The sequence below is a fragment of the Puccinia triticina genome, chromosome 9A (genome assembly GCF_026914185.1).
Source record: "Puccinia triticina chromosome 9A, complete sequence".
Lineage (NCBI taxonomy): Eukaryota > Fungi > Basidiomycota > Pucciniomycetes > Pucciniales > Pucciniaceae > Puccinia > Puccinia triticina.
In genome coordinates, this window is record NC_070566.1 from 2,378,397 (window position 1) to 2,442,247 (window position 63,851).

At 45.2% G+C, this 63,851-nt stretch overlaps 6 protein-coding genes across 6 annotated transcripts; 4 read left to right on the forward strand and 2 right to left on the reverse strand.

The window, feature by feature from the left end:
• Positions 1 to 41: 41 nt before the first annotated feature.
• PtA15_9A252 (uncharacterized protein) lies at positions 42 to 683 on the forward strand (the record flags this gene model as incomplete). The annotated part of the gene is made up of 2 exons (XM_053172442.1): positions 42 to 360; positions 451 to 683. 2 exons carry the CDS (start codon positions 42 to 44, stop codon positions 681 to 683), a joined length of 552 nt encoding a protein of 183 aa, XP_053023682.1.
• An 11,172-nt stretch (positions 684 to 11,855) lies between these two features.
• Positions 11,856 to 20,137, forward strand: PtA15_9A253 (uncharacterized protein; the record flags this gene model as incomplete). The annotated part of the gene is made up of 5 exons (XM_053172443.1): positions 11,856 to 11,990; positions 12,046 to 12,176; positions 12,248 to 12,328; positions 12,391 to 12,786; positions 20,104 to 20,137. The coding sequence occupies 5 exons, from the start codon at positions 11,856 to 11,858 to the stop codon at positions 20,135 to 20,137; spliced, it is 777 nt and encodes a 258-aa protein (XP_053023683.1).
• Positions 20,138 to 20,445: 308 nt separating this feature from the next.
• Positions 20,446 to 21,300, reverse strand: PtA15_9A254 (uncharacterized protein; the record flags this gene model as incomplete). Its single annotated transcript, XM_053172444.1, has 4 exons — positions 20,446 to 20,601; positions 20,678 to 20,753; positions 20,827 to 21,119; positions 21,235 to 21,300. The coding sequence occupies 4 exons, from the start codon at positions 21,298 to 21,300 to the stop codon at positions 20,446 to 20,448; spliced, it is 591 nt and encodes a 196-aa protein (XP_053023684.1).
• A 417-nt stretch (positions 21,301 to 21,717) lies between these two features.
• PtA15_9A255 (uncharacterized protein) lies at positions 21,718 to 22,558 on the forward strand (the record flags this gene model as incomplete). The annotated part of the gene is made up of 5 exons (XM_053172445.1): positions 21,718 to 21,720; positions 21,862 to 21,936; positions 22,014 to 22,108; positions 22,187 to 22,464; positions 22,542 to 22,558. The coding sequence occupies 5 exons, from the start codon at positions 21,718 to 21,720 to the stop codon at positions 22,556 to 22,558; spliced, it is 468 nt and encodes a 155-aa protein (XP_053023685.1).
• Positions 22,559 to 36,927: 14,369 nt separating this feature from the next.
• PtA15_9A256 (uncharacterized protein) lies at positions 36,928 to 38,612 on the reverse strand (the record flags this gene model as incomplete). Its single annotated transcript, XM_053172446.1, has 3 exons — positions 36,928 to 38,310; positions 38,383 to 38,463; positions 38,538 to 38,612. 3 exons carry the CDS (start codon positions 38,610 to 38,612, stop codon positions 36,928 to 36,930), a joined length of 1,539 nt encoding a protein of 512 aa, XP_053023686.1.
• A 9,208-nt stretch (positions 38,613 to 47,820) lies between these two features.
• On the forward strand, positions 47,821 to 54,715 carry PtA15_9A257 (uncharacterized protein; the record flags this gene model as incomplete). The annotated part of the gene is made up of 9 exons (XM_053172447.1): positions 47,821 to 47,830; positions 48,433 to 48,541; positions 48,622 to 48,889; positions 50,534 to 52,347; positions 52,459 to 52,695; positions 52,773 to 52,871; positions 53,036 to 53,520; positions 53,593 to 54,474; positions 54,585 to 54,715. 9 exons carry the CDS (start codon positions 47,821 to 47,823, stop codon positions 54,713 to 54,715), a joined length of 4,035 nt encoding a protein of 1,344 aa, XP_053023687.1.
• Between the last annotated feature and the right edge of the window lie 9,136 nt (positions 54,716 to 63,851).

Below are 63,851 nucleotides of genomic sequence, written 5' to 3' on the forward strand. Positions count from 1 at the left end.
CGACATTTCTATCTGCTTCTGCCCCGCCTCCGGCGGTCAAGATGGCCCCAGCCAAGCGTGTCCGTCCCAGTATCGCCGGAACCTCATCAGCCAGCCCTGCTGCAACGTTTGAGGAACCCCCAGCCAAGCGTTTCCGTCCCATTAAGGTCGTGGCCGCATCTGCGCCTGCCCAGGTGACAGAGGTTGGTATTCTCCCAGTAAAGGCCAAGGCTGGCCGTCCCAAGAAGGCCACACGATTCCAGACCTCGATCACTTTCAAGTCGGAGCCTTTGGAAGATGCTAATTCTGAGCGCATTCAGGCACGATCCGAGGCTTATTGGAGAGATCATCAGTGGACGCCGGGTCACGATCCCAAGACAGGTAACGTGATTTCTTTATCCCCTTTGATTAGCAAGAAGCGAACTAAATGAGGATGGGATTGCTGATTTTTTTTTTTTTGCCTTGACTTAGACACTCCTGGCTTGACCTCAGATGCTCAGCCGGCAGCTTCTATCCCCGCATTGGCGCCTGCTACTGGAAACAAGCGTGTCCGGGCAACTAATAAGGCGACCGATAAATTGCCCAAGAAGGAGCTCTTGTCAACCGCAAGCAAGATTGTTTCGTATTGGTACGAGCAGGCGGCTAAGGTGGACTTGAACAAGCCAAAGAAGGGAGTTAATGCTAGGAAGGCCCGTGGTGCTTAAGGGTTTTACCACCCGGTTGTCTTTCCATTCCTACGTGCCAATGTTGATTGGGATTCAAGTTGAGGACTTAACTTGGAGGCTTTTTTGGGACTTTTTCCTCTCCCCTCCCCGCTTTTGCTTTTGGTTGTTTTCTTTTCCTGCTACTTGTGGTCTATTTCCTGCGTGCTTGATGTTACAAGTTGAGTTACTTGTTGTCTCTTTTGTGTCTGTTTTCCCAATTTTTGGCCATTGCCCTCCTTGGAATGCTGTCGGGTAGGATGTAAAATTGCATCCTGGAAGCGCTTATGTCATTCTTACATGGTGCCATTTCACGTTGGTGCTGCGCTGTAAAGTGGACGGCTGTAATTTTAATTTATTTGTTGCTCCCATTGAGATTTATCTGCTACAATTTTACATTGGGTTGACGTTGTAAATCATAGCGTGCAATTGTTTTGTTTGCATTGCCCAGCGTGCAATTTTACATGGTATTCTTTACATTGCCTATTTGACATGGTACCTCAATTAGGTGAATAGATGTAAAATTAATTGACAGGCTGGAAATGTGCATTTTTACGGGTTTGGTGTTTTACGTTGCATGTGCAATGTAAACAACAGGATGTAAAATTCAACATCCCCGTATAGTATAAAATTGCAGGATAAGGAAAGATCTTGGATCTCCAGCCTTTCAAACTGTGATTTTGCATTCCATGACATGTAAGTGATCATAGATATGTCAATGAGAGCCTGCACTATGGTTCATAAAATTATTCCCCCTTTTGTGCCAGAGGCACAGTCAACAGTGCCAGATGGATTATGATTCTGGTGATTCAGTATCCTCAAAAATTTCATCAAAACTTAAAAAGGGTTTCAACTCTTGATGCAAGTGGGTTGGTTCAACTTGTCAGGGCTTGGGTTGGGTTCAGGCAGTCTAAAATTTGAAAACCCAATTTTAAACCCAACCCAGCAAGACCTAGCCCCATTTCATGGGTGGGGTTCAGGCAGAAAACTTGCAAACAATTACCTTTGGTTGGATTTGTGCACTGTTTTTCAACCCAACCCATTTAAATCCTGAATCAACCCTGATATTTATATGCAAGTGGCCATGCTCCTGTAAGGGTTCTGTGAACCCTCACTGGAAGGAATGGAGGGACGGAGGGCCAAAGGCCAGAAGTCTATAAAAAGAATGTGAATTCCTAAGATTGGCCAATGAGAGGAAGGAAAAGGATCAAGACCAGCTTGGGGAAGAAGAGAGCATGTTCTGTACTATGTACAAGCTTATATAGAAGAGTGTGCTATCTAATTGCATATGCACGTGTGTTCTAGCTTCAGTAAGGGCAAAGCCCTTACAGCTCCTGTATCACTTAACAACACTTGGCTTTCTGCCTAAAAGAGTTACACATATGCTTACCCTGGTCATTACCAAGGTCTGTGAATTCCACTTCCAAATTCATAGGCAGAGCATAGACCACCCATTTGGAAACTATCTGTGAACTTCATCCTCATTTTCTAGCCACAACAGGACTGTACAGATGTGCCCCAATAGCATTAGAGCTGGCTCCTAGTACTCATTTGCGGGTACTAGGCACCCATGAGCGGGTACCTGTTGGAGTGCGCAGGTACCCGCCAGCAGGTGCAGGTGCGGGTGTCCAGTTTGACTTGAGGGGAAATTTCAGTCAGATACCCGCACCCGCCATGGGTACCCGGGTACAAAGTGCCAGCTCTAAATAGCATTTGTACATAGGCTAGAGTTGCTGAAGATTTGACCACCATTGAACCACACAAAGATAAACACTTTCCAGCTATAATTCACGTATCAGGAGGTTTGCATTTGGTGGATTCTCTTAAGCAAAAAGAGGGATGAAAATATGAAATGAATTTGTTGAAGTACCAATCAATTGAGGTTTCCAAAATGAGACACAACTGGTTGATTATTTCATATTTGTAACAAAAAGCTCATGAAAGGGGAGAAGGATCAGAGCAAAAGTACAAAACAAACAAGAAAATAGATTTCAAACCTGAGATGTATATGTATAAACCAAGGGAAGGATAGTGGGAAATTGGGGATGTTGAGAACTCCAGGTGTAAAAAGGATCAAGTTGTCAAAAAATGATCACCTTTCTCATATTTATGGATGATTCAAGTGAAGTTTTTATATCTTTTTGGATTTTATTGGAATTACAAGGAACATTCATTTTTGTTCAGAATAATTTGGACCATATTTCAAGTTCTTGTTGAAATTTGTAGCAAAGAATTGAATGATGGCATTGAAGAACTGCTTGAATCCATTTATTTTTTCCCCCTTGTGCATGGCGTATAGTAATTTGAGGTCATCTCTTCCTGGTTCCTGGAGCCAAAAATCCAAAAAACGCCATGTTAATGTAGGAATCTGTTTTTTGAGTGATCTAAGTGGCATACATTCTATATTCAAGCATTCATCTTCTGGTATGACTTGTTGGAATTCCTGAAATCTCTTGAAAGAATGTTTGAAAAGCAATTCTTTGTTTTTAATTAACTTTTCTTCTTCACCTGATGGAGTAATAATAGCATCTATTGCTTCAACATACAAGAAGAATATCTGAAGTACTCTTTGGTAGTTTTTATTTTTAATTGCACTTTCAAAGTTGGTACCAGTCTGTATTTGCCAAAACCTGAACCATAGGTTTTGATTTGACCATACTTTTTCAAATTGGCTTATCAGGTTTAAGGTGTTGAAATTCTTCCTTTTCTTCTCATTTCCCAAAGGCAAATGTGAACCTGAAATGTGTTTCTTGGAATATATTTTCTTCAGCTGAGCAAAAATCTCAGGAGCCTTTTTGGAATCAAACATGATTGTTCCTGTTTCAATTAATTCTTCTGAATGGAAGAAACTTTGAAGCTTTTGCTTCACAATTGAAGATGGATGGTTTACTATTATTAAAGCTAGATCAAAATTCAAAATCTTCATCTGTGGCTCAACAACCATAGCATTGAGCCTTTTGGATTCAAAAAATTGAGAGCTGCATTCAATCTGATGGTGCTTTTTGTGAGATTTTGGATGATTTGGGCCATACTTTAACTCATGGTTTAGATTTGTAGTGCAGAATTGAACAATGGAATTAAAAAATTGTTTAAAGCCACTTTCCTTCTTTTGCTTTTCTTTGAAGTATAGATCTTTGAGATCCTCTCTGCCTGGTTCCTGAAGCCAAAAGTCCAAAAACCACCATGTTAATTTATGAATTGATCTCTTGACTGATTTGTGACTCAAAAATTCTCTCTTCAACTCATCATTATTTAAGATAATGTCATTGAGTTGCCAAAATCTTCCAATTGAGTGCTTGAAACATAATGACTTGCTTTGAATTAACCTTACATCTTCCTCTGATGGAGAAATGATACTCTCTATTGAATTAACATACAAGCAAAAAACCAGAAGTAATCTTTGGTAATCTTCATCCTTTATTTTGTCTCCAAAGTTGGTACCAGTTTTGAGTTCCCAAAAACTGAACCATAGTTGTTGATTAGCCCATAAATCTCCAAATTTTCTTTGGAGGTTTGAGGAGCTAAAATTTTTCCTTTTACTTTTGAAGTTGTTGGAAAATTCAGATTGTGGTAAATTTCTGATGTGATAGATTCTCTTCAGCCAATCAAAAAACTTAGGAGCATCTTCAGTGTTGAACATAATTGATCCTTTTGCAGTGAATTGCTTGGTCTGAAAGAAATTTTGGAGTTCTTGCTCAACTTTTGGAGATGGATGTTCAATCAATATTAAATCCAGGCCAAAATGTAGATCTTTGACCTTTGGCTTAAAGATAATGTCAATGTTGTCTTGATTAGAGCCACCATGAGAGCTGGTGGCAATTTGATGGTCATTTTTTTCCTTCTCTTCAAAAATATCTCCCTGTATTCTATTCTGAGAGGGCACTATTTCTTGAGGAAATTTCCGGTTTTGAACCATTTTTGGTTTAAGATTCTTGCTGCTTTCAATGAATTTAACTTTGGAATTCTTGTTCTCAAAATCTTCACATTCATGCTGGGAATGAATTTCCTTTTTCAGGTTATCTTCTGGCAAGGCGGATTCGACTTTAGGCTTCTTAAGTACTGGAAACCTTTTGTGATGTTTCACAGGTTTGGCATCAACATGGGAAGCAGCATGATCGAAATGTCGCCCAATAGAAGTTGCCTCCATCCCTTTATCTTGCTCTTTAAACGAAGAAAATTTACTGATGTAGTGAGTGTTTTCCCCAAGTCTATTTTCAATGTTTGAAGAAAGCCCGAAAATATCTAGAAGCTTTCTCGATTCATCCGGATCAGCGGTTTGGGGATTTGTGAATAAATTTTCAGAAAGGGGTTCAATTTTTACTGTTTGCTGTGGAGGGTGTTGACTCCCATATGGGTAGATCGTTGAATCCTGACTTCCCCTTTGTAGATTATCCATGAGGTTTCTAGTCTGCCCACCACCTAGAAACGATGAAGAATCCGAAGCAAAAACAGCAGATTTTTGATGGTAATTGGCGGCCTGCGCTCCCCGAGGGGTGCCAGTGGCAGCGTATTTTTGTTCGAGGAACTGGCCAGTTGAAGCAAGCTGCAACTCATGGCCTGAATTTCGGAGCTCCTCCGGTGTGTCGATGCGATCGGCGCTGCTAATAAGAGCCGGTGCGACGTAATCTTCATTCTGGTGTGTCGTCGGTCTTTCCTTTGATAATGGGAATGTACCTTCAAGGGTCCAGTGCGAAGGGCCGGAGGACCGCTCCGGAATGGTTCGGCTAGCTGAATCATGAAGGAAGTTGTACATTGCTTCACAGGGCAGAAGCATCCCGCAAATGGTCCAAAGGAGACGATGACTGGTCATTGTCTGCATCATCCTAGGCTAGAGAAGCACTAGAGAGTGAGTTCGAAGCTGTTCGAAGACCAGGGTTTTGGATATTCTGAGGAAGTGAATTTTTGGAATTTGTGAAACCTTCTGTAATTAGACGTGGCAACTTGGTCCGGTTGATTTACTGCACCTCTTCAGTCAGTAGCAGCTCAATGTTTGTCGAATTGTAGCTTGACACCAAACCACCTTCGGCGCGGGGATGTTGTACCTCGTGGAGACCCGGTACAGTGACCCCGCCATGTAAGCATAAGGATGGTGGACAAAAATCCTATGCTTACATCGCAGTATGCTTCTTATCGAGGTAAAATCCCAGCAAAACCAAGAGAATGGTCGCGGGAAATCTAGATTTATGCTATGCTTACATTGTGATTATGCTTACATTGTGAATGCTTACATGGCGGGGTCACTGTATACATCTTCCACCATCCTTGTTGGAGTATCAGTCCAGTTAGGGTATTCAAAATTGATTTTTGAATATCATTTTACATAAAATCATAAGATTTATGAAAGGTTTGAGAGGTGCTTGAAATGAAGAGAACCCTCAACTTTCACCCCATCAAAAGTTTGGACATGTAGATCTTATGATTTTATGTAGAAAGTGGTTTGAAAATCAATTTTGAACATGTAAGAATCTAGTGTACGTAAATGGAAATTAGTCATATTACATAGGTATTACCTCGGAGGTAATCAGACAGATACGTGGATAGCTGACAGATGATTAGACTAATAAGGTCAAGATTGATACCAAACAGGAAGATGACGTTGGTACAATAGGGGGGTTCACAATAGGATAAAAATAAAACTTTAGAGCCAATTTTAAGCCCTTTATGGACAACATTTTTAAAAATGGGGAAGTGTGTCTGATTGTCAAGGGACACTCAATCCTGTACATCTTACCAAATTTTTAAAAAGTTGTTGATAAAGGCCTTAAAATTGGCTCTAAAGTTTTATTTTTATCCTATTGTGAACCCCCCTAATAATGAATTCAGGAGGAAAATCTTATTACCTAGGATCAAAAAGGATCAGGCTTGGATTTCCTTTGCTATCTGATCTTTGTATTCGCTACCGTTATCCTTCTCTGTTCTGTCTATAAAAGGTACCATGCGCGCATCAGATTGTATTTTTCTTTTCTCTATCACAATATTTTGTTTTCTTTATCGCCTTTAAACTTTCAAATAAATCAAACATTTAACCTTATATATGCAATCAGTGTCTCGTGAGAATTTGGCTTAGTTATTGTTAGCTTGTCTGTGATATTCTGAAACGTTCTGTTTCAGGCACGTGTAGTACTCTAGTCATTACAATAATATTACAATCTTCAAGCCCTTCTTTTGTCAGTCTTATATTTTATCGCAACTCAAATGGATATCAACCAGGACGAACGAGTCCAGAATTTGGCCAACACCCTTTCTGACCTTCAAATTCATCAGCAAACCAAAGCCCAATCCACTTCCGCTCAAGTCAATTCGCTTTGAACGGATATCAACAACATCAACCACTCTCTTCAAGATATTTCACAACAACTACTCCTTTTTCAGCAACAACTCCTCAACATGCAAGTCGCCCCGCCGCCACCTCAACAACATCATGCGCAGGATGTTGGAGTCATGACTCACGCCTTGTTTTCCGGCAATCCGAAAGATATCAACAAATTTCTCTACTTCATCAAAGATCGTTTGGTCAAAGTTGAAAATCGGTTTCCTACGGAAAAGAGCAAGATCAATTGGGTCGTCTGACACTTTCAACACGCTAATGGCAACATCTCCAATTCCACCCCTTCATACAACTGGTGGATTTCAATTCTTAAGGAAAACACTAGGACTCAAAATCTCGACGCTCACGCGGCTTCAGCTGAGGATCCTTACGTTCTTCCTGGTCTCGCTTCTATTTGCACTTTTATGGCAAAATTAGAAGAAGTATTTGAGAAATAGTACTGAAGATGCAAAAAGAGCTTTGTATAGCTGTCGACAAGGCAACATGTCGTTGGACGTCTTCAACTCCCTTTTCAGCTCTCTGGTTTACACTGTCGACCTCACAGAAGAAAGCCAATGTGACTTGTATAAACGTGCTCTCAATCCCCAAATTCTAGAAATCGCAATTGTCAAGGACTCTTGGAAGACTGCCGACACTCTTTGAAAGAAGCAAGACTTGGCCATACTCGCTTCCAATATCCTTGATGAGCTCAACCAACTCCGCAGCAAATTCACTGTTCGACGACCTGAAATTCAACCCCAACCCCTCCCCCTTCCTTCAACCTCTTCCGCCCCAATTCCGATGGATATTGATGCCATCACCACTAGCACCGGATTCACATTCCCACTCTATCAAGCTTTATGCGTCAAGAACAAGTTATGTCAGAGATGTCACAAGGCGTACGACTCCTGTCACATCACCAATTGATCCTGTCCCAATACCAAAGTTTTGATGAAGGAGAAGCTTGATTTATTTGTTTGACTCAATTCTCAAGGGTCAACAACACAACAAGTCGCAGCCATTGACCAATTCAACAGTGGACAGATCGGTGCATCCTCGGACTCTCAACCTCAGGTACATGTTTCAGCCATCAGATCGACCTTCAATGATCATTCTTGGGACACTGTTGGTACCTATACACTTGGGAATATGTTGATGTATGGCGTGGGTGAGGAAGGCATTCCTATTGATGATGGCAAGTATTTTTTTCATACTTCCCCCACCAAACCTTCTATCCCTATCTTTTCTTCCCATACAGCATCATCTAGATTAGTTCTCCCCATCCACCTCCTTCGACATGGTTTCCCCCCTCTCATAGCTATGGCATTGATTGATTCCGGCGCAGGAGAATCATTCATTGACAAAAATTTTGTAAGAGAAAAGGGTCTTCAGCTGACAGCGTTGCCAATCCCTTTTTCTTGCAGAAGTTTTGATGGATCCCCAGCTTCATCAGGAGATGTCACCCAATGCTGGCGCGGCCGTTTAGTTGGATTGGATTTTCAGAAGCAACCACATTTCTCTAATGTTTCTTTGAATGTTATTTCTCTCTCTTCAGTTGATGTCATATTAGGCCTTCCTTGGCTCAAGGCGAATTTAGCTTGGGTTGGCGGACCACATGGACAACTCTTCTTTTCCTCTACTAGTAACTGTATCCCACCTTCTTTGAACCTATCCACACCTCCTGTCAACGTTTCATCTATCACTAATAACTTACTCCTTAATCAAGATGAAATCATGTCTCTCCCTATTTCTCTCTGCTCTTTTTCTGATGTGTTTACAGTTGCTAGTCTGCAATCGTTACCACCTGTTCAGCCGCAATTTGATCTCAAAATCCAGATCAAGGAGGGATGTGTCCCACCTTTCGGTGGTTTGTAAAATTTAAGTGAGAAAGAAAGAACACAATTGAGAGAGTATATTGATGACAACCTTAGCAAAGGTTTTATTTGCTTATCATCTTCACCAGCAGCAGCCCCCATCTTTTTTGTTAAAACAGAAGGAAAGGATGACAGACCATGTGTAGATTATTGAGGTTTGAATGCCATAACCGTAAGAGACAGTTATCCTATCCCTGTTCTATCCCTTCTTTTGAATAATTTGGCGGGATGCAAATATCTATCAAAAGTGGATTTGAAATCAGCATTTAACCTACTCCGGGTAACTCCGGGACAAGAATATCTTACAGCATTTCGAACCCCTTGGGGATTGTTCGAGTACCTTGTCATGCCCTTTGGGCTAGCCAACGCTCCAGCAACCTTCCAGAGATTTATACAGCACGTACTTCGTGAATATATTGATGTGTGCTGTTTTGTCTACATTGATGACATTCTTATCCAAGTTTATTAAAGACACAGTTTTTCCACAACTGTGAAAAAAAAAATCAAGGGTTCCCCCTGTAAATACATAAAAACAGAAAAAAAAACATCAAGGGTTTCCCCTTATCATAAAACACAAGAAAAAAAATACAATGTTTAATCTAGATACAACAGAACTGGAAAAAAATGAAAACTCAAATGCCCCCAAACAACACCAAAGGTGTTGTGAACAGCAATGGCTGTTGCATCTGGGCCAACCTCCAGCCCGTGTCAAGTGCACGGGTCAAAAAGGAAGGGCGTTGAAGGCCCCTATCCCGCAGCGAAGGCTGCAGAACCCAGGGGGGCCCACTCTTCAGCCCCTCAAACTGTGCAAGTGCAACAGCGGAGGGGGTTGAGGACGAACCGCACGCTGGAAGTACAGCAGCAGAGGACCTAGCTTAACTAAGCCTCTTGAACGGAGGGTCCGGGGGACCCCGCCCGGAGGGCTCTCCGCAGGAGAGGCTTATGAGTTATGTCTTGATTTAAGCAGGAGCAGAAAGGATCTGCTACACTAAAAATCCCAACCAATATAGAAAAACTGAATACACAGAGCTGTAGGTTCTGTTCTTGCAATCAATTTGAGCCACTTATCTATCTTGTAGCCAGAAAAACAACTCCTGGAGTCCCAAACAAGTGGAGCCTCATTTGGAAGACTTGTGCATTTTTGATCTTTTGAAAAGGTCAACAGATTGAGATAGAAAAAATCTGAGTAGACCAAAATGTAGAGAAAGAAAAGTAGCATAGGGTACAGATAGGGCATATTGGTGGAGAGGCTGGGGGAGGAGCTATAAAAATTTTAAAAACCTCTCAGCCAAATGAACTTTCTGCTCCGGCGTAAAATTTGGGATAATGCACAAGTCCCTCCCTGCGGGAGGGGCGGCTTCGCCGCCAGCCACAGCGCTCCCACCAGGGGGGACTTGTGTTAAGTTAGGCAGAGGACGCCCTGGGGATTATCCGGACACAAGGGCACCCCTTTTTATACAAAATCCACCAGCAGTCTTGCTTCAAGCCTCCCCCTCAACTCTGCCCTGCTACATATCCTTGACAACCGGACAACGCCACCGCCACGGCGCTGATGTACGTTTGACCTGCGCGGCACTGACTACGTCCTGTCAGAGGGTCGCGTCGACTATCCGGGTGCAACCCCAATTGTTTGTCGTGGGCCCGCTGTGTAAAAGCTTTGACCGTGACCGGATGATCTGTACATACCCTACTGTCTCGGCCACGCCGTCGACCCGGCCTTCGAAGCCACATTCGTCTCTCTTGCCCAAGTCTCCAAGAAAAACCCCGCACAGGTCGTCAACTTCGTCATGTGCTGGAAGTCTTGTCAGGCCGAATCGAGCAACGACTATGCCATCCAACGTGCCTTGTGCTTTCTTTGTGAGTACATAGATTTGTCACTGCTTTGACAATTTGAAGCCTCCATCCACTGACTTGAACAAACTAATTATCAAGTTCAGGAGTCGGACAACGCCCTGGATCCAGACACCTCTTAGTCAGCCTCAGTTCCCTCCCTACCATCATATGTTGTTCGCAACTGATCATTTGTCTTTTGCTTGGTTAGCTTAACCATTGCTACCACCCTCCAACACCCTCTATCACGTGGGTCATCGCATATCAATGGCCAGGATCCCTTGCTAACACCTCTGATTGATCCAGGGGAGTAAATCTCAGCTCTTCAGATTATGGCGCATGGTTGATCATCAAACTGATTCCAATTTGGTACCGTAAGCTTTCCTGTCCCACCTATTTGATGCATGGTTAATGGTGCAAGCAGCCAAACAAGCCAGGAAGATTATGGAGCAGCCGCAGTACAAAAACATTATCCTGAACAAGCAATTTCCTGGCCCGTCCGTGCAATCTGACGCCGAATGGCTTGTGAGCGTTAAAAACTGCGTTAGAACTGAATGTGAGTCTCTGCGGGCCCATAACATGTCCAACCTGTTGCTGGTACTAAGTTCTTTTTTTCTCACAAGCCTACAGATCACCCTCTGGATACTTGCGCCTTGATGCCTGAGGACCGTGCAGGTGTTGTTGACCCTCAACTCAAAGTTTACGGTACAGAAAATTTGAGAGTTGTAGATGCCAGTCAATGTGAAATCACTGCTCACGTTCTGCGTTTGAAATGTCATTCTAACTTTATTTTGTATCTCGAAATGACAGTGTTATTCCAATTCAGATTGGAGCTCACCCAGCGCTTACAATTTACGCAATTGCAGAAAAAGCAGCCGAGTTGATCTTAAACCCCACCACGTGAGCTTCGCCGATCTATTGCGCTTTTTAAATAAGGACTCATCCATTATGTACTTTTAAATAAGGACTCATCCATTATGTACTTTTAAATAATGACTTATTCATTATATTCTTCCTATTTTTCTTATTCCTACCTACAGCAAACCTCTCCTCCCAAACCTTCTGCAATAACAATGTGCGCTTGAATGTTTTGATTCACGCGCTGTAAACTCGAATTTCTGTCATATTTATTTTACTTACTTTGTTGTAGCAGATGTATTAGCAATGCTGTTTATGGATTCTTCCACTCCTGCTGCTGCTGCTCAGTCTCACATCTGCCTGGAAAAGCAACCCAGGGTCACCAGCGGCAACTCCCTCAATCTTCGCCGGGTCACGGCTGTCCTCTCCGAGCGCAAACACGTAAGCTGGCTGATCATATCTGTCGCCCTCAGATCTAATCCTTCTCTCCTGGCAGCTGGCGCTGGTCTACATCCTATGTCGCGCCTTGATCTCCGTCGTCCAAGTGGTCACCCGGGAAGCACTAGGAGAAGACCTTGGCACCCGTCTGGAAGAGATCATCTTCAACTCAATCAAGAATGCCGATCCGTAGGTTGAGTCGTTGCTTGTCCATCTGCCCTGTCTCACATTCCTCACCGGCAACGGTTTTTTGTATACAGGCACGTTACCGCCAGGACGCCCAACAAACAGGCCAACATGAACATGTTCGCCTATCTCCTTGGAGCCTTGTCCAACATCAGGTAAGCAGCCATCTCACTCATTCACAAAAAGTCTTATTCACCATGCCTGCCATACCCCACAGATTCACGAGCGTCAGCAACTGTTTTGCTGCCGAAATGGACGCAATGAACTGGGTCGCCCATCTTTGCGACCAGAAGGACGGCGAAGCCAGATTGGGATACCTGGTCCGAGGCGTCCAGTTTCTCAAGCTGAAGGTCTACCCACTCGAGGCATTCAAGGACACCGCCGACTTCATTGCAACCTTTTCCACCCTCTTTGAGTCTTCCAGAGGCTCATCAGTCAAGACCGCCATGGCCAAAACCCTTGGCCCCTTGCTTGCTCAAGTCGTCCAATCGGCCACCGCCGAAGTCAACCACCCGGTTTGGGGCAAGGCAATCAAACTCATCCTCAGCAAGTCGCACTCCATGTCCGATAAACCCTTGAAATCCAGATACTGGAACTCCACCGTCCCACTGATGTGTGCAGCCGTCGGCGCCGCCCCGCAAGAGCTCCTACAACCCAAAGTTTGCCCCCCGTCTCCACCAAAATTTTGGAACCCACGGGGTTGCGCGTATAAATACACACGTTTATCACGTATAACGCAGCAGCCAAACAGGGCCCAAAAAATTTAGTGAATTGTGATAAATATTAATTTGAATATTTTGGAACTTCTTAAGTTGCTTCCTTCACCCGCGGTGTGTGAAGTGTTTGAAAACTGCGTGCACTGCAGAGTGCACAAACAACTATTTGCAGTGCGCAAAGTAAGCCCTTAAGAGCATCTCCAACGGTCCAGGTGGATTGGCTTGCCTTTAGCAGCCTGCAAGCGGATGTCCCAAGCTGTCACTAATGTGTCACAGCAGTCTGTATTACGGACTGTTGATTCAGGCTGGGGTGGATCCCACACTGCCAGTACAGGCCCAAGCTGCCAAAGGAAGCAGCTGAGGGCAGCTTTGATGAGCAGCTCCGCTGGAACCTTCAGTCCGCCAAAGTCGGACTCAGACCGCGCAACAGCGGCTCCATTGGAGATGCTCTAAAAAATAACACTTCAAGAAAAACACAGACTAGGGGTACAATTGAGAGTGGATTCAAACCCTACAGCGGTGCAGCCACCTTAGCCTCTAGTTTTCTCCAAAACAGAGGAAGAACATTTGATTCATCTGAAGCTCATATTGTCCAAACTTCGTGAATATTCTCTTAAAGCTTCGCTCAAGAAATGCCAGTTTTTCCAATCAGAGGTACAATTCTTAGGATTCATCGTTACTTCTGAAGGTCTTCGTATGGAACCAAAGAAGTTAGATACAATTTTAAAGTGGCCCGTACCGGAAACCCTTTGAGGTTTACGATGTTTTCTGGGTTTCTGCAACTTTTATCAAAGATTTATTCCACGTTTTTCAGATATAGCAGGTTCGCTTACCCAGTTGACTAAGGAGTCTGTCTTCCGAGCGGATTCAATGAGGCAGCCAGCACCAGCAGCAGCTTTCAAGGCCTTATTGTCAGCATTTTCTACAGCACCATTACTTTCTCACTTTTCCTTTTCAGCAGATAGGATTGTGCACGTGGACAGTTCAGGGTTTGCAATTGCGGGAGTTCTTAGTCAACCAGACCATTTAGGAAAGCTACATCCAGTCAGTTTCTTTTTGCGAAAGCTAACAGAACAAGAACAAAAGTGGTCTATATATGATCTGGGATTGTTAGCAGTTGTTTCAGCGTTTGAGGAATGGAGAGCATGGCTCGCCGGCACGTCGAAACCAGTTTTGGTGTTTTCCAATCATGCTAACCCAGTGTATAGCACGGTGGTATTTGACGTGTTTTTTGGGTCCGTCGAATACCGATTCGTCGAATATTCGGATATTCGGAGATATTCGAAGCAAAAATTCCAAAAATGACCGAAAACATCAAAAAAAGACATTTGAGGTGTCTTGATTTATTTCTGTAGATCAATAATATAATTTTCACTTCAGATAGTCATTTATTTTATTGAAGACATATTTTATTTCAATTTGGCGTGTATTATATTCAATTTAGCGTGTATTGTATGTATAGCGTGTATTTTATGTATTCTTCTGAGATAAAAAGGTGAAAAAAACATAACAAAATGGGAATTACTTGTCAATTTTAATGGCATTATATGACTTATCAACTAGATTGCCTCGGAGCCAAGATCTCATACACATATTAGACTCAACTGAGTCACCTGAGAGACAAACTCTTTTTAGACTAACAAGATTACCTGATTGAGAGAAAACACGTTTGCTTGGTGCTGAACTGGCTGGAATCGCAAGGTAGTCCTTCGCAATCATCGAGAGCGTTGGAAGTACACATTGATTTTCCTTCCACCAGTCAATGATGTCTTTCTCAAGCGGTGGTTCAGGCATCTGCAGGTAGGTTGATATTTTGTTGTTCTGAGACGTCTTTGATAGCTTCTTGTATTTCTGTAATGGGTGGAATTGGAGTTTTTCCTTTGTCTTCTCGGAAACCGATACGGAAGCTGCATCCGTTTTTGTTTATGCTTGACCAAAACCTTCGCCGAGTAATCTTCAAAAGCTGCTTGTAAAACCTTCATCGCATCATCTTTGAACTGGATCTGAGTCTCGCCATCTGTATCATCGTTGTTGTTTTCGGCTTTGGAGGTTGGGTGTTCGAAGAGAGCAAGCTTGAAGCGCGGATCCAAAACGACCGCAAGTATAGAGTGTTGGGAGTGGACCATGTAGTAGCCTTCAAGCTTGTCAATAGCAGATTGAGCTGCTTCAATCTTGACTGATCTCAAAGGCCGGCGGGATTTGGTGAACTTCTTGATGGTTTCATTGCAGTGGTCCATCAGCGCCTTGTACCACGGTATGACAATCGTTAGCGTTGCATAGAATTCGCCTTGGGTGTCAATTATAGATGCCTGCTGGAACTTCTCCAAGAAGGCATGAATCCACTCATAAAGGTTCCAATCATCGTCTTGGATCGCTTCCTGTTACATAGGAGACATATTATATTAGCATCTGACCCAAAAAATACCCAAGAAGTCCAAGAAGAACACTGACAATCTCACGAGTTTTCTTATCATTAACCGCACGCACAGCATCAATAACTTGGGATTTTCCAGCTTGGGTTTTTGCCTTCTTCTTTGATTTAGATTTTGACTTTTTTCCCTTTTGATTACCTCAATTAGTTTTCTGGTATGAGGAAATGAGGTCGTCGATTGCAGGTCTTTGAACAAGGTCTAGATCGAGCATGTTGAAGGTTGAATTCCAGCGGGTGGTGTTGTTGATGATTGGCTTTGAAGCTTTAACATCGTTATCCTTGCACAGGCCCTGGAATGTGCTATAGACTTGATCGGACTGTCGGATATGTAAAACAACTGCCCGAAGTTTTGTTAATGATGCCTCAACAACTCCGAGGACTTCATTTGCGGCTAGGTTTAGAATATGTGCAAAGCATCGGATGTGAGCTTCTGGAGACATCAGGAGTTTTGAGTCAAGCGCAGTCTGGATGAATTTGTCGTTGTTTGAAGCATTGTCCAAAGTGATCGATACAATTTGCTTTCCGAGGTACGAGAGATCTGCTGCAACGGTGGACACAGCTTCATCCTTGTCACTAGATCGTGTTTTGTGGTCATTGGTATTGGATTCAGATGAGGTAGCTTTTTCATCAGATGTCTCATCAAGTTCAATCACTTTCCTTTTTTTTGCAGTCGAGCCATCAAGTTCCTGATTGCAAAAAAATTCTTTGAAGATCTGGAGTAATTTGTCATGGATGTTGGTGCCAGTGTGCTTTTCTCGGAAGGGTTTGAAGCCGATTGTTGCTGAAGTAGGCTTCCAATCCTTTGAGATGAAATGACAAGTAAGGGATATATAAGAGGTTCTGGTAGCCAAGGACCAGATGTCGGTCGTGAAAGAGAAGCGCTCGGATTCATTTTTCAAAAAGCTAAATACTATCGGCTTGCTATTTGCGTAAAGCGCCTTGATTCTCCGAGAGACCGTATGTTTGCCAAGTATTGCAATACCTGGGTCAAGTCCGTGAATCATCTTGATGAATTGAGGACATTTGACTTTGGCGTAAGGTAGCTGGTCTTTGATGATCCAATTGATAAGATTAGAGTCAAAATTCGACTGTCGACACTTGAGCATAATCTTTTGGAGAGGTCCTTTAGCTTTTATCGTTGGCATGGACTGAGAAGCGGCCGGGCTGCCAGAGCTGAGGGGAGTTTCAATGCCGTTTTCGGCATTTTTGGAAGCTTTAAGGGCAAGTTTCCATTCACCGGGGTGCTTACAAGCCATGTGGTTCAAAAAATTTGTCTTCGTCGTCTTGTTTGAAATGAGCACATCACCACAATCCTCAATCAAGCAGGTACGTTTTCCACTTGAATCGCAAGGACCAAAAAATGTGATCGCTGTCTCTGATTGGTTTACGCCGATCAATTTGCGTCTCTTGAGTTGGACACCGGGGTGCTTACAAGCCACGTGGTTCACAAAATTTGTCTTTGTCGTCTTGTTTGAAATGAGCACATCACCACAATCCTCAATCAAGCAGGTACGTTTTCCACTTGAATCGCAAGGACCAAAAAATGTGATCGCTGTCTCTGATTGGTTTACGCCGATTGATTTGCGTCTCTTGAGTTGGACTTCTGGTGATGACGATGGAATGGATTGCGAAGCAGGAGTTGGATTATCATTTGGCTTAGCGGTAGGAATCGGATCTTTGTCATTCACCATGATTTCAGATTCTGCTGGTGTGATTTGTAAACAAAGCATGATGGTTTTTTTCAGTCACTCTCATTGATTGGAAGATATTAGAAATAATTCTATACTTACCTTCCCCTAGTGGGAAGGAACCAATGTTGGTCAACGATCGTTGATTGCGGTCCTGGTCCCGGTGTTCTGTCACTGTGAAGTGGCGGTGGTATGATGCCGAGGATATATGATATCTGCAGCCCCGGTTCCGGGTTGTGTATTAGACCCCGGGGCCTATAGAGGGCACATTGAAGCTCCTCCGGGGCCCAAATGGCCCCGGGTGGCAATTTGAGAAAATATTCGATTTTCTTCAAATATTCGAGCAAAAATATGACCTGCCATTATTCGAATCGAATCGAATACAAATACAAATACTCAAATCGATTCGATTCAAAGTGCTATGCACTGTGCTAACCTCAAATATTTCATTACCGCTGTTTCATTATCGCCAAAGCAGGCACTTTGGGCAGGATTTTTAGATTCTTTCAATTTTAAATTGATCCACTGCTCTGGAACATCAAACCCAGCTGATGCCCCAAGTCGACGGGCAGATTTTGATGAACAAGAACCATCTTCTTTTCCTAATTCTCTGGCAGCAAAATTTGAAATTAATACGGTGGAAATACAGGCTCATGCAATTTCGGATCATGATATTTATTTTCAACCTGTTTCTAATAAATTTCGGGAAGCTTTGGTAGATTCTTATTCTTCCATTAGCCCAGAAGAAAAGGAAGATTATTATTTTGACGGCACCTTATATTGGTTCCGGCACCGTATATTTGTTCCCCCCCCTCTTCAGCAAGCCGTGATCAAGGCATATCATGAAAGCCCACTCGTCAGACATCCGGGGATTGCAAGAACCCTTTCGCTATTACTTCAAACTTTTGATTGGCCAAGTATCCGAAAGGATGTTATTACCTTTGTATCTACCTGTGATTCCTGTCAAAGAGTCAGATTCTCTCAACAGGCGCCATTAGGGACATTACAGGCTTTCCCTATTCTGTCTTGCCCTTGGAGCGTGATAGGAATGGATTTTGTGGTCAAACTTCCTATATCAAATGGATTTGATTCAATATTGGTAGTCATTGATCATCTCAGTAAAGCCACTCATTTTATCCCTTGTCGAGAAGCAATGACTGCGAAGGAGTTAGCAAAATTATTTTGTAGAGAAGTTTTTTGACTTCATGGTTTACCGGACCAAATATTTTTGGATAGAGGTACAACGTTCACCAGCGAGTTTTGGCAAGCGTTCATGAAATCTCTTAAGATTGAATCAGCCACCTCCACTGCTTACCATCCTCAAACGGACGGTCAAACAGAAAGGATGAATCAAATCCTTGAGGATTATTTACAACACTTTGTTAATTATAATCAAACTGATTGGTCCAAAAGGTTAGACATGGCTGAATTTGCTATCAACAATCTTCACTCCACTTCTTCGGGTGTTTCCCCATTTTTCTTTGTTCATGGTTACCATCCCCGTTTTAATACGGTCACTACGGCTTCTAGTAGGTCTCCGGTTAATAAGGTAATTCAAGATCAAGCGTCAACTGCTTTGCAAGAAGCCAAAGAAAAGCAGGTGTTATATTATAACAGGCATAGAAGGGAGTCTCCAATATATGAGCCAGGAGATCTAGTCTTATTATCTAGGCGTTTCATCCAAACACGACAACCTAATTCAAAATTAGATTTTAGGCACTTGGGACCATTTACGGTAGTAAAGATGATCGGAGAACAAGCAGTTCAATTGGACATTGCAGCTTATTATCCAAAACTCCATCCAGTGTTCAACGTTTCCCTTTTGACTCCATACAAAGACCCGGCGACTCACCCTCTACGCGCTAATGACACTTTCCAACCAGGCAATCATTTAGCAACACCCTTGAAAATTGATTGGAATTTTTTTGGCAAAGTTTTGGATTACAGGTCTTGGAGAAAGGGTTTGGACGAATATCTTATCCGTTGGAGAAATGCCACTCCGGCTCACAATTGATGGTTACATCTCCGTGATATACCTCAGTCATTGCACAATACCCTTATTTCTTTTCATCAAGCTTTCAAAACACCTATCCCGTTACTACTTACAAGTAAGAGGTAGGGGATATTTGTAAGAATTGAGTGTACGTAAATGGAAATTAGTCATATTACATAGGTATTACCTTGGAGGTAATCAGACAGATACGTGGATAGCTGACAGATGATTAGACTAATAAGGTTAAGATTGATACCAAACAGGAATATGACGTTGGTACAATAATGAATTCAGGAGGAAAATCTTATTACCTAGGATCAAAAAGGATCAGGCCCGGATTTCCTTTGCTATCTGATCTTTGTATTCGCTACCGTTATCCTTCTCTGTTCTGTCTATAAAAGGTACCATGCGCGCATCAGATTGTATTTTTCTTTTCTTTTCTCTATCACAATATTTTGTTTTCTTTATTGCCTTTAAACTTTCAAATAAATCAAACATTTAACCTTATATATGCAATCAGTGTCTCGTGAGAATTTGCCTTAGTTATTGTTAGCTTGTCTGTGATATTCTGAAACGTTCTGTTTCAGGCACGTGTAGTACTCTAGTCATTACAGAACACCACAAGTGATTGAGCACGTAACTTAAACCCCAAGTTCAATAAATTCACCAATAATTTCAAATTATGTATTGTCTTTTCCGAGAAGGTTGGACCTTTTCCAATTTTTTTTTTTTGGTGTATGGGTTTATTTTTGATTCTGAGATTAACTTTTGGCTGGAGTATCCCACAGCCCTCTTGTCCTTTACAGGTTGTGTAACGGTCTGGTGCTTGGTTGGCCCCTCCGTTCGGGCAGAATGCGCCATGGTCGGAGGGGTCGCAACAAGCAGCTCTGGTTCCAAATATGAGCTCAGTTTTTCCTGAGGTCTACTCCAAGACCATCTTCTCAAGGATGATAGCTCTGGGTTTCAATTTAGCCTTGGGCTGTATCTGACACCTGTCAAATGAAAACTCCGAGTATATATGAAAGATATGTGATTTGCAAAGGATTTTCGAAAACATTTTTTTTAAAATCTGTCCAAGCTTCTTGGAAAAGACAATACACAGTCGTCGCTCAAAGACTGTCCTCCGAGAGGCTTAGATAAGCTAGGTTGGTAAGTAACATCCAGCTAGTCAATCTTACCACCAAGTGTTTGCGCCTGGTTCTCACAACATGTTACATGTACAGCGGGGGAGACGCCACTACGCTACGTGTAAGGTTGTTTCACCAGGCTCAGAGAGTAAAACAAATAGGATTGCATGGACATAAAGGGGCGAAAGGAAGGGACGGGTGAAAGGGGCAACACCATTGGAGTCCAGTGGTGATCCGTCTGGGGAGCACGGGGGAACAATTGGATTTTCGTGAGGTGACGACCATCATGATTAGCGGGATCTGTGTGAACCATCAATCTATTGCTTTTCTTCAGACTGGTGTTCTACGGCTACAATTGCTGCTCGCTTCTCCTCGACTCGGATCGCTCTACGTTCACGGGCAGCCTTGTTCTTCACTCGTCGGGCTTCCATCTGCTCAGCCAAATCCTTCTCTCTTGTCTTCTCGGCCTTGGCCTAGAGTATGATTCAAAGAGTATAAAGAAAAGTCAGTATCAGGAGCATCCTGACCAAGTGTGCGGTCGGACATTACCTTGTGGATGTAGTCCATCAAGACTCGCTTGTTTTTGAAGACGTTACCCTTGGCTTTCATGTACAAAGCATGGTACCTGTTGTGATCAAGGCGTGAGTGCGGCGAGCGAGGGGTACGCAAATAGCTCGTTGAGGGGACATCAGACTCACAGATGTCTGTCGATCTTACCAGCCTCACGGTATTTCCTCAGCAACCGACGTAGGACACGTTGTCGTCGCATCCAGAGCACCTTGGTGGGCATACGGGCTTCGGCGGTACCTTTTCTCTTACCAGGACCGGTGTGACGTCCCTTGGCCTTAGCAGCGTGCATGGCACGTGTGCGTGCACGGGAATGAATGGTGATGGAACGCTTGAGGATGAATCCATCCTTGTAGAGCTTGCGGATCGTCTGACGTGAGTTGGCGTTACCGATCTCAGCGAGTTGAGTGGGGTCGAATTGGATCTGAGAGGGAATCGGCCAGGAGTGCAGGATGAGAGATAAGTCGATGATCAGTTTCAAGTCCTCTTGCGATCAACAGGATGGAGGGACTGGAGGCCAATCGAGACAGAGCAGAGACCTTGTTCTTCCCGACGCCCAAGACCGAGGCGGCGAGCCGCTTTTGAGAACGCAAGTTGGATGACATCGGATGCGGTGGCCGGCTGGGGTGTGTGGCTTGTCAGTATCGGCAGGCCCCGTGGCAGGAGAGCTGGAGGGCGCGGGCTTACAGGTGGTTGGTGAGGGGGAAGATGGATGGATTCCTTTCCCAAGTCCCTTCGCAGTATTCAGCTGCCCAGGAACCGGCAGCCGGCCCCCGTGGGTGGTAGGCTCAAGGCGGCGGGGAGGTTAGGTTTCAATCGATGAGAGCCCTTGCTCAGCCGGCGGCGCCAGACTTGACCCCCCGCCGAGCTCGCAGCCCTAACTAGGGCTACGGCCGGTTCGCCCAGCTCGAGGCTGCCTGGCCAGTCCCGGCCCCGCGTGCGCTGCCCAACCCACATCACCCAAGCTCAAGGACGACTGCCGGCCATCCAGCTCGACACTCGATCAAGCCTTCCCATCCATCATGGTAAGCTCCACCAACGCACTGCATTCACCTCAAGGACACACCGATCACGAACCCCCGAGCAGACCTGCATCTTCGAGACACGGCTTGCAATTGGAGTTGACCCTTGGCGTTGCTTGTCTGTTTTTTTTTGCTTGATGATAGTCTCTCGTCGTACCCGAAGCCCACCAGCAATTCCAGCACATTCTTCGTCTCCTCAACACCAACGTTGATGGCCGAGTAAGCTCCCCAGTTCCTTCCCATACCGCATATCCGACGCCAGCTTTTTACATACCCCACTTCCTCACCAAACCTAGATCAAAATCATGTTTGCCCTTACCCAAATTCGTGGTGTCGGTCGACGATTGGCAAACGTTGCCTGCAAGAAGGCTGATGTCGATTTGAACAAGCGGTAGGTTTCCCCAAGCAGCTGAAGAAACTAGCCCAATAGAACTTTTCCCGACACTAACCACCTCGCTGACGTCCCCAGTGCCGGAGAGTTGAACCCCGATGAGCTTGAACGAATTGTTACGATCATCCAAAACCCGGCCCAATTCAAAATCCCTGCCTGGTTCCTCAACAGACAACGGGACATCGTTGACGGTAAATCTTACCAAGTCCTTTCCAACGGATTGGACAGCAAGCTCCGTGAAGACTTGGAGCGACTGAAAAAGATCCGAGCTCACCGTGGGTTGAGACATTACTGGGGTTTGAGGGTCAGAGGTCAACACACCAAAACCACTGGACGACGTGGAAAGACCGTCGGTGGTACGTCTCTTTATCTTTTCTACCTCACAGCTCGGATTCACATGCTCACCTCACCCCTCAACCTTTCCTTTGTCCAGTATCCAAGAAGAAGTGATCGGCCTCTCGCGCTTGACTATCGTTCCACCACCCTTTGCTTTGTACCGGGTCAGCCGCCAGGATGCAAAGTATTCATTGTCATCTCGCTCAGGTGCTCCTTTTGACATTCATTTGTCACATCGATGCGGGTTGGAGCCATCCAATCTAACCTTATGCCATGCAAAACTGTTATTTCTAGGTGACCACTCGTCCTCAGCGAGCTTTGCTCTCCCACCTCACCTTTGCGTCTTCCCCGCTGCTGAAAGCTTGGTGTGATTGCGTGAGTGTCCCCCGGGTGCCCAATGTTGGCCACCTCGCCCATTGCTGGCCACGCAGCGCCTAACAGTACATCGCCCAAGTCATTATGAGACTGGGATATCTGTGGTAACTGAGTGGGTAGGTGAGCTCACACCAGATAAGTCGTTGTTTAGGAAGAACTTGTGGTGGCAATCGGTAACCAACCGACTATGTCACTTGGCCCCACTTCTTCTGCCAGTTATGGCTGCAACTGATTTGGCGGGTTCACAATTAGGGTGTTCGAAATTGATTTTTGAATATCATTTAACATAAACTCATCAGATTTATCAAAGTTTTGAGAGGTGCTTGAAAGTTATACATTATATACAGCAATGTCAGAAAAGCTTGCCAAATTTTGTGGCTGAAATGACTTCTGCATTTCAGCCACAGGCCTGTACAGCTTCACTGTACAGGCAGACAAAACCCGTTCGGGCAGCTGGTTTCGCTTGAGATGGGTGCCGGGCCGGGCGAGGGGCAAGGGAGGCAGGGACGGCAAAGGGCCGGGTCGGAGTAAAGTCACTCCAGGAATCCAATGGTGGGGCCCTCAAGGCCCCAAAGTAGAAAACAAAGAAACTGAGTTTTTTCTTCTGATGGCATTCCTGACGTACAGGAGCCATACAGGCTTTGAGGCTGAAATCAGTGGTCCAAAAGCTTGCCAAACTTTGTGGCTGAAATGACTTTTGCATTTCAGCCACAGGCCTGTACAGCTTCACTGTACAGGCAGACAAAACCTGTTCCAGCAGCTGGTTTTGCTTGACATGGGTGCTGGGCCCGGCGAGGGGCGAGGGAGGCAGGGGTGGCAAAGGGCCGGATCCAAGTAAAATCACTCCAGGAATCCAATGGTGGGGCCCTCAAGGCCCCAAAGTGGAAAACAAAGAAACTGGTTTATTTCTTCTGATGGCATTCCTGACGTACAGGAGCCATACAGGCTTTGAGGCTGAAATCAGTGGGCCAAAAGCTGGCCGCAAGCTTTGCTGACATTGCTGTACTATCAAATTTACAGCACCCAACCCCCAGGGGTTCTGGAAATTTGGTAGAGACCAGTGTCAAAATAAAAGTGCATTGCCTACTAAGATGAGATGCTCCACCTCTTTTCTAGATAACCTCTGCACTATGAAAAAGACTTGAGAAATCAGTGTCAGTTGACATGCAATTACATTGATACTACTTTGATGGGAACCTGGGCTTTTCCCTGTTCATTCCAAGCATCTTCCAGACTAGCTCAGTGTGGCCTGGTGCTGAGCCACACCAGATCATTGTGGCTTATGAGTTATCAGCCCTGATCAGTGTGAATTCCTCAGCTGGGACAAGGGACTATGTAATAGTCCCTCCTAGTCCAATGAGGCAGGCCGCCCTTGTCCTCCCGGCCAACAACATCATACACATGTTGACCAGGAGGGATCCCTCCCAGTCAATGATAATAGGGGGTTTCAAAGTAGACCCGCGCGCGCATTTGCATAACCCAGTTTTGCGGGGAGACTGCAAGTCGACGTTCAACATTTGAGTTGAATGCCAGCTTGCCTTGCCTTGCAACTGGCATGCGCGGGTCTACTTTGAATCCCGCTAATATACAGCACACGGCCAGGGGCAGTCCCTCCCGGCCAACAACACCACACACACGTCAACCAGGAGGAATTGCTCCCGGTTGACAACTGGGTACAACCTTGTCATCAAGAGGGTACACCACCCTCTTGATGACCGGAACACACCTGTCATGGAGCGGTTCTCAGCCCGCTTGATGACCGGCACACACCGGTCATTGAGTGAATACACAACCCACTTGATGACCGGCACAGTCCGGTCATCGAGTGGATACACAACCCACTTGATGACCGGCACACACCGGTCATCAAGTGGATACATAACCCACTCAATGACCGGTACACACCAGTCATTGAGTGGATAATCAAGCCACTTGATGACCGGTGTGGTGAGCGCAATCAACGCGCGCAGCGTGCAAAATAGCCACAACTTAACTTTTTTTTTAACATAAACATGTGTAAATATATCTTATATCACTTTCACAAAGATGTTACATAGTTTTCTAATTAATTTAAGCACTTGAAAAAGGTATTTTCTGGCTATAAATATAAGAAACACTCAATATATGTAATCCTTCTGAAATAGCCACTTATATATACAAAAGTAGTATAAAAAGATATTTACAGTAATTTTCTTTACACTTCAATCTAGTACTCACTTCTAAGAATTATTTAACATCTTTGAGAAGTACTCCAGACTAAAGATCATTTACATATAGGAAAGCCAAGGCTCATATGTAACTACAATTTCATTACATAGTTGTAAATCTTCTAAGATTAAAAGCTAGTCTGATATTGGTTCTTTTGACTATAAAAGAAGCCCATTTTGTGGCCTTTTTCTTCCTTATGTCAGCATTAGAGAAATAGTACCACGTTACTATTTAGCTTTCATCACATCTTGTAAAATTGAAATTGATCATTATAAATTGTGCCCTTGAGATTTAAAAACCCCCAAATTTGACCTCAACTTCACCAAAAAATCCCTACTCTGCGCCTTACAAGTGATTGACACAAGTTTTTTGTAGTAGCAGCGCCTAGAAAGATAAGAAGAAGCCACAAATATTTATTTTCTTTGTGCTATTTCTCCCAGAGTAAACGGAGAGCAGCCCTTCAAGCACTCTAAACTCTCCAAGCTCTTTCTCCCCAACTGTGAGAAGTTCCACACCGGCACATGCCAGTCATCAAGTGGGTTTCAGCCTGCTCAATGACCGGCACACACCGGTCATTGAGTCAAGTGGGTTAAGTATCCACTCAATGACCGGTGTGTGCTGGTCATCAAGTGGGTTGTGTATCCACTTGATGACCAGTGTGTGCCGATCATTGAGTGGGTTATGTATCCACTTGATGAACGGTGTGTGCTGGTCATTGAGCGGGCTGAAACCCACTCGATGACTGGCGTGTGCCGGTCATTGACTGGCTTGAGTATCCAATCAATGACCGGTGTGTGCCAGTCATTGAGTGGGTTATGTATCCACTTAATGACCGGTGTTTGCCAGTAATTGAGTGGGTTTGTTTTTGAACAGGAGGGATTGCTCCTGGTCAACATGGTTTCCTGTTGTTGACCAGGATCTATTCCTAGTCAACACTGAGGGGGGGGGGGTCTTGTTGACCTGATGCTGGCTGACAAGCCCAGGTTGGCAAACCAGCTTGAATCCCAGCTGAGCATTTGCCTCAGTGACCATGCAGATCCCAGCTGAGCAATTGCCTCAGATCAGCTCAGTCTTGTCTAGTGCACAGCTGTGCACTAGAGAGATTTTGAGCAACTTGAAAATATTCCAGGCTGTTCCAGCCTGGGATTCATTTGTATGAACTGTGGCGATACAGTCCAGAGAGGGGCTAGACCATTGACTGCGGCAAGGCGGCTGAGTGAGCGGATCCGGTACAAACCTTAGTCATCATCATTAGATTAGGTTTCATGTATCTAGCTATAGATTAGTGTTGTATTGTCTCCTCCTCTCTTTCTTCACTCATCCTATTTGTTGTCAATCCTCACGCACCTCAATAGGTGCATAAGTCTCTCCTCTCTCTTTCTCTTGTCTCCATTGGCCTCCCATCATCGGCCTGTTAGCTCACAGCTGCTCACTGGTGTTTCTCAGGTACTTGTTTCTTCTCTTTTCTTTTCCCTCTCTGTTTCTTTCTCTTCCTGTGCTCACCATGCAATGTCACACTCATCCTATTTGTTGTCAATCCTCACACACCTCAATAGGTGCATAATTCTATCCTCTCTCTTTCTCTCATCTCCATCGGCCTCCCATCAATGATGGTAAGTTACGTTATCCAGCTTGCCTAGATGTCATTCAGTTATCCAGTCCTATGTGGTGTAAAATCCAACATAAATTGAATCTGTGGGTGTCAAGAGAAAGGTACAATGTCGTTTAACAATATGTACCCCAATTTATTCCAAGGAAATTCACTTTTTGATGTTAAAATAATGCTTTTGTGACCAAATATCAGTTATCTGGTCTAAGTTACCCAGATAACTGATTTTTGGTCACAAAAGTGATATTTCAACATCAAAAATAGGAGTATATTCAAAAAATAGTGGGACCATACTGTTAATCAAAATTCAGCCTTTCTTTTGACACCCACAAATTCAATTTATGTTGGATTTCACACCCCAGAGGACTGAATAACTAAATCACACCTAGGCAAACTGGATAACATAACTTCCCATTGTTGCTCCCATCATTGGCCTCTTAGCTCACAGCTGCTCACTGGTGTTTCTCAGGTGCATAAGTCTCTCCTCTCTCTTTCTCTCTTCTCCATTGGCCTCCCATCATTGGCCTCTTAGCTCACAGCTGCTCACTGGTGTTTATCATGAACCTGGTTCTAATTGAGTATTGAATCAAGCATGCCACATGTCAACTGGCAGCAGTTTCTCACATTTTTTTCATAGTGTCTGGGTTTGAATGGTTACTGATGCTGGGCTTCTGCAACATATGTATCTCTTCAGCATTCCAAAATGAACCTGATATGATCTGCCTAGTCTATGTAACCGCTCCGCTTCCACACAGTAAAACTCCGTAAGCAAATACAATTTTGGGTGGGAAAAACTCTCTGCAATGTAGCAATCACAAAAGTTAGAGTAAGAATAACAATGATCTCTAAAAATCTTTAGTAGGTAGAAGGACAGAATAATCCAATCATGAGTGAGAGAAAAGCCACCCCAAATGTTCTTTTCCTCCACTCCCTCAGCCCGCATAACCCCACTTCCAACCAATGTTGCACGCACTCACCATAGCCCCACATGGATTTCCTCCCAGCCTAGTACCTCTCTAAGGCCTATTCTACTGCACCCTCTGACTAGCCTCCAACCCCAGTCTCTACCTGGCGCTTCCACCCTAATGCCATCGGCTTCTGCTTTCCCAGTTCACCTGGTGCCGGTACACACTATTCAGTCCGCCCAAAAGTCATTCCACAGTCCTACTCCAACCAATCCGCTAAGTCTGCACATCCAGAATGTGGCTCAAACCCCGGTTCCCTCACACCCGTGCCAAGTCCCCGTTCCTGCAGCTTTTCCTGTTTGCCAACTTTCCACACAATTTTGTAAGTGGTACTTTCAAGGTTTCCTCAGTCTACACCATGAAAAAAACTGAGGGGAGTAGGTGGTAGGTGAGGTGAAGCTAACTCCAGCCTTAAGTCCAACCATACACTTACAGCTATATCAGAAAAGGTTTCTGCTTCCCCCATTTTTTTCATCTTTTTCGCCTTCCCCCCTCCCCAAAAATCTTTTCCACCAACCAAAGATCAGCGGGGAACGGCCGGTCCCCGCCTGCTATATGCAATTGGCCGCCGCCCACTCCAGCAGCGCTCAGCTTTATACGCCAACAATTCTTGATAACATTGCTGGATATTCTCTGCTCGGAACACTCTTCTACCAAGGGCTATTGGCGAAAACTTGGCAGAAAGTTAGTTTGACTCTTTCTTTTTCTCACTTCCTCTAACTGTTTGGCTTGCCACTTTAATGGATTTTGCTATTATGATGATTTTTGGTTGCTAATGCTAGACTATTTTGGCAGACAGGTTCATACCAATCCCTGAATCAAGGCTGCATTTGACAAAGACAGCCATATTCAAAACCACTTGGAATCCGCAGATGAAGACAGCCTTCAACATCACATTAAGCAGACATGTCAGTAACAGTTACATGTCAATCAGATGATTGGAATCATGGGCTCAAACAGTTGCTGTCTTGGCCAACCCCAACATGTGTTTACTCAAGCAGCAGCAAGAAGGAGGGAATGGGCCAGATGAGGGGGCCGCGGACGGAAACAACTACCTAGAACCTCTTCTGGGCATTGGGCTACCACATTGTAAACTGATCTAGGATCTTTTCACACGAATTATTATAGCTTATCCTGTCACTCACAATCAGTTCAATGAGTTCAAGTTTCATTTTCTGATTTCTTGGCTCTTGGCTCTCGGCATTGATTTTTGTTTTCTGATTTCTTGGGCTGATATGCCTCCATTGCACATCAAACAAATCCCCAAGGTTTAATTTTAACATGGACCATCCAAACTTCTGGATCAATTGGCTTGTGCAGTCATGTTGCACTAATCACGGAGGCATTCATCATCATGGCAGTTTTGTCAGTGAAATCTGACATGCACCCAAAATATAGCAGTTGCAATGAAAAGTGCTGTGAAACCAGCCATAAAACCCGAAAACGCGAGAGAGATAAACATCTTAAGATCATGAGAGAACAGACTACAGAGATGAAGAAGCGATATTAATAATAAAGCTGAGAGGATCACTTGGCACGACCACATTGTTTCTTCAGGTGGTGGTTGTACTCTTCAGATGAGAAATGAGCAATCTGGGCCTGGCATCTGCCTTTTTGAAGCCGGCATTTTTAACCTTGGCGGGATCGATGTTGTACAATCTGCTGTTGTAACTGATTCAGAGTACATCAAAATCTTAAATGACACAAAGCACCGAGTCGGGTCCGGAATTCTTTTTGTCTGTGATCTGTTCAATCAGAGCTTCGGCCGCTTCAATTCAGCATTCATCTACGGATTACGAGTGATGTTGAATCCAGCCTGGATTCAGTGATGGGTATGAACCTGTCTGCCAAAATAGTCTAGCATTAGCAAGCAACCAAAAATTGTAATATTAGCAATGTCAGGTGGCAAGCCAAACAGTTAGAGGAAGTGAGAAAAAGAAAGACTTGAACTAACTTTTGGTCAAGTTTTCGCCAATAGCCCTTGGTAGACGAGTGTTCCGACCAGAGAATATCCAGTGATGTGATCAAGAATTTTTGGCATGTAAAGCTGGGCGCTGCTTGGCGGCAGCCGATTGGTATAGCAGGCGGGGGGACCGGCCGTTCTCCGTTGATCTTCGGTGGGTGGAAAAGATTTTTGGGGAGGGGGGAAGGCGAAAAAGATGAAAAAAATGGGGGAAGCAGCAACCTTTTCTGATATAGCTGTGTGTCAAAGTGGCAGAACCCCCTGATGATGACAAAGGGGTCATTTTTATTCAAGGGGAGTCTGCTGGAATTTTGGCATATTTTACTGAATTAAAATTTCACCTGACACTTATTAATATTCACATCAATTTTTTCATGGTGCTACATGTGAAATGCCTAAGCACGCCTGCTTATCATTTGTTTGGATATGTATGTAGACTGAGCATTTGCTCAGTGGCCCCACTGAATTTCCACCTGCACTGCGGTGAGTGGACATTCTACACCAATCACCCATATAAACCACCACACTGGGGTGAAACTTGGGGTTGTGTGTTATAAACTTGAAGATTTATGACATATAATCTACACTACATACAGCTCATGTCAACATCCCAACAATTATGGGGTTCAAAGCTGAAATTTATGAATGCATAAATGGGTAAATCACAAATTCATAGTTTTTTTTTTCAGGTGATCTCATCAATCTGCTTTTGCAATCTTTGAATTTCCTAGCCAAAAAAAGATTTTGAATATATCACTTACACATTTATGCATGCATGAATTTCCACTTTGAGTACCATCAATGGGGTAATGTACTGTTTGGTGAACAATTTGCCCCTGTCCAGGGAGAAATTTTTTCTTGCAGTCAAAACAATTGATACCCAAAGTGATTTATAGTATTTGAGACTGGGTTTTGAAAAAATTTGGGGAATGGGCATCCATAAAGGTTCAGCAACATCCCCCAACCAGGCACTTTCTGCCTGCATAATCTCTGTTGCTAGAATGTTGGTTGAATGCTGCTAGGGCTTAAGAGGCAGATTCAGGACAGCACCAAAGCAAGTGGCTCAAAAAGCAAAGAGCAATGAAGATTGAAACCTCAGAATGATTGTTCTGCCACTAGCACTGTCCAAACTGACCACATTATGCCAACTTCCCTTGTGATTTCTGGACCAAAAAATTCATTCATCACTTATTTGGATTGATTAACACCAAATAGTTACACCATTTTTTTGGCCAAGTCAAACCTTTTGAAGAAAACAAAAAACTTTCTTTCAAAGAAGTTTTGGGGCATTGGAAGTGTAACAGCTCTATAACTGAGACAAACAGGGTCCAGAGTCATGTGCAGTAATAAGCCCAACTATGTTTTCTTGTTGCAATTATTAACAGGCTTTGATTGGGACAGCCACCATCATATTGCCAGCATACTGCTTTTTGGTAAAAAAATTTGACACTTCCTCATTTTTTGGCCAAAAGGAGCCTTGGATTGGTGCAAGGTGTTGGCACAACTTCAATTCACAGCCAATTTTAACTTGCCAATCTCTTTGCATTTTCTATTGAAAGTTTCAGAAACCATATCTGACCTGTTGTCACAAAAACAGGGCCCAATCTTACCTTAGTGTTTCCAGTTCAAGATTCTCTGAACAGTTTGGAAACTGTTTGGAGAATTTTCATGGGACAGTGTTCTCATTTACTATTTTTCAGTGAACCTTGCACTTGGACGTCGGAGAAAAAATGTGCGTTGAAAGGGGGTCCCATCAACCTCAGGACCCTCATGCCCCGGTCCGGGGGACGACGGACTTGAGCTGTCACTCTTGGAGCGCTGAGATTTCTCTCGGTCACTCTAGTGGTGTACTCCTGTTGGTCTCACAAGTAGCTGCTGGTGCTTACCCGATGAAGGAGGTTGCATTTGGCACAAACTTACAAGTATCTTGTCAAGATCAAAAGAAAATGAGTGACAGATGATAAAACAGATTTTAAACTTGGCATGCACTTTCAAGCGTCTTTTTAAGCTCGAAATTAAAAGTTAGGAGCAACTGAAATATATAATTCCTTGTCAGATGCGCTAAATACATGATTTGTAATCAACAAAACATTCTAATTAAGTGAGCTCGCAATACCTGAAAGCAGACAGAGATCTGCCTAAGTTGTTTTAGAGAGAAGAGGGATCGAGTGAGACTAAATATGTCGGTCTAGGGTTTGGATTGATAATGTCAGAATCTGCAGCGACATCTACATCAGTGTCTGTCTTGTTTCCTTTTCTCTTCTTCGTCTGTTGCGGCTCACCGAGATAAAGCACGGCTATCGTAGTAGCTTTGTTTTATCTTGCCTAAATGGGCCTGCGGTTTCCTGTGCTACAGTTCAACCGGGTCTCTTAGCTTATCTGTCGCATGGCCTTGTCTGGCCTAGTTGCGTGGCTTTGGTGCTTACAGGTTGCGTTGGCTTCCGTGATTCTGGCGAGCAGTTCGTCTCGGGACTTTAGTCCTAGTCTTTCTGCGAGAGTCCTGTGGTTAAACACATCTAGGTCAGTCTTGGTTACAAGCCTTCCATTGTCTGATCTCTCGTACTCACAAATTTTTTTGGAGCTGCTGCTTTAAGTTCTACCGATGGCGTTGCGGCTGATTGTCTGGCTTCTGCAATTGTGGCGATACATTTTAGCTCTGCGTCTGGGTTAGGTCTGGACTGCGAAAGGGGCTTACCTTTCTTTGCAGCTGGGTCTGGGTCTAACCTTGCGAGCTTCCTCGGGGGTTGCTGCGGGTCTGGGTCTGAGTTTGGCTCTGGGCCTGATCCTGAATTCCTACAGCCTCGCATGCTTCGAGTCGCAAGATTTGAAGTAACATTGGAGATTTGGAGCACACCTATTTGAGTGAGGGAGCGGCGAATGACCAAGCGACCAAGGGCTTTAGTGAGAAAATCAGCCGCGTTAGCGCTGGTCTTGATGTATTGGAGTTGAATCAGGCGAAGTAGAATGAGCTCCCGGACAAAATGGAGTTGAATATCCATGTGCTTGGTCCGGAAGCCATTTTGAGATGTTTCACTGTTAGCGAGGTCGATTGTTCCCTTGTTGTCCACTGCGACCTCAATGGGCTCAACCGTGTCTAGAATTCCGGTTTCCTTGATGAGGCTCGCAAGCCAAGCCAGGTCGCGCCCAAGGTCAGACAGCGCCTTGTATTCCGCCTCGGTGGTTGAGAGAGAAACGGTTGGCTGTTTACTGGATTTCCAGTTGATAAGATGGGTGCCTACGGTGATGACGAAACCGGTGGTTGACCGCCTGGTGTCCAGACAATTGCCCCAGTCGGCGTCTGAGTAAGCTTTTAGCTTGCAGTTGTTTGAGCGCTTGAAAGTGAGCCCAACATTCCGGGTCCCCAAAAGATACCGGAAAACTTGAATGGTAGCTTGGTACTGCCTGATTCCTGGGTTGTCCAAGTACTGCAAGAGTTTACTCACTGCGAAGGAGATATCCGGTCTCGTGAGAATGCTCAGGTAGTTGAGTGATCCTACTAAGCCGCGGTAGTTGACCCCAAGTTTGTTGAAGGCGTCAATTTCCTGGCCCGTCGCCTTAGACAGGCGTTCTTGAGGGTTAAGAGGACAGGAGGCTGGGTGTTCGTCCGCTAGACCAAATTCGGCGAGTTTTTGCTCCACGTATTGAGTCTGATTTATTTGAAGGCCGTCTTTGAAGCGGTCGATGTTCATTCCTAGGAGGAATTCCGCTTCTCCTGGGTACTTGATCTCAAACTCTTTCTCCATCTCTCGCCTGAAAATTTCGGGTTGCTTGCTGATGATGACGATATCATCGACATGTGCAAATAGCCAAGTTGCTGGTCGGCCGGTCTCTTCGCGTCTCCAGAAGACGCAGGGATCAGAAGTCGAGATCTGAAAGCCAAGAGTTTTGAGATAGGCCGTAAGTCGTTTATACCAGACCAAGGGTGCTTGGCAAAGGCCATAAATGGCCTTATTGAGGTGAAGAACCGAGTTGGGAGGGCAATCGTATCCTTGAGGTGGCAGAAGAGTTACCGTCTCCTCGAGGGGGCAAGTCAGGAATGCACTCCTGACGTCCAACTGGTGAATCTCAAGTCCATTATTTACTGCAAACGAGATGAGTAGGCGGAGTGACGCGGCCTTGCCCGTTGGGGCGTAGATGATGTTGAAGTGCCTGCCGTGGATTTGCTGGAAACCCTGCGCGCAGATGCGGGCCTTGAACTCGATGACTTCGTTTGATGGTCCTAGCTTTCTTCTGTATGCCCAAGTGGAGGGGATAGGCTCATCAGAGGAGAGTCTCTGGTGGATAGTCCAGACTTGATGCTTCAGCATGTTAGCAATTTCCTTCTTCTCCGCCTGGCTCCAGCTGAGTCGATCCTTCCCACTCATGGCTTGATTGTGGTTCTTTGGGTCAACCTGGATCTTGATCAGAAACGCTTGCTGAGTTCTCTTTCCGGAGACAATGTTGCGCTGGTCTATCCCGCTTGAGATTTCCTTAGGCGGAGGGGCGGTTGTCCATTCAAACCGTTGCCCTGCAGTAGCGTTTGACGTCTTGGCGGCCGGAGGGTGACCGGTGGCCTCAGGTGCAGGGGCTGGCGGACCGGAGGTTGCGGATAATTCGGGACATGTCGGTAGCTTCTTCCGCAAGCTGAGCGTTGGATTCATTTTCAGGTTGGTCTTCGAGGAGAGGAATTGTCTCCTCCTCGTCAAAAGGTAGTGGGCTGTCTGATTTGAAGTTCGGCATGCGCTCTTGGTTGATATGAGAGTGACTCCTGTGTAACGCTGGGCATTCCGGAAAGGTTGTCTCATCGAAGTGGACGTGTTTTACTGTGATGATTGCTTTGTCTTCCGTCCAATAGACTTTATACGACGAGTAGTCGTTCTCATATCCCAACAGGATCCCTTCCCAGGATATAGAACCAAATTTAGAATCGCGCTTTTGCTTCGGCTTGATGATCCACACGCGACAGCCAAAGGGACGGAGGAAGTTGATGTTAGGCTTTAGTTTGAACATCAATTCCAGCGGGCTGGTTTTTGTCTTCCCGAGAGATGGCAGACAGTTGGTAGTGGCCGTCGCTGTTTGCACCGCCTCGGCCCACCATTCCGGAGCGAAGTTTGCCTGCATTAACAGGCATTGTGCCATGTCAATGATGGTGTGGTTTGCTTGCTTGGCCATCCCGTTGTTTTGAGGGGTGTATGCTGGAGCCACGTTGTGTTGAATGCCATTGGCCTTCAAGTATTTGCTCAATGTGCCATTGACGAATTCCCCGCCGCCGTCGGAGATTAGTTTCTTTAAGGTGGAACCAGTTTGTTTTTCGAAGAACGTCCGGAAGTCAATGATGGCTTGAGTGGCTTGGCTCTTCTCTTTTAATATGGCCGTGTGTATGTAACCAGAGAACTGATTGACTAGGGTAATGAAGTACCTGGCTCCGCCGTTCGTTGGCGGAGAGATTGGACCAACGAGATCAGCGTGTACGACACTCAGAGGTGCATCAGCGGCCTTGAAGGAGCCTTTACATGGGAGGCGTGTCAATTTGCCTTGCATGCAGGCCTGGCAGGCGTGCGTGTTCTCCAGATTTATTTTGTCAGGAATTGCTTGCGCTATACGGCCGGAGCTAGCGTGGCCGAGCCGATTGTGCCACATTTGGAAAGCGGAGAGGTTGGCCGCGGGCGTGGTGGTAAGGCCTGTGGCTTGCTCTGAGGCGGAGGTAACCTCTGGAATTTCCAGAAGATCGTTTGCAACGTTAACTCTGAAGGGCTTTGCGTTGTCAATTTTCACCTCGAAGACTCCGTTCACTTCATGTATTGATGCTTTATGATGGAGGAGCTGCATCATGGATACTAGGTTCCTCGTTAGCTTTGGGACGTATAGAGCTTCGGTGAGGGTGAGGACTTGTCCTGAGGGGAGATGGAGCTTCGCGGTACCACGAGCGACTGCTGTTAGTTCGGACTTGCCGCTCCCCGTGACAATGGCGATATGTACCGGGGTGGTTGCGACGAAGTAGCTGAGGGAGTTGAGCATGTGGTTGCTCGCTCCGGAATCTAAGATTGTCGTTAATGGCGTACCGGGAGTCGTGGCGTTGTATGTAAACGAGGGCTTGGCTATGTGGGTGTGGTAGGTTTCCTCTTCATCTTCCGCGTCCTCATCAGCCGTTGTGTGATATGACTCGCGCGGCTTCTTCCGGGGTCTTTCCTGTTCTACGAGGGGCTTGCCTGGTGGCCGAGAGGTTGGATGAATTGTCCAGCAGTCAGCCTCGACATGGGTGGTCGCTTTTGGATTGTGCTTTCCGCCGGAGCAGCGAATCTTGGGCGGGTAGGTCTTTTTGGGTCGGTGGCTTGATCCTGTGGCTAGAGCAGTGGATGATGGCTCAGGATCCTCTACAAACTTGCGCTTCGTTGCGGTTTCGTGACGACCGATATCGCGGAGTTTAGCTATGATTTCTTTGGGCTTGGCCAGTGCTTTCAAGTCGGCGAAGAGCGCTTGCATGAGCATCGGTCGTCGTTTGGTGATCTTGCCGACGATACCGCAACCAACTAGTACATCGGGAACTTTTAGGCCTAGTGAGCTGAATTCAGCCAAACTTTCCTCCATTTCGATTATATAGGAGTTCATGTCTTTGTTGTACTGGATGTCCAGCCACTTGTTCCAGACTTGGAACACGGACAATAAGGAATCTGATGCGTATATCGTTTTCATATCGGTCCAGATGGCGTGAGGGTCCTTTTCATTATCGTCGTTGATGACGCTAGTGAAGATTGCATTCGAGATTGCTTCACTTAAGATGCTACAGGTCCTTAGCGCCCCTTGAAGTTCGTTTTCGTCTGGCTCTTTTGACATCGGCTCGTCGAGGTAGGATTCGAGACGTCTAGGGCGGAGATGCATCTTGATTTTCCTTTCCCATAATGGAAAGTTGGAGCCGTCGAACTTCGGAACATTCACATGATCTTTATCGGGACTGTATGCGTCGTTCACTTGGGCTGAGGAAGTTTTGTCTGCGTTATTGCTGGGACCTTGGTTCCTCGTGTTGGCCATCTCTGAATTCCTACAGAAATAAACTCATGGCCGGACGGTGTACGTTGGGAGCCAGGAATTTACCGGGTTACTAGGGCTACACAAGTGAGTCTCTTTCACCAAAGCCTGGAGAAAAAATGTATATCTTGATTGCTAAGGATGCACATGATCAAGTATATTGTGGCTAATATAAACATCTGAATAGAAGCTAAAGCAATGAAAGAAACAATCCATGATTTTGGTATCTAGGACAGGTCTTTTGTGTATGGTACAAGCTGCGAAGTCTTCTGCGAATGAAAAGTATATCTACCTTTGAAATCAAGACGGAGGTCAGCTAACAGAATACCATTGGTCGAGAGGGGGGTCGCATACCTTTTTAGAATCTGCCATATCCACCTCCGTGAGCAATAGGGCCGGTGGCGTAAGCACCAGGAGCAGGTGCATGAGAGACGATTCCCGGGACGGGGGCCGCTACATAAGGAGTATTGAGAGGAGCGGCGACGTAGGGAGCTGGCACATGAAGAGCAGGCGGTGAAACAGGAACGTAGGGAGTGTTGACGTGAGCGACAACTGGAGGGCCAGCAGGCGGCGAAACGGGAACGTAGGGAGTGTTCGGGCTGGCGACAGCGGGAGGGCCAGCAGGCGGCGAAACAGGAACGGAGGGAGTGTTCGGGCTGGCGACAGCGGGAGGGCCAGCAGGCGGCGAAACGGGAACGTAGGGAGTGTTCGGGCTGGCGACAGCGGGAGGGCCAGCAGGCGGCGAAACGGGAACGTAGGGAGTGTTCGGGCGGGCGACAGCTGGAGGACCAGCAGCATACCGAGCGGGAACAACTGGCAAGTTAGGGACAACAAGAGGACCAGGGGCTGGGACTGCAGGTGTAATCACACGGCCGGCGACTGGTGGGGGAGCGACGAGGAGAGGAGGGGCGTAGAGGCCGGTGGGTGGTCCTTGGGGAACAAATGCTGGTCCAGCGGCGTAACCAACAGGTCGTGGTAGACCCACAACGCCAACGCTTCGGCCAATTGCTCCTCCGCCGAATCCAGCCCCGAGTCCACCAGCCGCTCCTCCACCGAGACCGCCTCCGAGACCACCGGCTGCACCTCCTGAGAGTCCGCCCCCGAGGTGTAAGTCACCGCCGAGTCCTCCGGCTCCTCCGCCTCCGATGAAAGGGATTCCACCGAAGCCTCCACCCGCGCCGCCGTGGAGATCGCCACCGAGATGAAGATCGCCGCCTAGGCCACCCGCTGCTCCAGCGCCGCCGCCGAGGAAAGGGATTCCACCGAAACCTCCGCCCGCGCCGCCATGGAGATCGCCTCCGAGATGTAAGTCGCCTCCAAGACCACCACCGGCTCCGACACCCAAGCCGCCAAGTCCTCCGGCACCAACTCCTGCACCAGCACCACCATGAAGATCGCCTCCGAGGTGAAGATCGCCGCCTAGGCCACCCGATGCTCCACCGCCTAGGCCACCGAAGAGGCCGCCTCCCGCGGAACTACGACTGAGAAAGTTGCCGCCGAGTCCACCTCCTACACCTCCCCCAAGGCCTGCGCCCAGACCGCCTCCCAGTCCTCCTGCAGCACCGCCTCCTACTCCACCTCCTACTCCACCTCTTACTCCACCTCCAAGGCCACCTCCGAGGCCACCTCCAAGGCCACCTCCGAGGCCACCTCCGAGGCCGCCGCCTCCACCGCCTCCCAGACCGCCGAAGACGCCGCCATTGGCAGAGCCGCCTACGCCACCGCCGAAAATACCTCCGAGCTGAAGAGCGTTTGAAGTCAGGTGTTAGCTGGGTATAATGCGTGGGTAGGAACAAGAAAGATTGTTTCTTACCATGCCTGCAGGTGAAAAGCCCCCAATGGAACCACCGCTGCCGTAGCCCGATCCTCCATAGGATTGGTCTTCGTTAGTATACTGGTCAAAAATATTACCCAAGTTAGTACAGGCTGTTTACGAAAGGCTGACAGGTGGGCAGGAACACTACTTACACCACCCAGGGGGACGGCCAGGGAGTTTGAGGCTGAAAGGATGGACGCGGAAAGGACAACTGAGGTCAGATGCATTTTGCGATTGGTATGGGTAGATAGGGCCGTGTGGTAGTTCGATCGTTGTTAAAGAAAGTTAAGAGAGTATAATGTTATACAATCAAATAATAAATAAATATATAGTGCGATGGGTATCCTGTAAAGAATGAATGATAAGCGATATGTGCAAGTCGGTGATGATGTCGAGTGATGGGGAACTCGGAACTGTCACTTTGGCAGCCTGCTTTTATGTATCCTGACGCATGGAGTCCTTGTCCATCGGTTTCCGAAGAGGCATGAAAAATTCGTCTGGGCGAGCTGCAAAATCGCCTGTGCTCTTCTAACGGATGTCAAGCAGGCCAATCCGGCCCAAAGCTGCTGGCTCGACCAAAAAAAAACCAGACCGAGATCAAAAGAGATCTATTGAGATATTCGTCAGAGATCGAACCGATCGGAACCTAGACTGAACGGCGCGCTTCCTAGACGGTCAACGGCGAGGTCAGTAGCTTTTGCAGCCCATGGATTCATTTTGCAGCCCGCAAGCAGTGTTTCTTCAGAGCTGCTCGACTCATAGCAGAAATCGAGGCCCGTCCGAGGCCGCCTGAAAGATTTTGTGACCGCCCCAGGCTTGAAGACGAGTGCATGACCTGATGCCTGTGATGATGGGCGAGAGATACATACTGAGGCACAATCACCCGTCCAGCTCGACCCTCGACTACCGGGCACGACTGTCCGGCCCAAGCCCTGCGGTGCATCGAATCAGGCAGATGAATCCAACACTGATCGTCGATCGACAGACCGAGTCTCAAGGCGAAAAAACCAAGTGCTGCCGGGTGATTCAGGACATGACTGCTTCCTGGGTGTCGAGACCCGTGCTGAGCCGTCATCGGCTTGTTCATTGGATTGACCGATTCGCGCACCGGGCGAGCTTATGTAAGCTCGTCGACCGGGCGGTCTGCGGACCGGCTTCACCGGGATCGCCAGCCGATGAGCTTGACCTATGTAACCTCCGAACAGCCAGTGTGAGACTGGGCTCGCGCGTGCACGCGAACCCAGTCGTGGGCTGAGTATCCCCGCAAAATGTCTTGAATCCTGCTCGCTCTGAAACCCGCTTCAATCCCGCGCGACTTTTACAAGTCCATCGTCCACCTGTCACCCCACACCGCGCCTACACTCCAAACCTGGCGCCTGAGCTCCAAACCTCTGTCCGCAAAAAAAACGAAGTCATCACGTAAAGTTGCATGCAACGGCAAGGATCACCCACCGGTGTCCAATTATACGACTCATCTATCAGGGTCATCGCACTCCAATCACCCCGTTCCACACCGCACCAAAAATATATACTTGTTCCTCCTTTTGTATTGCCAAACTCTAGGTCTAGGCTTTATATCCTGAATCAAACAGATTATTACCATTTTCGTTTTGTGATGCGCACATGTATTTGAATTATAAAATTTGTGATGATCACAAGCGGAAAAAAAACAGGGATAACGAAAAGAACAAAACTAATAAGCTGGATTTATTATTAAATTTCGCCAGGCTGGCCATTGTCTTCATCAGGCAATCTGTGTTCCGAGGGATTTGCGGTGTTGTTTGCTTCTTCATCCAGAGATTCTCCATCTGAGTCTTGATCATTGAGGACAGTTTCTTCTAATAGCAGATCCACACTATCTTCAATGAAGTCTTTCACAGTGCTTTGTTGGAGGAATTGAACCAGTGCAAACCACTCATCGGGTAAGATGCTGCGATTCACAAAGCCTAGCAATAGGATTTCGTTAACTGATTGGTGCCACGATAGGAGCAAATTTTCGTGCTCCTTCTGGACGGATTCCAACTCATCGCCGACAATTTTCCTGCTTTGATAGGTCACCTCGCCAAACAAATTTTCCAAATTAGATTTGAGCTTCTCGTTAACGGTATCTGAGTGCAAGAAAGCTGTCATGTCAGACCAATCAACTGCCACATTTTAAGGGCCAAAAGCGACAGATCAAAGGCTTACTAAAAACACACTGATCGATGCAAAGTTTCAGCTGATTGCGATGATGGATCCCCCAAGACAAACATCGTCGCAGCTCATTTGTCAGTTGTACCAGCTCCTCCTTTGCACGATCCAATCGCAAAACAGCGTGAATTCCAGATCGCACGGTAGGATTCACGGCCCAAGGTTCTTTGCACATGCACATCGATCCATCGTTCCAAAAGGGGTCGTCAAGTGGAAGCTTGATGAAATCATCGTATCCAATAGCTTTGTTTTCGGGCCGACTCAGCTCATCAGGAGCGTGGTTTTTGAGATAATCTATTCGACGATCGCAAAATATCTTCAGGAACCTGGTTGCAGTCTTCTTGCGACGCGCAAGTGCGTCAAAATCTTTTCTTTCAAGACTGTACCCAGCCGCTGACCACGAGACTTTGAATCGCGCAGCGGTTGCGTCTCCCCTTGAATCTGTACGGCACATTTGTAGAGAGCAGTTTTCGCGCTCCAAAGCAAGGCCAGCCTCCTTTCTTTTTCAGCTAAGATGAGAAAAAGGATAAATCATTAAAATAACATAATTTTGAGGAATGTGGTCACTAACGATTCCGATCAATTCCTGGCTCGGCTGAGAAAAACGACCCCAGGTTTTCCGATTCTTTGTCTTGCTATTTCCTCAATTCTCGTATTTGCTCCAAAGTTTTCAGTGCGTGCTCTGCTTCCGCGTTGGGTGGAGGATTTTCCAAGTGAGCAACAAGTGATTCGCTTGAAAAAGTTCTTTCAGTCAGTGACTCAATACATAACAAGACCGAGTCAAAACAATGTACGCTAAGCTTTTGAGGGCTTCTCCTCTTTCAAAAAACTGTGCTTGTTCCTCTAATTGAGCTCGTTCGTTCTGGCTTCTATTGAGTTCAAAGAGTCTCTGGTTTTGCCATTGAGCCCGAAAAAAATCTACAGTAAAGTATTCTACGGAGTCATGGGGATTTTTTTCACACAACAGATTTTGGATAACGCCCTCGGATTCCATCTTAGTAGCAATTGCATGAGTAAATTTCCTTTTCAACACCAGTACTGGTGAAAAAATAACACAAAATAAGTAGATAATACATAGAACGATAGGATGAGATTTCAAATCAGAACCCACAAAGATTTTCTATTCCCCGCATATTGCGGAAAAAAGTCCGGTGGCTGAGAGAACCAAAACGACGATTCCTTGTTACGTGACGGAGGGGACCTACAAGAGGGGAGTAGTCGGACCAAAGACGCTCCAAGCCCTCGCCATCAGTCAAACCCCACCCTTCATTATACCGTGGGTTAAATTCTAGCTGACATGGCCAATCATGAACGTATGAGTGAAAAACTGCTGTTGCAAAGGACATTCGCGGCAGTTGATTGCTGAGGAGACCACGGGCTTTAAAAAATTTCTCAAGTGTGCACCCAATATCGTATAGTACACCGAGTTGAACGTTTGGATTGATATCATCGAAAAGCTGTTTTAATATAGACATCGGTAGACCACGTCCTTCCCCTATTTTGTGAATATTGCAGAATAAGATGACTGAGTCGTGACGGCAGCAGCATCCAAAAAGCCCAGTATCGTCACAACCTTTCCAAGAGCTCGCGTTTCGACGGTCATCGGCGGCTTTGTGCTGTTGTGTGCAGTTGTCTTTCTAAATAGATGAAGATCGTGGCAAATGTGTTAGTTACAACCAGTGGACTACACAAGCTGGATGGAAAAGCATACCGCTTTTTGAGATACTCGCTTAGCAATCTCAGCTTCACGTATCTCAACATTAGAAGTTTCAATATCTTCAGGAGGAATAAAAAAAGTTTGATTTTTGATTTCAACATAGTTCTTGGAGGCACGTTCGTGGTGACGGTGCTGGAAATTGCCATCGAGGCATATGAAAACTTTGTTTGTATCAGATGACTGAGTCGAAACATTATTGTTATTGTTCGGCCGGGCTGAATCATCCTCTGAGGTTACCGCATCATTGACAGGAAGCGTAACACCAAAACAAGCCGGACAAGATCGCTGCGCCAATATATCTTGCTTGTTGGTTGATGTGACGGTGTGAACTAGATTGCGCTGCATGCTCTTCAGATTACGGTACACATCAATTGATGCTGCTAAGTTTCGTCGGAGCTCTCGGGGCTATAAAGTGTCAGACAGGATGAAACTTAGAGGAACAAACCATGAAAAGAGTAATTTGCTTACCTTGGATGATGTCTTGACAGAAAGTCTCATTGAAATGGATTCATTCCATCGTTGTAAAGCCTTACAAAAGGAAGTTGTGTGTACATTACAGAAGTTCCAGAGCAAGTCGTAAAAATTGAGTAGCCGAACGGAGAAAGCTGTCTGAGGGAAAATGGGAGTCGATGATAAATATCCATTTGCAAGTAAACGGACTGGATCTGGGGTGCAAGAGCAGAACACAAATTTTGCCCGCTTTTGGCCTAAAAACACAACCACACAATCAGCTGAGAGGCAATAGGAAATTTCTCCAGATAATAATTCCCTACCCATTAAGTCAATCAGGTCCACATCGCGAGGCTTGTACTGATCTGGCGTGCAGTTACAAACAAGCGATGAAAAATCGTCAAACGCACATGGAAGCGTCCAATTCAAGGTCTGTTTCTTCAAGTAGAGATACACAGGGAACAAAGCTCCCATTAAATCAATCCAATTACGATTTTTTTGCTGCTGAATGAGCTGTTGGTGAAGGGATTGAATGCAAGCGAGGGAAGCGGCTTCTTCTTCATTCATGATCACATCATTATCTTCCCAGGGTGAGTTCTTGCTGAATCCTAGTGGGTTTTGGTCATCTGTTTCTTGTTCAACTTCGGGGCGAGATGCTGATTCCTCTACGTTTTGATCTTGATTGGTTGCGCCATTAATGTTTCGACTGGGACGGTTGCTGACCTCTGCCTTGACTCTTTTCAGACAATCAAGTCGAGCTTTTCTTTGCGTGCGTGGGTAATGAAACTTGTAAAAATCAGTTCGGGTCTTTCTGGGCGGCATTCGGAGATTGTTCAGATCAGGAGTTGATTGAAGTTTTGGATGGATAAGCGATGAAGATGAGGTTTCAAGAAAAGCAGGTCGAGACGTATGTTCCGGGACAATTACATGAAAGCACCAAGAAGCACTAAATTTTCAACGGTGCATACCCTGCCGCTGCAAACTTGATAGGACAAGACCTTAGATTCTACACAGCTGGTTTTCACGTACACACTATGGAAAATAACTTCATTTCTTATGTTATAATGTTGTACCTTCAAATTGATTCACTTTCTTGTGACTTGACCTCTCCAAAACACACATTTATGAGTATTAGTGGTAGTTTATCCCAGTCCAACCCCAATAAAATAACTCTGTGAATCTACACATGGGCTTCATGAAGTAGTTTTGAAACACTATTTGGAGATAATTTATATCAGGATGTATGTTTAAACTGGTTTGTCTGATGGATGTGTACATGTGTTTTTGGAAAACTTTACACACATCCAGTATTCAGGAAATCTTTATTTCAGTTATAATCAATGCTTTTTCTTGGTTCCAAAGCATGGGAATTGATTGCATAAGGATTATAGACAAATTATAGCTGCTTTGGAACAATTACTCCAGCTTGGTAACCCATACCAATATATATGTGCCCATGGAAATATCTGTGCTTTTCCAATGTTCACAATTTCCAGTAGCCAATTGTTATTTCACTTATGCTCAACAATTTTTCTTTATTCCAAACATTCCAAAACAAAATATCTTTGTGCAAAAAGTTTATGGAAAATCATATACAATTTGGAGACATCAATCTAGCTATGGTAGGCCAACAACAACATGGGCCAACTGATGTATGTATGTGTGTTTTGGAAAACTCAAATTCCAGGAGTCAATCATTATTCCAGTTATACTCAATGATTCTTCTGAATTCAAAAGCATAGCAAATTTTCTCGCCGTTTTTATGGGGAGATGATCAATTACGTACCGTTAAGCTAGCTGGGGTATACAAGAACCAACCCCAAGATGTGGCCTAGCAAGCACTGGAACCCTTGCTTGACACAGATTAACAATGATCATAGCTAATTTGGTTTCTGGTAGAGTAATCTCACAAAAATTGTATCAGATTGAATACATATTGGCATACAAATTATACAAAAATAAAATTTCAAATAATGACTCCAATTAATTCCTTTTTTAACATAAAAGCTTGTATTATATTGAGCTGGGAGAAATTGCTACTAATACTCATAAATCTTTATTAATGTGGAGGAGGGAGTCAAGTTAAAAAAATACTATCAACATGAAGATACAAAATTTTACAATATGAACCTATTTTAAGTAGTGTCTATTCAACAAAGAAGCAATGTAGCATTGGATACCTGTCATATATATTGTGTCCAGGGCAAATACTATCAAAAATGATAACTCTGGTTTCTGAAGGAGAAATTTGATGAGAATTTTATCAAAACCAAGATATGTCCCTAGTTCTCATTTCTATATGTTTTGAATAGGTTTGACTTGTAAATTCCATGATATAATATTGGATCTTCTGTGGTATGGTGTTTATATTACTAATAATTATAATTCTGGATTCCAACATGAGTCATTGTCACCAGTTTTTGCCATCTGTGTGTGCTAGTGCACATCTGGTAATTCACAGCTAATGAAGAACAGGTTAGCTGTTAGTATAATTACATTTTATGTTAGTATAGCAGGCTTCCAGTTCAATATTGGAAATATATAGTATTTACTATTAAGAATCATAATTTGGGTTTATGAAAGTGTAAATTTGTGAAAGTGCTTTGGAAATTTACATATCTTGAAATAATTGTGCTTCTTTTCAGAGTGTTCAGATTATTAAAGTTGAGGCCTCTGGTGTTCAGGCCATATTTATCATCACTTTGGCAAACATCATTGCTTCCCCTTGTATTCAAATTTATTCTTACATCACTCATAATGCAAATTCATTCCTTTCTGGCTAATAATGTGCAAAAATACATGGCCAGACCATTACATCCCAATATTTATTTTGAGTTGATTGCATTCAAGGGAAACATAAACTAAGTAATGTGGATTTGTGCATAACATTAATCCAATTTGATAGGCAGACAGTTTTACCATAAGGGAAATGGTGACAGAGCAACTTGGATATTTATTTGACTTTGAAGGATGTATATTTGGTAATAATAGTAGGTTGAAGAAATAGAATGGTATTGGAAAGTACTTATTTTGAATAAGGCAGATTGCAAACCTTGGAATGAAGCATCTCCAAGTCAAGCATTTGTCTATGTATCCGCAGTTGTTGGTAGTTCAGCCTTTGATGGAAAAACTGATGTCAATCAATGACTTGCAATTTCAAGTTTGTTATCGGCCTAGTTTAATGTTCATTATATAAGTTTAACATTGTTGACATTGTTTCTCTACACGAGGGAAGGAGACCTACTTTCCACACAGAGAAATCAAAACAAAACTTCTTCTACTTGTTGTCATCTTCGCCATACACTTCTTCATCATCTCCTTTGTCTTCAGTGTTTCCTCCTTGATCCTCACCATCATTTCCATCCTCCTCTTCCTCATTGATTTCAGAGGCCTTGCGCTTCTTTCCGCCAGTTCGTTGGGAGGTGTGTTGAATCGATGTTTTGCTAAAGTTATCCAGTTGTTTTTTAGGCCACGCAGGACCAACCAGGTCACCTTGATAGGCATATTCTTGATTGGAACGTTGAGAAGATGTTCCGATGTGAGGCCGACAGTGTTTTCTTTCACGACGAGTTTGCGGTCGAAGTTGGCAAGTTGAAAAGCGGTATTGGTTCCTGGCCAACCGCGTGTATCTTTCTTCTTGCTGTTAGTCTGAACCTCCTCTAAAGAAAAGAATGAAACACTTTCAAACAGACTTTGGAAGTCTTAACAATCTGCACGTAAGAGAACACTTACCGTATATTTCACGGAGCTTGCAACAGATGTATTTGTGGTTGAGCGCTAAGCTACCTAAATCGTGCCAGTAAATGATCAAAATGGGTCCTGAGACGTTAAACAGAGTTAAAAGAAAATTCAGAGCATAAAACAGACCCTGGCAAACATCCTGATTCTCGAAAGCCAACCGGTTGAGTTTTGTTTTCTTGCTTCGGGGCTGACTGGCAACCTGAAGAGCCGATCCAGAAGCAAGAGGCCTAGCAGGTTTCTTCTGTTTCTTTTTTATATTCTTCTTCTGTCCAGCTGTCCAGATCGCAAACTCACGCATTGGATCACCTTCATCAATAAGACCTTTCAGAAAATCGTCACCGTGTATGCTTCCGCCTTGGAAGAAAAAGGGATTCTGATGATCTTGCCCAGCAAGGACAAGGAATCCCTCCATACCAAACAAGTCGCTGAACTCCTTCAGCTAATCAGAGGAAAAAGCATTAATTTTGAGTTTTTCTCAAGGATAGATGCTGAATTGAGACTCACTTGCTGCTGGACCCCTTCAGCCCAAGACCTAGTCTCCGCTTGCAGTTTCTCCCTTGATTTGAATATCTTATTGAAAATCCCTCGCTCGGCGGCATCTGAAGTGTTGGTTGCATCTGCTTGGCTGTTGGTTTCTCGGATCTCGTTTGGGTTGTTTGTGCTTGTAGCCTGCTTGTACAACTTGGAGACTTCTTTGTTCCGCTGGCCAATATTGTTCTTGGCTGGAAAAGATGCAAAACTGAGTCTATGTGAACTGAAAAACAGAAAATCATGGAAGTATTGGATTGTGCTTACTGTTGTGTAAAGCCTCCTGCGCATCTGGGTCGTTTTTCCGGAAACTATCCCAACAGCTTTCCTGTTGACGGGTGCGGCGCTGACCAAGGTACTTGGTTAATAATGCGAGCGGCCGGCTGTACTTGAGCAAAAGCAAATGCTGTTTTTTCTGATATTCGAAGTAGAGATTTTTGGCCTCGGTTTTGATTGCTTGGTTGAGTTTTTTGTACTTTATGTGAGTGTGTTGGAGTTCGCGGAGCTCTCGCAAGGTTTTCTTTTTGTATTTTTCCATTTCTTCGTCGGGTGTCAAGGCCTCCTGAGTTTTTGTCACAGCTGGGTTGTTCAACGCGGAGCCAATAGTAGCTGGACTGATTGGGGGGGACTGAAGCGAAGGGCGAAGAGATGGGTCAACAAAGTCGTCAGAATCATCCGGCAGCGCAGTCGAGAGTGTTTTTCGAGGAGCGTTCATGGTAGGGTTGGGTGGGATTTGAGAGGGCCTGGAGGTTACACGCGCAAGGAAGGGATGATTTGATTCCATTTTTGAGCCTATTTGATGATCCTGAATGACGAGCCGTACGAGAAGTTACAACGTGATCTTGAGTGATGACTTTGTTTTTTTTGCGGACAGAGGTTTGGAGCTCAGGCGCCAGGTTTGGAGTGTAGGCGCGGTGTGGGGTGACAGGTGGACACGATGGACTTGTAAAAGTCGCGCGGGATTGAAGCGGGTTTCAGAGCGAGCAGGATTCAAGACATTTTGCGGGGATACTCAGCCCACGACTGGGTTCGCGTGCACGCGCGAGCCCAGTCTAACACTGGCTGTTCGGAGGTTACATATTGTCTTTTCATGAATGTTTGGACTGATTTTCAGCAAGGTTCGCCAAAATCCTCCAATTTCAATCTTAGGTTTGGCTTTTGTCTCCTTTCTTCAAAAGCCATGATCTGTCAAGGATCTCTCCAATGTCGTCATCAACAATCACGGCGGTTACAGCTGCCACCATTCCTGGCCAGTCAATGGCCAACAGGGAAGCTACTCCCAAACCAACCAAATCCAGCTTCCCTTCAACCCGCCAACCACATCTGTCAAAAAAATACCAGACCCACTCCGGAAACCTCGTCTTCTGCTGCCAAGGCAAACTGGTCAGCTCGTGTCCAGCCCACTCAATCCCACTGACCAGACGGCGGACAAAGACCGTGGTGGAGGCCAAGCAATAGGCAACGGCCACGACGGCTCTATCTGCCGCCCCAGACACTCAGTCTTGACTCGCTGGCCCTGCTACTTGGCCTGTCCGTCCTTTTTCTTTCTTGTCTCGCTTGTTCACCATTCCTTGGCCATCGCCACCGCCCTTGTCGCCCTCTTCGCTTAGATCTGGCTGCTCGTGCTCAGCTCAATGGCTAAGACTGTCTAGCAACCCCGGCATCCTGCCCTGCGGCCTCAACCCAAAACCGGAAATTGCGTGGAACTTGAAGCCCGATTCCATCGCCCTCATCCCGCTGACCCTAGGATCTGTTTGGGTACAAGCAGCTCGGCAAATGGGAGCTTCAAGATGGAAAGACCCATACAAACCGGCGCAATCTTCCACCCATATTGACAACCAGCAGCCGCTGTTGCTCGACTTCATCTCTAAGGAGGAAGTCAGTTGGATCCAGTCCAAGTGGTGCATCACCTGCGAGTGGCCCCCGAGATCATTGCATGTTGACTCGTTGAGTTACAGCATTCTCAACTGAAACATGTCCTTTTCTTTTTAACTCATGTAGCTTGGACTGGTTTTTCTGTGTAATCAAGCTCGCGTTTCAATTCTCCTGTGGGATGTTTGACTTTGTACTCAGGAACAAACGGGAATCCACCTATTAATGGATCCAGAGAAGATTTAGAGCTATTTGTGAGGAACAGAATGACAATTGCAGAGAGCATCAAGAAGGGTGAAGACTTGCCCTGCCCCAACACCCTTAAAGTGGCGAGCATAGACTGAGAGGTGTTCCTAACTTGACTAAGTCCCGCCCAAGGGAGGCCTAAGGCCCTGAGGCCGGGCGAAGCGCATCCAGTCACCTTTGGACTTAAGCTGGGAGTTTTCCACATACTGGGCACTTGATCGAGCAACATTTCTATGGTGACGGAAAGCTTGGTTAGAGAGCTGATGAGCATTCAGATTCAAGTGGCTTTCCTCAAGGAATTTCTGAGGCAAAACCGAAGCAAATAAAAAAGCAACTTGGGTTTCTTGATCAGGGTGATCAACAAACATTCCACAATATTTCTGTTGACAGTCTTGGTGCTGAGCAGGAGACTGGACGAGTCATAGCGACACACTCTTTGATCTCATGCAGAAACAGACCCGGTTCCGACTGGACCACTTGAATCATAAAATTGCATTTGACAGGAGTCACGCTTGCCGGTCGGCCGCACCGCTCATACAAGCTTGACAACACATCATGTTTCTTCAAAAAGATGAATCCACCTCCAGAGCGACTGTGGAGATACCGTCACCTTGAGCAACCATTGGACGTTGTTCAACGGCAGCCCTTGTTGCGGACCACGGCGACTTTGATTTCCGGGGCGTACTTGTGATTAGGCACAATGGTGTCGTAGCTGATCGCAGAGGTGTGTATTGGTCGGTGCAGGCGGCGTCGCTTGGAGATATTGGATGGGATCAATGATGGTTGCCGCCTCCTGACCACACAGCTGGATTTAGGAGGTTGTCCAACCACAGCTGGCAAGCTGTGAGCGGCAGAAACCTGGAGATAAAACAGGTGCTGTGCCCCAAACCCCATAACCTTTGCATCCAAAAATCATCTCAGAGTCCAAGCTTTAGTGAAAAGACAATAGGTCATGAGCTCAAGGATCGCCGACCCCCGAGGCTGTGGTCGGGGGAGGGCAGCGTGCCGCCTGAAAAGGATATTTCGAAGTTCCTGTTGACCATCCAACAAGAAAACAAACCGAAAAACCAGCGACAACGCCCACGACTCATCGGAAGAAAAGAACTCTTGGGAGATCTCGCGAACAAGACTATCCCAAGACTATCATCTGGCGAGGAAGAACTTCAACGAGCACTCATGTCATCCCAACCTCAAGTACCCAACCTCACATCACAGCAACAGCCGCCAGGAAGTCAACCACCACCAGCAACAGCACCACCAACTGGGACTAGAAACAAGCACCACCGAAACAACCGAAACAGAAATCAAAACCACCCATCAACTTCCGCCAACCCAAACAGATCACTCCAACACCAACAGCAACAACCACGCAATCCAAATCAACCCACTCAACCAAACCATCAGAACCGCCCTCAACATCGCCACCATCCTCCCCGCCAAGCGCACCAACATCCCCTCAATCTCCATGACCGTCAAGCCCCACCTCATCTCAATCCCACAAACCATCCTGCCTCAAATCCACCGCCAAATCCGTCCAACCAACCAGGCGCACAAAAACCCAACAGAAATCAGCAAAGGAAACACTTTGGATCGAAACTAACCGATCAGGGTGTATCCAGTCAGGATCCTGAAACCTCCACACCCACCAACCCCGTCGATCTAAGCTCACTTTCCCTCTCGGCACGCTTGATCGTCGAGTTATCCTCGTCAACCTACGACTGTTCGATCTGCATCTCTCCCGTCGGGCCGTATCATCCGATCTACCATTGCCCGAATTGTTATGCAATCTTCCACCTCAAGTGCTCCACCAAATGGGCATCCTGTTCGGTCGCAGACACCTCTTCGAAAGCCATACTGCTCCGAGATCGTGATCGGATCCCCTGTTCAGAAGAGGCGCTCAAGGGTGAATGGCGATGCCCAGGATGCCAGGATCGTCAGATCGGCCAAGATTCAATCCCAAAAAAGTATACCTGCTGGTGCGGCAAACTCGAGAACCCGACCTCACGGAACAATAATCATCATCAAGCCGCTCGCCCACGGTCGAAGATCCCCCACGGGTGCGGCCAACGATGCGGCAAGGTCTCCGCTAAAGGATGTGTTCACACCTGTATGGAGGAGTGCCATCCGGGTAGCTGTCCTCCTTGTCCAGCGGTCATCAAAACCAACTGTTACTGCCAAAAGACTGAGCTATCGATTCGCTGTAGCCAACTTTACAATAACTCTACCCACTTGGAACCGGTGAATCCCGAACTGTTATCTTGCGGCCAAGTTTGTAATCACGAGCTGTCATGTGGTTTACACTCTTGCAAACGGCCCTGTCATCCAGAGGAATGCGAAGAATGCCCGGTCGTCCGACAGAAATCGTGTTATTGCCGAGCCGTCGTACTGTCTGACCAAAGGTGCTCTGATCAGGTCGTTCAACACCCTCTCTCGCTTCAGTCTGTGCCAGAGAAATTCAATTGCGTCTCTAAGGATGAATCCGCGTGGCTTGGTGAATTCTCTTGCAACGATCCTTGTACCTGGAAGTATGACTGCGGCATTCACTCTTGCGAATCCACTTGTCATCCACATCTGGTCTCCACGCCCCCTCCTTGTCCATTCTCGCCCGAACTAGTCACGACTTGTCCCTGTGGTGCCACCTCATTAACCAATCGTCAAGCCTGTTCAGATCCGATCTCGACGTGTCGCAATCCATGCGGAAAATTGATCGCTTCTTGCGGACACGCCTGTCCGAACATTTGTCATCTCGGGCCTTGTGGACCCTGCAAGTCTCTGGTCACGACTGTCTGCAACTGCGGGAGAGACAAAATCGTCCGGCAATGTATCGAACTCGAACAGCTGAAGGAATCGGCCGTACTCGAAAACGAACTGAAGATCCCCAGCGAGCGGAAAGATATCGAGACTGTGACGCTTTCGGCGATCGAGTATCGCTGTGAAAGACCTTGTAGGGTGCTGAGGCATTGTGGAAAACATACATGTCATCGTCGTTGTTGTCCTCTCTCCTTCTTGGAAAATGTCCTCCATACCGGCAGTAAAAATAAGAAATCGCAAGCGGCTCGTCATCACGAAGATGAGGATCCACTTGGATTACATCTCTGTGATTTGAAGTGTAACAAGAAACTATCCTGCGGATTACATTCTTGTCAATTGCAGGATCACAAAGGCCCTTGTCCGACTTGTTTGCAGGCGAGTTTTGATGAACTGTTTTGTCATTGTGGGTAAGTGCCCATCTTCTTTCAGAAAAAAAAAAATACAGACACGAAAAATACGTTGGGAATGACATTGGCCAACCTGATCTCCACTTTGTTTTTTTTGTCTGATCTCCAAAGCGCAACAGTTATTCAACCTCCAGTACCATGTGGAACCAAGATCGACTGTCATGCGCCTTGTCAGAGACCTCCGCCGTCCTGTGGCCATCCCAAGCCTTCGCACACTTGCCATGAGGAACCCGACTGCCCTCCTTGTCCTTACCTGACTGAAAAAGCCTGCCAGTGCGATAAGAAAAAACTCGTGAAAAACGTCCGGTGCTCGCAGCCTAAAGTATCCTGTGGTTCCACGTGCGACAAGTAGGGCAATTTTCTTGATTCTGTCCTCATTTATCTGTCTAGTTCTGATTCGCGCTCTTTTTTCGCCCGTTCTTTAGTCTGTTGGCTTGTGGTGCCCATCGCTGTTCCCGTCAATGTCACCCCGCTGGTCAATGTGAATCGTGCGATCGAGAATGTCTGAAGCCTAGAAAACATTGGTGAGTATCAACTGTACTATGTGTGGTCTTCGCAGTCCGGTAGGTTACTTGAGGTTTGTGGCATGGGCTACTAGGAACCCTCTTGGCCCGCACCAAAAAGATCAAGTAACCCACTGTGAATACTAGGATGGATTCAGATGATTGACGTATACACTCATTTTCAGTGGGCATGGATGTCAGCAGAAATGCCACGCGCCATCCGCATGTCGAACAGAAGAGCCATGCGAAGCACCAATTACTATCCAATGCATATGTGGTCGGATCACTCAACAGATCAAATGTACAAGCTGCGATGCCCGACCAGAAGGAAATCAAGAACGAGGATTGAAATGCAACGATGATTGTATCCTGTTCCAAAGAAACATGGCGGTGGCCAATGCCCTTCAGATCACCAAACCTTCATCCGCTGAGAGTCAGCCGCCAGGCGCTATCGAGTGGAGCTCTCGACTGTTGAATTTCTTTGGGACTCACGCCTTATTCGCTAGAGCGATCGAAAGACAACTCGCAGAATTCTTGAAATCCGAACTTAGTACCAGATCGGGCTCATCCAAGAACTCGCTCATCATCTCGACGTTTAGTAAACTCAAGCAAGCCTTCCTTCTCGAGTTTGTCGCGAATTACCGGATCAAACCAGACACCATTGGTGAAGGTTTGTGCATACTCTCAACTGTCGACTGCTCCTATGGAATTAACTAAACGCAAATATCTTCTGTTCCTGTAGAGCCCCGATTTACTGTCAAGCTTGTCAAAGATTCCAGCTCTTGTTTACCGAGTCCTTTACTTTCACAAGCTCATGCCAATCATCCTGATCCGAACAAGGCCTCGGCATACCAAGACAAATCGGGCGGTTTCTCAGGATCAGGAACAACGCTCCTTCGGCTCCCCGGGAGCACACAATCATCCAGCAAAGCCTTTTCTTCGGTTCTTGGGGAACGTGATCAATCGGCGACTTGCGCTCCCAACCAAATCCTGGCGATCTTGTTCAAAGGCGTGTTTGGCCACGATCATCAATCACTGACCAGGTTGATCGAATCTGCTTTGGATCTCAAGAGTTTGAATCCGAAAGCTAATCAGATCAAGGTTTCTTTAAACTGGGTCAACGACGAGGATGTCTTGTTCCGAGTAACAGCGGGAACTAGGACGGATTTCGAAGAATTGCAAACGACTTATAAATCTTTAGTGCTCTCTTTCTCTCAATCAGAATCCGAAGAGTCTTTGATTTCAGATCGAAAGAAATTCTATCAATCGATCGTGATGGTCAAAGTTCATCTACTAGAAGACATTCATAGCAATGATGAAGGACACGAGGACGGATTGAAGATCAAGAAGATAGAACCGATCGTAACGCCTCCAATGGTCACCGAAGACTGCCATCAAGGCTGGAAGTCCTCTGCTTCTGCTTCTAGTAAGAAACTAAACTCGAAACTTTTCGACCACAGTCAGCAGAACCAGAACCGCGCATTGACTAATCGGTTCAGCTCACTGCTGGCGTCTTCTTCGGCGCCCGTCAGTCGTGCATCCACGCTTCTCCACCAATCCTCATCGACTTCTACTGCTGTCGGTCACTTTTCTGGAGGCGTTATTTCAGGCGGATTCAATAGACGTATGTTCCCCATCTCACATATTCCCCCTCTTCTTCGATTATGCAACAGAAAAGAAAGCCCACAGCTGAGGCTGATGGCCGGGGCTTTTCTCGTGATGATATATGCGTAGCTCCGATTGCAGTGCTTGCCCCGATCGCCTCGTCCAGTCGTTCGCTTGGGCCTCGTAATCATAGTGGCACTTTGAGTAAACAGAAAGTCGAAGAGGAAGATGTTGTGGATGACTGGGAAACTGCGATTTGATCAATACGCTTGAACGATTTTCTTCATTGCCCCCCAAGCGAGTCAATCTTAATGTCTTGACCTCGACTTAGACCTACCGTCTTTGGTGCCCTCTCCTTCCTAGACATATGCAATCTTTACTTAGAACGTTGACATGTGTAGCCCCCCCTTTCAACCAGTCATCATGAGAGATCGTTTTTCTCAAGACTGAGGATGAATTTTTGAAACGATACAACAGCGCAAATCTTGTTCAAACTGATGTTCATTTAACAGATCATAGGCAATCAGATATTCCGTCCCTTGTTCAGATAACTTTTAAGTGCCTGCCCGAGGTTTAATGCCTTATCAGGAATCCACGCATGTCAATATTCTGAGTTTTGGTGGCACTGCCCAGAATGTAACCTGTATGATTGACTAGCTATTCAAAAATTGCCTTGCTTCTAATACAATTTGGTACCATTTCCTCTTCATTTCTCAGGGGTATTGCCAGGGTTATAATCAAGTGTGATACACAACAGCTGCAACCAAAAGCGTTCAAAACCATTTGAAAACAGATTTGAAACATTTCCAATGCAGTTGGAGCAATAGGTCAGGGCAAAGCTCCTCCAAAAATTGATCCAAATCGTTTGAGCAAATATTTGAAAAAACAACAACACTGGCATTCCATTTTTAAAACAAAATTGAAACTGAACAAGTTGATAAGTGGTTCTCAAAACTTTTTCCATCAGCAAAAACATTTTTGAGACCCTTGAAAATGTTTCTGCAAACCACATTTTGCAATGATCATGAATGTGTGGAAAGTTGTTGGAAAAACCATGAATGTAGTAGAAAATATTTGGGATAACAAAACCTGTTAATCCAAACGTATTCAACAACTGGAGAAATGTTTGCCTTGCCTACAGCCCAGGGGCATTGGCACTGACTTCCATGATTGATGAGTATAGGGGGGACAATCATCTAGTATTGATTGAACTATGTGAAAAGATGAATTTGAGAGATGTGAGGGTTGGACCCACAGACTCACATACTGAAGGACTTGAGCCCCCAAGCTCTACTTCCTCCAAGAGTGATGCTGTAACCATTGAAACAACAGGCAAACAGCTGTTGTTACTGCACACAACATCACCTAACTTACTGAGCAGGGGACACTGCATGAGGGAGCATCACCTGTCTGCCCATAGTGTGAGCTACGTACACATTGTTGATGATGAATGATAATGATTATGGGGTGACAACACACAAGATAATGAACAGAGTTAATATGAGCATGGCATTGTGGTCCACCACAATATTGATTGCAGATGTTTGGTAAATATTACACTGGTTTGGGCACCTGATTGTTGTCAAATGGGTAGTTTACAACTAGGTCAAGGATGGGCTAAGGAGATCATGCAAAGATATGTAATGGGCTAAGCTACATATATTCAGCTTGGTTCTTGAGATGAGAGGAAAAATACAACTGGTGGGTGGCAAAACACCAGGTCAGATCAAACCTGTTCATCAAATTTGCCATCTTGGATTGTAGGGCCCAGATCTGTTGGTGCAGCTGCACAAGCTTATGCACCACACATAAGCTGAAGCTGCCTTCCCCTCTAACTTGGCCATCCAACTCAAACGTAATTGATCTATATCCTGTTTTTTGTTTGAAGCAAAACTGTGTGGGCTGGTTGGAATTTTTGCTTTTCCTGCTTCATTTTGCATCAAATTTTCCAAATTAGGATTCTGAAAGCTTGGAAATTCCCAGCATCAGGTGGAGTAGTTTTCAAAACTTTGACTTCCTTATATGTATCATGAATCTGGACAGGACTGGAAGCTCAAAATAGTTGTAAATGAGCACAGGGGGGCTAGAACTTCCCTCAGCAACAGTGTGCTTTGGCACACTCCTACAGTTGGTGTGGTGTAAAAGTTAGTGGAGTTTGATTTGTAAAAGACAGTGAGGTTTGTTGTGTAAAAGTTGGTGAGGTGTGAAGTTGAAGTGTGTTGTGTAAACAATATTGGTGAGGTGTGAAGTTGAGATGTGTAGTGTAAAATTTGGTGAGGTGTGAAGTTAAGAGGTGTTGTGTAAAGGTTGGTGAGGTGTGCTGTGTAAAAGATGGTGAGGTATGGAGTTGAGGTGTGTTGTGTAAAACATGTTGAAGTGTGTTGTGTAAAAGATGGTGAGGTGTGTAGTGTAAAAGTTAGAGGGGTGTGAAGTTGAGGTGTGCTGTGTAAAAGTTGGTGAGGTATGTTGTGTAAAAGATGGTGATGTGTGAAGTTTAAAAGATGGTGGGTGTGTGTGTAGTGTGAAAGTTGGTGAGGTGTGAAGTTGGGGTGTGTGTTGTGTAAAAATTGGTGAGGCCAGGGGTGAAGTTGAGGTGTGATATGTGAAATTTGGTTATTTTTTGTAAACGTTGGTAAGGTGTGTTGTACTGTGTAAAAGATGGTGAGGTGTGAAGTGGATGAGTTCCTATTGGATCTGGGAGTCTCCCAGATCTCAATTTACACACCCAACTCTTAATTTTTTTAGTAAAAAGGAAGATGTTTTCCTAAGGGTTCATTGCTTTCATGTGCACTGTTTGTTGTTTTGGCAGATATCTTATTTTCAGAGTCAGAGGGGCATCCAGAGCTCTCTAAATGCCAACAGGAAGTCATCCAGTACTTTGAGGTGTGTAGTGTAAGATTTGGTGTGGTGTGAACTTAATTTGAGGTGTGTCTTGTAAAAGTTGGTGAGCTGTGAAGTTGAGGTGAGTATTGCAATTGAGTGAGGTGCAAATATGGGAGGTGAGATGTGTAAAGTGAGGTGTTGTGTTGAGTGGTGAGGTGTGTGATTTACATATGTAAGTGGAGTTGTGTAACATGAGTTCCAATTGAGCAGGGTGGACCAACTTTGACCTCAGCCAGGGGGATTTTTCACTCCTGCTATACTATATGGGAGTGCATAACAATCAATCAGGGTGTACACCACACAACTTCAATTGAACTACATACTTTTTGGGTATGTACAGTAGTCACACACACAAGCCTATGTAAAATGCTTATAGCTAGCTGGTTATTTAGACAACTCAGCCAAAAGTGAGATTTAGTAATGATTTCCAAAAGGTTTATGTGTACCTTTTTGCAAGGTGTGCACCTAGGGGTGCCTATCCTGTTTAAATCTCATTTCCCAAACTTCTGCAGAGGTTACAGATGGGAAAATGAGGGGAAACGCAGGAGACATTGATCTCTGCTGAGGCCTTTATGGCTTTTCAGGACTTCTTTTTTTTGCTCAATTCTGTCCTTCTCTACCAGTCTTGGCTTCACAGTGAAGTTACATATTTAAATATCCCTTCCTCTTGGTTTCACTTCATACCAACTCTCAATTGTGTGGGGTTCAATGAAATAAGACATTAATCTGAATTGAAATTTTGACTGTGCCTTGGAGTTGAATCTCCCTGTACTGCCCACCCTGAGTCATCTGTTCATTGGATTAAGTACACTTATGGTTTCTGTTGACATGAGACCGTAAGGCATGGTTTGGCTGGCAGTTATGTACAGACATAACCTGAGTCCTTGACATGCCAACTCCCAACTAAAATTCCAGTAATGCAAATCACATTTATGCATTTTTTTAAATGCTCAGGTTGAGTAAATAAACCAAATCAGAGGGTTCCTACTACAGTTGCACGTGGCATCCTACTGTACCTACTGTGTTTTCACAAATGCTTGGACAAATCTGCAATTTTTTTTGAAATTTTGATTCCATCAAAATGTCATACAAGCAGTTTTACACTCCAGTTTTGTCTCCCAACATAACATCATCCACCTGCATGGGATTTCCCATCATGCAGCATCTGACTCCTGTGGATTTTCAAGCCACATCAAACAACCCAATGGATAATGAATATGGGCAGGGTGTGCCCAAGATGGGGGTCTTCATCCCCATCAAGAAATCTTCCCAAATTTTTACCAACTGTCAGAGTAGGAATTTTTGCAAAGAGTGGAGGACTTCCTGTTGGTTCTGCGGGCCTTGGAGAAAATAATTTACAAACAATAATTCTAAAAGTCTAAATTTTTCCGTCGCTTGGAGTTCCTAAAATTTTACAGCTCGCTGGCTTTGCCCCAAAACTCAATCCTGACTCAAACATAACCTGCACCTGGACCATCCGTTTCGCCACCAATCCATTTCATCCTCAGACCAATTCCCACAATGATCAACTCAATCAACTCTCAGCAAATCCTCCTCCTCATGGAGCATCAACGGATGTTACAGATCACCAACGAAGAACCGGAAATCAATTATTGTCTTTTCCCCAAAGCTTGGAACGATACAAATTTTTCTTGTTATTTTTTATGTTCTTATAACCCTGCAAATCCAGCACTTGACCTCTGACTTGGGACTGAACTCTGTGTTGATCAGATATTCATGCAAGTTGGGAATCAGGCAACTGTGCAAATCCTGGAGTCACAACGACTGCCTCAACATCATACCCGCAAGGTTGGATATTCAAGACGGGGTGGGCAGGTGATCTGATGACGTGATGCTGTGCATGCAGACAAACCACAAATTTGTGGGTGGATTGTTCCCCTGGCCCCCCCCCCCCCCCCCCCACCCCCCCCCCCCCCCTCCTCGCAGACAGCCCCCCCTCATTTTCCCCCTGCCAGACAGCCATCAACCTCCACGATCCCCGCCCCCAGCCAGACAGCCACAACCACAATCCCCTTCCGACTTTTTGCCATCCTGCGCTTGCTTGCTCATCATGGGTTTCCGCAAGTTTGACCCTGGCACCAAAACTGCGGCAATCCAATTACTCACCCAATCCTACTCCAGAACCAAAGTCCGTGAAACCCTGGCCGTCTCAATCTCAAAGCAATCCTTCCTCCGCTGGATGCACCTTTACCAGGAGACCCAGTGTGTTATTTGTGACCCCTCCAAATACAAAAAGAGGGGGTGTGAAATGTTACTCACCACTGAAGATCAGGTGTTCATCAAGGAGTTTCTTTGATCCAAGCCTGGCTTGTTCTTGAACAAGCTGCAAGAACAACTGTACAACAAAACCAACACACTGATGAGTATCACTTCACTCCACCACAACCTGGTCAAAAATATGGAAATACAGTCAAAACCGTCTAAGGGAATACCCCTTGGGAGAGGACCATTGGTATGCCCATTGAGAAAATACCTCTTAAGGGCATACATATGCCCTTAGAAAAACCTGTGAAAGGGCATAAATCTATGCCCTTAGACAGGTTTTTTTTTTGTAAATTATTTTATGATAACTGCTTATATTTTTCATGCCAATGCAACTTTCTGTGTGCTATTCACATATGAGAAGAAAGTATCCTGAGAGAAAAGAAGAGGTAGAAAAAGAAGGGAGTAGCTTTCCTTCATGCAAGCTGAGCGAGTTCGTCTGGTAGAGCTTCAGAAGTTGACCGGGCTTTTCCTTTGATCGAGTCGGATTTGGGTGGAGGAGCCAAGTTTGGGAGAACTTCAAAGTAATCCTTTATTCCAGCCTGAGTTCCTCCGAAATGAATTTCTTTCAGTAAGTCTTACTGGAGCTCTTCTAAGTTTGCAATAAGCTCTTTTTGCTTGGGTTCATCTTTGAGGTGAAGGATTGCTTGAGAAACACAGCAAAGCATTTCTGACTTTGAGGGTTGTTTGACGGGTGGTTCAGCCGCTGGTTTGTTGTCGTTTGAATCCTTGCTCTCCTCTCTTCTCTCCTCCTCAATGAGATTGAAGATCTCTTTGTTTGACCAGACTCTAGCTGCCTTGAGGAGATGGTTAATTGACATGCAATTGACTGGTAGCACTAAACCAATCTGCTGAAGAGTATCAAGTTGTCTTTCAATCAACTTGTTTGCATCTTCCATTGTTTTGTTGACTTCTTCAATGCAATTTTCAGAAGACTGATTGGTGATCTTTGTCACCCCCCAGCAGTTTGAGATTGTAGCTTGAGAAACGTTTGCCCAGGCTTGTGTTGCCATCTTCATTGCGACTAACTGATTGACATTAAAAATGTTGCTGACACTAGTACTAGTGGTGTCCTTGAGCTCAGTGAATACACTGATTGATCGCGAGATAGCCTTTTTGTGATAATGTGACTTAAGGCACTTGATTATTCCAGCATCAAGTGGATGAACATGACTGGTAAGATTGGGTGCAAAGAATTCAACTCGGATGTTGGACACACCATCCTCTGGTACTGTATGTCCGCGGAAATTGTCGACAAGAAGCAAAATGTTTCTTTTTTGGCTCTGAGCTTTGAGTTCCAAGTAACAAGCCAGCTTTCAAATATTTCTGAAGTCATCCAAGCATTTCCGTTGTTATAGTACTTGTAACCGTATTTGCATGCTTGTTTTTTTTAAAACAACAAGGGCTCTTGTACTTTCCAATGAATAGAATTGGTAACTTCTCAGTTCCGTTGGTGTTGCAAGTGAGAGCAAGAGTCATCTGGGTTTTATTCCCTTTCATGCCGTGGCTTTTGCTAAATGCTAAACCTGTATCAGGAGGCATCCTAGCAAAGAAGATTGTGAGTTCAAAGAAAAATATCCACCAGAAGCAACAGAAGAAGACATACAAGTAAAAAAGGCCAGTTTCATCCATGTTGAAGATATCTCTCAAAAAATAATCTTTGGTTATTCCTTTCAGCCTTTCTACCTCAGATTCAACAACAGCAAGATTGGCCGACGCAGCTTTGCCGTATTTTTGATATGACTTCAGTTGGTGATGTCGCTTGAAAGATTCTAGCCAACCTCTGCTGAGCTTCAGCCAGTCTTTGCTTGGTATTCCAGCAAGGCGAGCAAAATCACACCACTTTGATTTGATGATATCTCTGGTTATTGTCATGTTACAATGGATTGCTTGAGTCATCCATTCAGCTAGCGCTGCTTCAACATTTGGGTAAGAAAGCTGTCTTACTTTCTTTGTAGAATTGTGGGCACTCTGAGAATACTTCAGTCAAATGGATTCTTCAGGTTTAAGCCACTTAGCAAGCAGCGGCTGTTTTGTGCTGAGGTTGGGATAGATATTTTTAAAATGTTCTGCTGTCTTTGACTGGTTTTTTCCGTTCTTGTGGTACCAGTCAAGGACTTCAATCTTCTGACTGTAGCTCGCAATTTTTACTTTTGATTGAGACTGGGTTGGGTTTGGAGAATCAACAGCTTTTCTCTTGTGTGATTTTGTGGTTTTCTTGAGATCCTCGGCTAGTCTTTTTCCATTGTGTTTGCCGCTCTCGTTTGACTCATTTTTTTTCACATCTTTTTTATTGCTCCCAATTGACAAGTTCTTCTTTCCATCTTGCTTGCTACTTTTTGGCTCAGCTGGCGGTTCAAATTCAGAAATATTCCTCATTGTTTGTATTTCTTCCGAATTGAGCTTCAAAGTTGATTGCAAAAATAAGGAATTCCCAGCCAAATGACCTATAAACTCAGATATCTGAGGATTAATACCAATGACAATATCCCCAGCATTGGAATTTGGCCTGTCCACAGGCCCCCAAAGACATTGAATTCAAATTGAGGATGCCAGAGGGTGCTACAGGGTCAAAAACTCAGCCCCTCATGGCTGAATGCTGAGCAGGGGGCTGCCGGGGCTGACTGGGGATTGGCCCGATGGGCTACCCGAACCCGCCTGGCTTCAGTCGCGGGTCTGTTGGGTTGGGCCGACTTCACAAATTTCCCCAAAAAGGCAACCCAAGCCCAGCCTGAACCCGGCCGGGTTTGGGCCGCCCGCCAGCCCGCTGGCCCAATTGCCATGCCTAGATTCATTGTCCATGCTGGGCTGTTCAGGAGTGAGATGGAGGTAAGCCGTGTTTCCAACATTTGTGAGGTAAAGTTTTTCATTCTTGCCAATAAGCTTATAGAAAGCAAACTTGAGCTTTGATTGATGGCATGGTGCTTGACTTTGATCAGAAAAATTATTTTTGACAAGCCTGGAGATGATTTTGAAAAAGGAAAACAAGTGTTTTCAAGCGATGGCGGCAACAATCCTCATTAAACACTCTCATGGGAAAATTAGGCCCTATGAAGTTGAAAAAAACAAGCATTTTTTGACAAGCGGTAGTGACAATCCTCAAACAGTCCTGGGAGAAGTATGCCCTTTTGCAGGCTGGGTTTCCCAGATTAGGTATGCCCTATTACGTTATGCGGTATTGACTCAAATTTGGCCCGCCCCAACGCAGGGAGAAGCCTTTGGGTATGCCCTTAAGCAGTTTATGCCCTTAGGCAGGTATGCCCTTAGACAGTTTTGACTGTAACTTTGAAGAAAGCCAACACCATCAACAGCAGAAAATCTCTTGTGGCAAAGTTCAAATTTGTTGCTTGGATGCAGAGCATCCCAGCTGAGTATATTATTTTTACCGGTGAGTCCTATCATTATCAATGGTCCATAATTTAGGAATGATTTGACCTTTGCTGTTTGACTCTGGCATCCAGATGAATCTGGGATCTGCTCAAAGGATTTACTTTGCACACATTCATGTTTGGCCAAGGGTAGACAAGCCAATTGGACCATCGTGGACCAAAATGCCAAACGTTACACTCTTTTACCGGCGATTGGCTTTGATGGAGTCCTGGAGATGACAGTGAATGACAAGAATATGAAAGGTACCAACTTTGCTCACTTTTTGAAATATGTCTTGGTGAGTTCCATTCATGATACAACATCCATCCCAATGAGGCTTGCTTGCTAATAATCTTGATTTTGACGGAACTGAACTAGCTCCCCCGGATGAACCGATATCCGGATTGTAACTCAATGCTGGTCCTCAACAATGTGCGCATCCACGGTGGTGAGCGAATAGTTCAATTGTGTCGGGCCGCTGGCATGGAGCTTGTCTTTTTGCCCACCTACACCCCACTGCCAGCATAATTGGCTGGGTCAAGGTTATACCAGTTAAACTGGGATGAACTCAACTAATTTAAAATTGGTTGATCTCAACTGATGAAATATAAATCCAAGGTCTTGTTTTCATATTTCATTGGATGAGATCAACCCATTTTAAATTGGTTGAGTGCATCCCAGTTAAACCGGGATGAATTCATCCCAGCCAAATATACTGGCAGTGCCCCAGAGCTCAATTCGATTGAGCTCTGCTTCTCCCAGGTGAAGTCCAATCTCCGTTGAACTCAAGCACTTGTTGGCTGCGCGGATGCAAAGTGGGAAATCAAACGCACATTTTATCAAACGGTCTCAGCTCAGCTC